At 38.2% G+C, this 72,089-nt stretch overlaps 3 protein-coding genes across 5 annotated transcripts in view; 1 reads left to right on the forward strand and 2 right to left on the reverse strand.

The window, feature by feature from the left end:
• The first annotated feature begins 1,992 nt into the window (after positions 1–1,992).
• On the forward strand, positions 1,993–29,421 carry TUBGCP6 (tubulin gamma complex component 6). 3 transcript variants are annotated; one of them, XM_087722154.1, is made up of 26 exons: positions 1,993–2,036; positions 4,472–5,301; positions 5,893–6,056; positions 7,121–7,331; positions 7,530–7,703; positions 9,569–9,690; positions 11,458–11,533; positions 11,926–12,035; positions 12,225–12,316; positions 14,167–14,306; positions 15,115–15,264; positions 15,462–15,543; positions 15,626–15,714; positions 15,820–15,935; positions 17,626–17,764; positions 17,848–17,964; positions 18,717–19,962; positions 20,614–20,651; positions 21,273–21,465; positions 22,556–22,724; positions 23,848–23,989; positions 24,219–24,413; positions 24,780–24,912; positions 25,157–25,370; positions 26,659–26,858; positions 27,771–29,421. In XM_087722154.1, exons 2-26 carry the CDS (start codon positions 4,552–4,554, stop codon positions 27,860–27,862), a joined length of 5,154 nt encoding a protein of 1,717 aa, XP_087578280.1. In that variant the 5' UTR covers positions 1,993–2,036; positions 4,472–4,551; the 3' UTR covers positions 27,863–29,421. The 3 variants fall into 3 exon arrangements, with proteins under 3 accessions (XP_087578280.1, XP_087578279.1, XP_087578278.1); XM_087722153.1 differs by lacking the exon at positions 1,993–2,036 and adding an exon at positions 2,134–2,595; XM_087722152.1 differs by lacking the exon at positions 1,993–2,036 and adding an exon at positions 2,134–2,553.
• A 1,149-nt stretch (positions 29,422–30,570) lies between these two features.
• Positions 30,571–40,990, reverse strand: SELENOO (selenoprotein O). Its single transcript, XM_014054247.2, has 9 exons — positions 40,410–40,990; positions 38,337–38,540; positions 37,219–37,399; positions 36,464–36,594; positions 34,727–35,007; positions 34,398–34,548; positions 32,994–33,179; positions 32,262–32,418; positions 30,571–31,965 (listed from the first exon to the last, which is right to left on the reverse strand). Exons 1-9 carry the CDS (start codon positions 40,943–40,945, stop codon positions 31,759–31,761), a joined length of 2,034 nt encoding a protein of 677 aa, XP_013909722.2. The 5' UTR covers positions 40,946–40,990; the 3' UTR covers positions 30,571–31,758.
• A 6,372-nt stretch (positions 40,991–47,362) lies between these two features.
• Positions 47,363–72,089, reverse strand: part of TRABD (TraB domain containing) — a 25,123-nt gene continuing 396 nt past the window's right edge. The window contains exons 2-10 of the mRNA XM_014054796.2: positions 66,529–66,590; positions 64,554–64,632; positions 63,498–63,664; positions 62,746–62,886; positions 59,219–59,329; positions 57,403–57,542; positions 51,480–51,652; positions 49,956–50,067; positions 47,363–48,416 (exon numbers count right to left, since the gene is read on the reverse strand). Coding sequence (XP_013910271.2) covers positions 48,239–48,416; positions 49,956–50,067; positions 51,480–51,652; positions 57,403–57,542; positions 59,219–59,329; positions 62,746–62,886; positions 63,498–63,664; positions 64,554–64,632; positions 66,529–66,552 — 1,125 coding nt within the window. The 5' untranslated portion in view covers positions 66,553–66,590 and the 3' untranslated portion in view covers positions 47,363–48,238. The remainder of the gene's footprint in view (positions 48,417–49,955; positions 50,068–51,479; positions 51,653–57,402; positions 57,543–59,218; positions 59,330–62,745; positions 62,887–63,497; positions 63,665–64,553; positions 64,633–66,528; positions 66,591–72,089) is intronic.

Below are 72,089 nucleotides of genomic sequence, written 5' to 3' on the forward strand. Positions count from 1 at the left end.
CTAGTGGACAATTAATTAAATATGAGCCAGTAATGGGCAACAGCAGCCAAAAAAGCCAACGCAGTCCTGGTTGCATTAAAAGGATTAAAATCAAGATTGCATGAGGTATTAATACCACTTATAAAGCCTTAGTAAGACCACCCTTAGAATACTGCATCCAGTTTTAGTCACCATATTATAAAAAAGATGTAGAGACTTTGGAAAGAGTGCAGAAAGGAGCAACAAAGATGATTGGGGCTGGAGGCTAAAACATCAGCGACGCGGTTTAGTCGGGCGCGGTTTTGTTGTTCGCCCTTTTGTCGGGTCACGGTGATCTATAGGCTTGGTGTGGCCCTGCTCTAAGTAGGCAGACATATGGGGCAGCCAATTAGCACTGTACAGCTCCACTTTTTTAATATGGAAAAGGAGGTTAATATCTTTAGCTCAAGCCAAGGAAAAGACGACATAGGGATCACAAATGAGATTGCATTTCTGTAGTAATTCCCCACTGACATGCAAATTTATAAATGAAATCTGAATAATGTCAACTACTAATGAGTAAAGCCTATTTCTCATGTATGATTTTTGTAATGTTAAATAAACTTAATTACAAACTCTCATAAGATTATCTTACATGTGTAAGAAATAACTTTAACGTTTGATCAGTAAGACTACTAATGTCCTTCTGATGTTTTAAATATTTCAACAATGACCAATAATTAGGGCAAGAAGCCATAAAGAGAGGGGGGGGTCTGTTTTCTTATATTACTCAGCAGGTCATGGCATCTGACTGATGTAGTCTGGAAGTGAAAGTTAAATAGGATTGGCACTGGTTGTACTTGGAGAAATTGCAGGTTGGACTAATGGAGGAAAGGAGTCCCTGAGGATTTTACTCCGGTAATAGTTGCTTTAAGGGACAGTGCTCATCTCTGTTTCAAGTCCATTGAGGCAGCACTGTCCGAAAACATTCCCATGGTCATGTGGCCAGCATGATGTCACAGACTGCTGTTATTGCAGGTTGAATTAGGAAGTCAAAAGTCCTCAGAGAAAGCTTCTATATTGTTTCCAAGATCACTACATGGAATGTGTTCGTGCAATTACAGTACATGGACTCCTACTCGATTTTTGTAAAGACTTATCAGATGTGCTGGGAACTGAATAAAAGTGAATTTGGTTCTCAGGGGCCATCAGCCGGTAATGAAGTTGGAACATAATTTGTACATGAAATTATGCTGAATTAATTCAGGATTATATACTATGCTGCACAAAACTACAGGTTGTATTCACGCAATCCCAACCCGAACTAAGATAATACACATTTACCCAGTTTTAGATTTGCATGAATACTTGAAAGTTCAATTAACCAAAGATACAGGCGAATTTAAGTGTTATATATATAAAGCCAGGTCCCATATCTTGAAACCACCTTTCTTGTCGGCGGGCGCTTCACTGGTGTCTTCGTCGGTTAAGCTTGAAAACCTTAAGACTCTTGCCTGCATTTCCACCCCTTCGATATCATAGACCCACCCAATTGCTATAGCCAACGTGCGGTGGGAGGTTGTTGGGGGGGGGGGGGGCTATTGTCGGAAACCTACACAAGCCATTTAACTCAGGGAAAGAAATCCGAGCTTTAGTCTCGTACAGCAGGGGTCTCCAACCGTGGCCACTCCTGGCTGAGGAATTCTGGGAGTTGAAGTCCACATGTCTTAAAGTGGTCAAGGTTGGAGAGCCCTGTCGTACAGGGTAGCGTGCCATAACGACCGCGCCACTTGCTTCTTCAGCGGCGCGCGCCTTTCATAACACATCCATAAGTTCCACTTAAGCGCCGCCTCCCAGCCAGCCAGCCAATCACCTCCCTTCGTCCCTTCACGCTCCTCCTTCTGAGCGCCGGAGCTCGATGTCCCCTGGCTGCCAGGGTGAGATCATTGATCCCAGCCGTCCGCCTATTACGTGCCTCCCTTTTTACCAGGTGGTCCTCCTGCACCTTCTGCGCATGCCTGACCCCTCCCTCCTGCGGTAGCTCCGCCCCAATCTTGCTGTTTCCTTCATGCCCCGCGGTAGGTCGGCTTTTCTTTGAATTTTAAGTATTGGAGGCGGAAGGTTGCGCTTCCCTCAGGGAGGGCGATATTTTATTATTATTAATATTGTTTACTTGGCAGAGGAGGGGAACTGGAACCTTCTCGCCTCGGCTGCTCCAGGCTCGTCAAGGGCGGACTCCCCAGTATCGGTTGCCCAGTTAGGAGCTCCGGCTGTTTTGCCTACCTAAGTTTTCAGTCAGCTCGGCCGGCCGGCGCCGTTGGTTAATCTCCCAGAAGTGGCGGGAGACCCAGACGACAACCCGTTCCTGGAGACTGGAACCGGGCCTGTGCTCGGCCAACGCCGGGTTTCCTTTCCCTCCGACGCCGCAGCATCCTCCGCGTTTTGTGCTTGTGCCCACTTTTCCAAATTGGCGGCTTCTAGGCTACCGAACTACAGTATCCATCCTCCACAGCCAGCATTGGGGCGTGCCGATGGCGGAGAAGGAGGCATTGCTGTACATGGCTTCTTGCCTAGGGAATCCTGCCCATCGCCAGGGTATAGTAGTCCTTTTATCTGCAGGGGAAGATAATCTGCGAGGTAGCCGTTGTATCTGTTGAAAACAATTATAAATAATTATAAAATAATGGCCTTCTGAACGTCAGGCGCATCCTTTCCATTTCTGACCATTCTTAACCGCATTTATAGTATATTGTATAGCCTTTATTGTCATTGTACATCATGTATACAAGGAAATTGGTTTTAGCCTCACAATCCATGACAAAAAATACAAACGACATAAATACTATAAAGAATAATCCCTATGCAAGTAATTGGGAAAAAAAGAAAGAAAAAGAAAAACTAGTCATACGTTTTACACGTGTGCATGGAGTGATTGTGGTTGTGTTTAAGAGTCCTACAGCCTAAGGATAGAAACTATTTTTAAACCTATTTGTTCGGCTGGCTATGCTTCAATGTCTTCTGCCTGATGGTAGAAGTGCGGAGAGACACTGACCTGGGTGTGAATCATCTCTGAGTATCTTCCTTACTTTGCTAAAGCAGCGAGATCTGGCGATGTCACCCAGTGGTGTTAGAGGGCAACCAATGGTTTCTTGTGCTGAATTGATCATTCTCTGTAGTACCTTCCTGTCCACATAAACCAGTATACTATACTGTAATGCAGTATGTGAGGACACGTTCTATCGTGGACCAATAGAAAGAGGTTATCAGCCGTTGTTCCACCTGATTTTTTCGTAGGACTCTAAGGAAAGGAAGTCTCTGTTGGGCCTTGCCAATCACCAGGGACATGTTGTTTTTATAGTTTCTCTTTTCATTATTTGGAGGCCTTTTTTTTAGCATTTGTTTCTCATTCTTGGTTGTATCATCATCCCATACAAATCTCTGAAATGCTCCTCATAATTCCCTCCGTTGCAGTTTCATTCTAAATCATTTTGTCATTTTTACTTTTAATTACCTTGAGACTGCTGGAGGCTCCGTGTTTTCCATCCATTTAGAAAACATCTTTAATTGTCATCAAAAATGCTTCTGCAGCTTTTATTCTGACATTCCTTTGACTACCTTCTTTGCAGTGTTCAGTGGGCAACTATCACCATGGGTTTCTTCTTTCATAGATGCCATTAGTTCATGCCTTCAGAAAGATCTATCTGTCATGCATTTTAGCCTTATGATTCATAATAATCTATTGATGGCTCCTTTATTGGGGCCATGCTTCCAGGAATACTATGGCTCTTCTGTTTGCATGGTCAATTATTTCTTTGCTTTTCCAATTGAATGTGTAGCCTGGGTACTGTTGAGTATTTTCCATCTTGGTTCTTCATCGCAGTTATGTATATTTCATTTTTTGCTATAGTTGGCACCCCATCTGCCCTAGGTGGTGTGGAGCTGTAAGCCCGACAGTTGATTCTATATAAAGTGTGCGTGTGTATGTGTGTGTGTTTTCTTGGTAGGTTATGCATTTAGTTTACGTTGGATTCTTTAATATCATATTCACCCCTTTTTCTCTTGCATTGTTTTTATAGTTAATGTTTTGCCAAGAAATATAAAGTAAATAAGTGGCAGCTTGAAAGAAATTTCAGAAAATAACGTCATAGCTTAATTAAAATAAGCAGAGACTAGTCCAGGCTTCCCCAGGAGTCAAAAGCTAACACCAAAGTGTGCACATGTAATTCCCACACACATACAAAATGTGGCTAGGATCTTCTGCAAAAAGAGTAGCAAGTTTTGATTAAAAATGTGTGTATTAATTAGACTAAAAGATTTAAAATAGATTATTGCGACAAAAACCTTAGTAGTTTCCTGAGCTGCTATGACAGTGTTATGTTTGCAACATTCTTGCTACTTGCTATCTAGTAGTGAGATATTGCCAAAGTCTTGGCTGTTAATTTTATAATGCAGAGAAAATCAATAGAGACAGCATTAATTATGTTAATAATTTTTCTTTCTTTCATTTTTTTAGGAACACAAACCAATGCTTGTTTGACTATTAGTGCTGGATTCATTCTGAGTTGATTGTGGATATCCACAACTGATGGGACCATGGAGAGTATTACAAAACTATTTGGTGACTTGTGTGAGGCTCACTTAGTATCTGTGTCAACAAAGGTCCATTTAAACAAAAGAAAGAACAGCAAAAAAATTTCAAGAAAAAGTCTCAAAAAGGTTGCATATAATACTTTGTTTGCTAATCTTTTTCTGGATGAAACCTGCAAAGTTTCTCAATCAAATTTTTCTAGACTTCCTGTGAAAAACAAAATATTAATGCTGTCTTTCAATTTGAGAATTGCTGGACTGAGCTTAGAAGCAGACAGGCTGGAGCAACTTGTAGAGGAATTAGAAAAGTCTACTTGCTTACCATTTACTGAAATTACTTCTATTTTGGATTTTCTGGTACAGCTTGCAGGAACTGGGCCTCCTCATTGTTCACCCCTCAAAAAGGATTATTTTGTTAATAACAAAAATGTAGGAAGAAATACCAAATATCAAGGTTATGATTATTATGATGTTAGCATATTTGAAGCAGACGTGCAGGCTTTTATTGCAAATGAAGAACTTCAATGTAATGATACAATTCAAAAGACCTTGCAAATTATGGAGGCAGCACCTGGTACAGGTCTTCCTATGGTGGAACTGTTTTCACAGAATTGTTCAATGGGGGACAGATATGAAAGAGAAACTCGGGTCTCGCTCTTTGGTGCTCTCATTCACAGTCGTACATATGATATGGACATCAAGTTGGATTTGCCACCAGTGCCTGACAATGCAGATCTGTCTGGACTTGCAATCAAGGTATAAGATTGTTTTCCTTTGTCTATGCCAATATTCGTCTTAATGAACTCATGGATATTTATACTTCCTCCATAGAAAACAGATGATATTGGCTACTGTCTCAATTCACTCTGCCTCTGCAATTCTACAATTATTAGCTCATTGGAAGGATAAACAAAGACAAAAATGTAGATTTTCACTTTCACGCATCCCTCTGATCTAATGCTGTATGTTTCCATCTTAAAGTATAATGTGATTCATATAAATATACTCAAGAAGATCAGCATGCCTTAGCCCTGTCTCAACATTACAAAATGTTTCTTGACTAGTAATATGCTTCTGACACATCAACCAATATTTCACAACAACTTAGGCTTCTAAAATGTTTTATTGCTTTCATTTATTGATATTATTTATTCCTGTTTGAATGTTATAGTGTAACAATATTGTCTCATATGAAATATTTTTATAGAAAGTTGGATACAAACTAAAACTAGATATTAATTTTAATTTAAACAATTTGTTATAAGCTCTACTTTCAAAACAATCCCAAAGCACAGTTTTTAAAAGTAATTGTAGAGGAACAGTAAATAAGTATGTTTATATTTGCAGGTTCCCCAAAGTATTGATCCTTCTGAAGATGAAGGATTCCAGTCAGCATCCAATCTCACTCCAGACTCTCAATCAGAACCCAGTGTGACACCAGATCTTGATCTCTGGGAGGCAGCACTTACTTATGGACCTAGTAAACGACGGTGCTGGGAAAGAATTGGATTGTAAGTATTTTGCTTTATATTTTTTAAAAGTGCTTGTTGTAATGAGCTATTTTGAGGCAGGAGGGCGCTGTGATTAGTACAACAATGTTCCAAGTCTTTTTATTAGATTTCATACTACTGTTCAATTTCCAGAGTTAACTTACTAATATACAACTATAATCTATTTGTTTGCAATGAATGAAAAACTGGAGAATGGCAGTCTTCGGATCCAAAATATCACATTCATATCTACATTGCTCAGTTACGTTTTTGGTAGAGGCAAAACACAGGAAATGTGTGGAGTTGTAAACCTAATAGTGTGGAGGCTATAGTAGTAGCTGGTGGTCTGCAAGAAAATTTTGGTGATCTGCAGAAAAATTATTTACATTTTTTATATTGCACTAAATACTATTTATCTTTTAAAAAAATCATATTAGTGGTCCTTGGGATTTAAAATTATGTGGTCCCTGAGGTCCAAAAGATTGGTGACCCCTGCTTTGGATGATAATAATTGTTAATGAAAAGGAATGCATAGTAACAGGATTCAGAATATAATGTATGTTATCTGGCATTTTTCAAAAGTTTTTTTTTTTAAAAAAACACCTCTAGAAAATTGTTAAACTAATCACCAATTTTTTGATTATCATAATTACTAGTGTATTTCTGAAGAAAATTGTCCAATGTTTTTTAAATATACTGAATATTTAAATCTAAATACTTTAAAAGTTATTTTATATAAATGAGTTTACTTTCAACCTCCCAAAAAAGCAGACATACTGACATACAAATAAAATAAGAGTAGTTTGCCAAAGAAATTAAAATTAGTTTATTTGTTCTTTTTTGTTAGACTATATTTAATGCAACAGGTATTAAATACTATTTAATAAAAAGGTATTTACTCAAAAGGAATTGTGGGCCATAATGCTTAGACTCCAGTGAGTTGGAAACAGCTTGTAATCTACATCTCTTTATAACATGGTGGATGCTTATGCATAATTCATAGTTTAGACTGAAGGTCAAACAGAAAAGGAAAATCAGGTTATTCAGACTTCTAGTTTTAACATTTTTGTGGTTTTTCCTGACAGTCCACCTGGGAAAAAAGAGGAGCCATATCTTTCAGAAGCTGGAAGAGAAGCCTTTGACAAATTTTGCAGACTTCGAGAACAAGAACTGCAACTTTTCAGCAGTACTAAATTTCAGTTACCACAACGTGTATTAGTAAAAGAACCAGAAATCGTTAAAGATGTGTTAAATGTTCTTATTGGAGTTGTATCCACTTCTTTCTCATTTAATCAGGTATAACATTTCAATATAGTATATAATAGTTTTATTTTTAATACAGTAACCAGTAGATTTTAATTTCAAAAATTCATATGAAAATAGTATATTTAAATATTTCCCAATTGGATTTATGAGGACATACATTTGTTTAGTAAATATATTCTATGCTGTGCATTTTAGTAATTTCCTGTTACTGTTTTCCCAACTTTATAGGCAGTTCAGATATTTGTAGTGAAACAAGGCATTTATGTATCTGGAACTTCACCTGAAAGTATGAACTGTCTACTGTCAGAAGTGGCTGAATATGGAACTTATTACACACGACTGAGCCGTTTCTCTATTCAACCAATCCTGGACTCCTCATACAAAAAAGGGCTCGTATTTCAGGTAATGCACTTTATTTGGTTGAATATAGTTTTCTCTATATCTATTAGTAAAGTCTGGTATGTCCTCTGTTATGGAAGAAAAAAAAGCCTTTTGTTCTTTCTCTTAATGCTATTCAATTACATCCCAGTTGTACGAAACTCTTCTTCACAAAGTGCAGGGAGAATGAGGTGCTGAGAGCAAGCAGAACCTCATTCATACATAAACCTAACTGTTACATTTCACTTGGGATTCAACCTGGTTATAAGATTGAAGATGTGTTTGTCCCTCTTACAGATAACTTGCACCAGAACCTGGATTGTAGTAGTGCAGCCCTCTTAGTCCTATTTGATTTTTCATTAGTGTTCTAATGAAACCATCAATCATAACGTTTTTCTGGACACTTGTGATATTACAGACAGAAGGTACTATTTTGTAGGTCTTCTCCATTCTGAGCACGTGATTCCAGTCAGTAGTTTTGACCAATCAAGCTCTTTTTCTCTCCAAGGATGCATGCTACATGATTCTTTTCTCTCCCAATACTAGTAAGATACATCATTTGTTGATTCTGGGTGAAGTATAATTAATTTGCTGATGACATTCACTTATATAATTCTGAACCAAGTAGGAGATGATGTAAATTTATTTATAGAGTCTCTCGAGATCATAAGACAGTGGATGGGACAAAGCAAGCTGCTATTCCGTCCCAGAGGATAGTGCTTCCGTCTCTACAGAAACCATCAGATCTCTAACAAGATCTAAACTAACTTTTCTTGGGGACCTGTATTGCACTTTCCTGAAGAAAGTGTTCATTATTCAGGAGTTCTTCTGGATTCTTATCTTCCTGCTTGATAATCAAGCAGAGCACTTGGCTAGGAGAAGGCTTTGCCAAGCTTTGGTGTAACATTTAAGGCACTTTTTGGATAGGAGCTACTGACAACAGTGTCTCATGCCTTCATTAACTTATTAACCTCATTAACAATGTAGCACTGTCTCTGCATACAAAAACACATGCAGATTCATGTCTTAGTCCAATATATCTAATAACTGACACAAATATTCCTTTCATGGTATATTTACACATAAAGACACAAAATAGCCAAGGGAGCATCCACATGTCTTTATTTTATTCCCTGCTCAGCATTGTACCATTTGTTATGCATTCCATTTATTCTCACAATGCTTTCTATGGTATACTGTTCTTGATTTATTCAGCAACCAACATTTAGATTCATATTTGTGCCAAAATTCTATAATGTAACCTAAGACTAGTACCAGTCAATTTTGGCACATTTTGGTTGATATAAAATGTATCAGTACAAAAGCCCAGTTCCATTGCATACTGTTTCTGTTATTGTATACATTCAGGGGGCTCCAAGGCTAGAGTTTGCCTTAGAATTCAACATACTGTTGTCCACATCCCACAGAGTGGTAGGTATATGTAGTGTACATAATATATTGTTGACTATGTTAGTAGAACTCTTTTCTGATTGCCGACTGCTATATATTTGTAAGCGGATATAAATTAAAGCAAGTTTTGTTAGCTGTCATTATTTGGTTTTGACTCAACGTATTGTAGCCCTCATGGTTTATACTGTAAGAATTGGCAGCAATTCAATTGTGTCTCAATTATCAACTGTGATTAAGTAAGCCATAACTTAACATGATATACAAATCGATTTGTTCATGCAGAGAATGTGTGTCACTACTGAACAATGGTTTTATGTTTCAAAAGGTTGGTGTCTAAGCTGTAGTGTGTGAAAAGACCCTTATCCTCTGAAAAAGATTAATGTATCCTATCTCTATTTTCCAGTTTAGTAAACTATGAGATATGTTGTATTTAATATTTTTAATTTTAAAAAAAATTGCTTTCTTTTTGCTGTTGTTAGGCATTCACAAGTGGACTGAGGAAATACTTACAGTACTACCGAGCGTGTGTTTTGTCCACTCCCCCGACTTTAACTCTTCTAACAATCAGCTTTCTCTTCCGAAAACTAGGACGACAGCTAAGGTAACGTTGCAGGATTAATGTAATAGGACAGAAATGGAAGATTGAACACTTTTCAACAGTGTCCCAAAGATACTGGTGTGAAAGGTCCTGCCTTTATTTTAACACAGGGGTCCCGAACCCACCTGGCTGTGACCGACCACTGGGCTGGGAGCCATTTGGAACCAGGCTGGGGAAGCAGCATGCACACATCCCCACTTGCACAAGCAGCGGGCAAGCATGTGTGCGCATGCTCCATCCATGCAAGTGGCTGCTCATGCAAAACCATCCGTTCTCCCCTCTGCCTGCTGGTTCAGAGTTGGGGAACTCTGTTTTAATCGCTTACTGTAATTTAGTTGTAGCTGCTAAAATAGGTTCCTGAATTAAGCATATATTTTTTATGACTAAGAAGATGTTGTTATGACCCAGGTGGTCAAGGCAAGGCAGGCTTTAGAGAGTCCTTTATTGTCCTCAAGAAGTGTTCAACAAATGGCCCTCCAATGACCAGTAAGGCTCTTCCTCAAAGCAAAAGCAAAAAGCAGTTCTTGAAGCCAGGGGAGTATAATCCAAAACAAACAATTGTTCCTGGCAAATACTAACCCCCCACAGCTTCTCCATAAGTCATTCCTCTTAGGATGTTCTTTGTGAGGAGGGGTGGGGTGACCACCTTCCAAGTGGCCTTGCAACCCTTCTCTCGGCTTGCCTGAGCTTTGCTCTCTTTGCCCTTGGATTGAGTGGAGGAGGCAGCTGTTCCTCACCAGAAAAGATCTGCGGCCTATCAGCCCCGCTGCCTATCAGCAGCCAATCCTCCCCTGTGTCTGTGAAGGCAGGCAGCTCTCCATTTGGTCAGCCACCTCCCCCAATGCCTGAGGGGCCTGGGATGGCATCATCCTCAGCCCCTGGCATCTCCAAACATGCCAAGGGAGACATGCCATCCCTGTCGGATGGTCCCGGATGTTCCTCCTCCTCCGAACCGGGTTCCAATTGGATCATGATAGATGAACTTAAGGTTAGAAGAGCATTTCTAATAAAGCTCTATAAAAAGGCTGCTGCCTCAGTGTAAATTTATTTATGAAAGTAATGTCACATTGATTGGACACATCGATGTTGTTTTCATGGACCAAGTAGAAATGGTTGACTGGTGGCTTATTACGAGATCTCTCTGCGAAGTCTCAGTCTATCTTAGGACCACAGGACTCCTTGTGATCTCCCATCCAAGAACTAATGAAATCTGGATCTGCTTAGCTTTTCAGGCTCAAACCTAGGATAGGCAAGATAATCTGGCACACCTAGTTATTACTAATGGACTATTCAAAGAATTGAAATATATTTTATTATACAGTAATCCAGTATATTGCTGTAGTTAGATCAATGTAACATAATTAACATACCTAGATATTTGCTATGAATTTTTTAGTTGATTGTGATATTTTGAGATGTATGGTATATTAAAATATTTAATTATATAAATTAAGTTCAAATGTTAATTTAAATTGGATTTAATCCAAGACCTATAATAAAAGATATTTCTGTTATCATTTCCTGAAAGTTTAGTTGCACTTAACATACCATATATTGTTTGAGAATCCTGGGTTCTAGAAGGCAAGATCTCACATCATTGTTTTGCCTCAATAACTATATAAAAACTCAATTAAGTATGCAAGGCTCTAATCCTCTTCTGAGCCAAACATCAGTATAGCTCAGAGCTTATCTTGTCTGTCCATTATCTTGGACAGTTTTAATATTCTACAAGTGATTGTGCAGGTGTAACTGCTTTGTCTTTTTGTTAAGGTATTTGGCTGAACTCTGTGGCATAGGAACAACTGCTGTGGGAGCTGGTGGAGGCACCATTGCTTCTTTTCCAACTGTGAGTACATGCGCTTGTTTCTGTTTCTAAGTCACAGAAACAAAGTGTACATTTTTATGTACAGCTTTGTTGGAATAAATAGTTGCTCTCAACATGCTTAGAGGCTATGCATTTTAAATGATTTGATATGATATCTATACTATTCAACCTGTAACTTTTGTATTCATCAATGTTTGTAATAATATAACTGAGCAAAAAAATATTGTGTACTTCCCCACCTGTTGAGAGCCTGAATATGTAATTACTACAACAGGCTCACTTGAGGAAGGGAGCAGCTGTGAACAGTAACTTTAGCCTGTTGATTTTTTGGATAAAGCCAGGCAAATGAGTCTCAACTGAAAAAAAATGTGAGTTTTATGCTTTTTACACAAACTGGTTTGTATGTATTTCAGGGAGTTAAACTTCTTTCATATCTCTACCAAGAGACTCTTAATAACTGCAGCAGTGAGCATTATCCAGTTCTCCTGTCCCTACTGAAAACAAGCTGTGAACCGTACACGAGGTAGGAGCCATGCAGTGTCACAGTGATCTGGCAAAATGATGGAATGGATTTCTTAGAGAACCCAGATTTTCCCAGTTACTGTAACTGAATCGTTTTAATAATCCTATGTGATATCATCTTAATCTTACATAAAAACAGCCATTCTAGAATATCTTTTTTAAAAAGGTTGTCCAATGTTTTCTGCTTTAGGTTTATCCACGACTGGGTATATAGTGGTGTATTCAGAGATGTGTATGGTGAATTCATGATTCAGGTGAATGAAGATTATCTTGGCTTTAGAGGTAAGCTTTTTTTGAAATATTTTGTTGGAGGTATATCCCCCGTTTTGTTCAGGAACTCAGGGCAGCACAAATAAGGCTCCCTCCACATATTTTTCTCCAACGCAATAGTTATTTCTGTAAGATATGTTGGACTGAGAGAGAAATGGAACCTAAAGAGTGAAAAGTATTTGCAACACAAATGCCATTCAAAGGAAGTTGCCTAGGTTGTGAAGAACAAATGGATAATATTTGGGTTCTCACTGCATTTTATTGCTTTAAAACCATGCCAAAATGATATACAGGTAAAACTCGAAAAAGCAGAATATCATGCAAAAGTTCATTTATTTCAGTAATGCAACTTAAAAGGTGAAACTAATATATGAGATAGACTCATTACATGCCAAGCAGGTAGTTCAAGCCGTGATTTGTCATAATTGTCATTATGGCTTACAGCTCATGAAAATCCCAAATCCACAATCTCAGAAAATTAGAATATTGTGAAAAGGTGCAATATTCTAGGTTCAAAGTGTCCCGCTCTAATCAGCTAATTAAGCCATAACACCTGCAAAGGGTTCCTGAGCATTTTAAATGGTCTCTCGGTCTGGTTCAGTAGGAATCACAATCATGGGAAAGACTGCTGACCTGACAGTTGTCCAGGAAACCATCATTGATGCCCTCAAAAGGTAATTGCAAAAGAAGTTGGATGTTCCCAAAGTGCTGTATCAAAGCACATTAATAGAAAGTTATGTGGAAGGGAAAAGTGTGGAAGAAAAAGATGCACAAGCAGTAGGGATGACCGCAGCCTGGAGAGGATTGTCAGGAAAAGGCCATTCAAAAGTGTGGGTAGTTCCACAGGACTGAGGCTGGAGTCAGTACATCAAGAGCCACCACACACAGACGGATCCTGGACATGGGCTTCAAATGTCATATTCCTCTTATAAAGCTGCTCCTGAACAACAAACAACATCAGAAGCGTCTTACCTGGGCTAAAGAAATACAGATCTTGCTCAATGGTCCAAAGTTCTCTTTTCAGATGAGAGCAACTTTTGCATCTCATTTGGAAACCAAGGACCCAGAGTATGGAGGAAGAATGGAGAGGCAACACTGCAAGATGCTTGAAGTCCAGTGTGAAGTTTCCACAGTCTGTGTTGATTTGGGGAGCCATGGTGTATATCCACTGTGCTTCATTAGGTCCAGGGTCAACGCAGCTGTCTACCAAGAGATTTTGGAGCACTTCATGCTTCTTTCTGCAGACGAACTTTATGGGGATGCTGACTTCATTTTCCAGCAGGACGTGGCACCTGCCCACACTGCCAAAAGCACCCAAACCTGGTTCAATGACCATGGGATTACTGTGTTTGATTGGCCAGCAAACTCGCCTGACCTGACCTCTCTTGCCAAGAGAAAGATGAGAGACATGAGACCGAACAATGCAGAAGAGCTGAAGGCCTCTATTGAAGCATTCTGGTCTTCCATAACACCTCAGCAGTGCCACAGGCTGATAGCTTCCATGCCACATCGCATTGAGGCAGTAATTGCTGCAAAAAGGGCCCAAACCAAGTACTGAGTACATATGCATGCTTATACTTTTCAGAGATCCGATATTGTTCTATGTACAATCCTTGTTTTATTGCTTGCATGTAATATTCTAATTTTCTGAGATGGTGGATTTGGGGTTTTCATGAGCTGTACGCCATAATCATCACAATTATGACAAATCACGGCTTGAACTATTTTGTTTTGCATGTAATGAGTCTATCTCATATATTAGTTTCACCTTTTAAGTTGCATTACTGAAATAAATGAACTTTTGCACGATATTCACCTGTATTTCAGAACTCTTTTGATATATTGTACTTCTTTATACTTAGACAAACATTACTGGACCCATGGATATGTTTTGATTTCTAAAGAAGTAGAAGATTGTGTTCCTGTGTTCTTGAAACATATTGCTAATGATGTCTATATTTGTGGAAAAACTATAAACTTACTGAAACTGTGTTGTCCCAGGGTAAGTATTAGAAGTTAATTTATTATTTTGTTTAGTATATTTGAAACATTAACTCTAGGGCTATTTATATAATTTTAGTATAATCGCAGTCGCAATCCTTGTTAGGTGCCAACTATCATCTTGATAATTCAGATTGCATTCCCATAAAGCAGATTTCTCCCATTCACCCCAATTTCTTTCCTTCTTTATTTATACCACTTTCCTTTGCGTGATTAATCATGTTTAACATAGGTGAAGGTTCTGGCTGTTGTTGTTTTTTTGCAATATTATTTATTCCCATGTTTATAAGAAGGAGGTTATAATTGGCATTGGATTTGATAAGTCTTCTAAGTTGTTCTCTCTTTTCCTTCATCTTTGCTGCTGATGGCTTAGGTACTTTAGACTGTTACAATAAGGAATTGCCAGCTTGCATGGCTCTCCTTACAAGGTCCAGTTGAATCCTCCAAGTTAGGCAATTTTAAGACGTTGGGACTTCAACTCCCAGAATTCCTCAGGAATTCTGCTCTGTGTTTTAGAGATTTCATGCCCTGCCTCCTTTTGTGCCATGATTTCCATGAAATCCTAGAGTTAATTTTATTTGCAAGTTCCTAAAAACTATTTTTTATAATGAGTGGTCAGAATATCTTCTATATAGCTTGCTTTAAATTATTTCTTTACCTCCATAGTAGAAATGCTTAAAAGTCTACGGTTACAGGAGGAATAAAGCTCATCAGGTTCAGAAAGTATAGGATTACAATGTAGGTGGCTAGTTAAAAGCAAAAGGTGTATAATTTAAAAACAGTTGGTTTTAATCTTTCTATTTTTGCAGCACTACATATGCTGGTCTGATATTCCTGTTCCTCGGATTTCTGTAACTTTCTCCCTTGATGAGTTAAAAGAGATTGAGAAAGATTGTGCAGTCTATGTAGCTCGAATGGAAAGAATTGCTCGCTATAGTACCATCAGCAAAGAAGAAAAGGTGAATATATTTAACAGAATAATTTCAGAATGGAAATGATTTCATTCCATTGTCCAGGATCTAGACAAAATATAGGCAAGATTTTGGTTTCTGTGTGATAAATTTTGAATTTCAAATTTTCTAATTTATTTAATGTATGTCTCCTTTTATGATATAACATTTGGAAATTACAGTAAATCACGTGGATTTTCTCCTAGGTTTTGCGCATGGAAATTGAGAAACAGGAGTTAATTGCTCATGCTCGAAAAACAGCTAGCAAAGCTCTCAAAGCCATTACTGGTAATTTATACTTGTATTTGCAATCTGGTTGAGTTTCTTTATGTTTTTTCCTGATAAAAATGCATTTTAACTTTATTTTTAGATCAACAGATATCAGATAAAATGGCACTGGATGTAAAAAAACGTGAACAATTTCAGAAGTTGAAAGAACAATTTGTAAAAGATCAAGAGGTATGTTTTTATTCATCTAAAACGTACATTTTCACTAGCCTCCCCCCCCCCTCCGTTTAAGGTGTTGGAAAATTATTCTGAAAATCTTTCTGAATATCTTGATAGCGTCAACGTACTCTGAAACAAGAAGAAATTGATGATGATTTTAGTTATGCTCGGGAACTCCGAGAGAGGGAGAAGAGACTGAAAGCTTTAGAAGAAGATTTAGAGAAAAGGGCAAGGTAAGCAAATCATAGAGTCAACGTCCAAGTCAGCATGCCGTTCAAAGTGGCCATAACGCACTGTTTCGGAGTTGCCACACATGCGTAGGGGAGGGGAATGCATAGGGCCACAGATGGGTGGTGGGTGGTGGGACTCACGCTGGGAGAGGAGCCAGGAAGCCAGCTGCGGTCAGTTCAGAAGCCATCCAGGCCTGAAGAGTGCTTCCTGGAGCCATCTAGAGAGCAACCGGACTCGAAGTGTGTTTGTTGGAGCCAGGGCAAAAAAGTACTTGCTGGAGCTGGCCAGGAAGCAACCAGGAACCAGGGGGGAGGAGCATGCCGAGTCCATATAGCCAGCTGGCTAGTAGAAGCCAGTAATGCTAGCTAGAAACCCTTTTATTGTTCACCACGTGTCAAGTTGAGACTCCATAAAGGGATGCGTTCTGCTCACAGTGTGGCCTCTTCTTTTGCTGGCTTGGTTTGGAAGCATCACACATAGTATTTCATGTTCAGATTTTTCAGTGATCAAGAGCAGATTTAGTTTAGCATTTATTTTTTATGCTAATACTAAAAGTCTCTTAAATCATGAATGCATAGTTTAAAAAGAGACGGTCTGGTGCTCATTAAGTGGAAAAGAAGCAGTTGCTTTCATGAGTTGGTCAAGAGAAGCTGCATTCTTGTTCCAATCTGTTCTGAAACACTTTGTCCAAATCACATCTGGAGCATTGCATGCTCCTACCGTGTTTCACCGAAAATACAACAGGGTCTTATTTTCTTTTTACTTACAAAATATGTTCTTGGACTTATTATAGGGGAGGGCTTATTGTTTTGGGGTTGTCGGGTGGCTGCTCCCTTGCGAACTGGCTCCTGAAAAGCCGGGCACAGCCTCAGGGCCAAAGCAGCCATGAGGTGACCAAGCTCACGAGCAACTGCCTGGCAAACCCCCTCTCCAGCCAGGCAGAGCGCCATTCACTGACCTAGGGGGTATCCCTAAGGCGCCAAGCCATGTGGCACTCTGCCCGGTCCCCAGCTCTCGCGGCTTGGCACATTAGGGATACCCACTAGGTCAGTGCATGGAGCTCTGCCCGGCTGGAGAAGTGGATTGTCCAGGGGGGGTATTTTCAGGGTGGGCTTATATTTTTGCCCATGCAAAAAATGTGACACGGCTTTAGTTTCAGGACAGGTTGTATTTTCGGGGAAACACGATAGTATGCCATATTTTTGTCTGTTGAGTTATCAAACATAGTGATGAATTCAGCCAATCTAATGGATTATGCACCACTAATCGCAGTAAACAATTAAAAGAATACTATACTTCCCACAAGCTGACACAAAAGTACCAACTGAAGTTTACTTATAGTAGAGAGCTGTGATAGAGTGACATTAATATTGCCCTTTGACTGTGTAGGAAAGAGTATTGTGCCTTCTGAAGACACAGCAACACATGGCATTTATGTTTTTTATTCTGTTAATTCGCTTATAAAGTTTTGGGGGTAATTATTTTGTAGGCTTTGAATGCTATAACTACATTACAGGTAACTTCATTAAATTGAATTCCATGAATATCTATCTTGCTCACTGATTTTGACGGTTTAGGCAGAATCTACTTTGGAAGTAATGCAATTTGTATTAATTAATTTTGTTAGTTTTGCTCTGCTTTAATAGAATCTTTGCTCTAAGATACCATTGGTGTTTTTTTCTTTCCATTTAGACAAGAGTTAATTGACCATTATACTAAGCTGTCTGAAGATGCAGCTCGTAGAGAAAAAAAAGCTTTATGGAGAATCCAGAGGCATAAACTGGAAACAGCCCGTCTCAATTTCCTGTTAAAAGATCAAAAACATATTGAGGTACTGATACTTTTCTTTCTTTTTTAAAAAACCCCATTGAACCTACTTACTACAAACATTTAATATTTCTATTTTATGTTTAGGATATGCTTGAAAAGCTTCCTGGTGGAAAGTACAGGAAAAAAGTAAATATAATTCCAGAAGACCAAAGTCAACAGGTTATGCTGGCTGCAGGCCAAGGGAAAGATGCTGAGCTTCAGGTTTGTAATTTTTACACACATGGCTTGGGGCCAGAGTTTAAAATCTAGTAAAATGCCTAGTAAAAAGAGACATTTTATCATAGACTGGTACTTGACAAAAGTCATTTTTACAACTACAAAAAGTATCATTTAGCTCTGCATTATTTAAAAAAAAACATAACTTTTCCTGTTCAAAAGTAGAAAAATGGGATCAGTATTTTCAATATTTCAATATTACAAAAGTTAAGATTAGTTTGGTACAGAAAACATAATGCTTTCAGAGTGTACTTTATTATACCGGTACATATTGCAATGTACCCATTTCAATGCTTTGTTCCACCGCTAATGAGTAATACTGTGTTTAAAAATAAATATAGGGAATTATCTTACTTCAGAGCATTTCTCCTTTTAGCCATGTTTATTCTATTCAGATTTGAAGTAGCTGTCCTGATTGTTGTTTTAAGTTGCAGTCCCATGCACTGGGACTTTCTTCATACATGTAGCCTACCATTAAATTGGTTATTGGTTTAAAGATGAATATGCCCTTTGATTAGTGCTTATATGTTTGTGGTAACCCAGATGATTTCCATGGTATATGAAACACTGTTGAGCCCTTTCAGAAATATAGTGAAGGCAATAAGATGAGGTGGTAAATAAAATTGTATATAAGTAATTCCAGAAACTTCAAGTGAAAGAAAATAATTGAATATAAGTCAGCTGTGCAATTGAATTACATATATATATTGTAATTATTTTCAATTTTTGCACTTAAGGTAACTTCTTTAGAATCTGATCAACAAAAGATTATGGAAATGGGAAAAGATACAAAATCTGAACTGACAAATTACATTTCAAATGATCAGTCATTGGAATTAACACAGCCCCTAAATGTGCAGCCTACGGACTGCTCCGAATTGGAAGAAGCAGAAGTTGCTTCTCAAACTGCCTGCAGTGATCAGATGGCAACACTTTCAAAGGGTGTGTCTGAACTTGGTCTGAATTTTGAAGATTTTTTGCCAAAACCCCAGGAAGAAATATTCCAAACAACCCAACAAACAAACCTGTTGGAGGAAGCTTTGGAAAGTATCAATTCAGATCTGTCTTTAAGTGATCAAAGAAAGAAAAGTAATTCTCTGCCAAAAGAGGCTGCCGAAGGAGAAACAGTCTTCCATGCTTCTCTGGATAATGAATATGACTTTAACACTGTTCTCAGGCCTTCGGTTTCGGAAAGCCACATTCAGGTGGGTGAAAATGTTTTTAATGTTGAAAGCAGGAGACCTCGGTGGAACATTCATGGCCACATATCTGATGCGAGTATTAAAATAGGAGGCTACATTGCTAATACTGAACTTTCCCAACCACATTTAAATCCACATGGGCATTCTTCAGATGCACACATCAAGGTTGGAGAATATGCTTCTGAAGAACGGACTTACCGACCTCGCTGGAACATCCATGGGCATGTTTCCATAGCTCATATTCCTGTTGGAGGATATGCCTCTGAGGTAGAGCGCTCGAGACCCAGGTGGAATATTCATGGTCATGCTTCAGATGCTAATATAAAGATCGGTGAATATGTGCCAAAGGTAGAAGCCATGAGAACTCGATGGAACACTCAGGGGAAAATTTTAGATACCAACATCTGTACTGGGGAAAATGTTTCCGAAAGTCTGTCTTCTCGACCTCGGTGGAATGTCCATGGCCATGCCTCTGAGTCCCACTTTAAAGTTGGAGAGCTGGTTTCGGATTCTGAGAGTTCAAAGCCTCGATGGAGCGCCTTTGGACATGCATCCCAGTCCAGTATTCAGCTGGGGGAAATGACTCCTTCAACTGACAGTGATCCAATACCTCATCTTAAAGCAGGTTTTGGTCCTGCATCAAGTTGTACAATACAGACATTTCTATACAATGGGAAACTCTCTGATGGGAAAGGAGAAGAACAAGAAACAAGACCACCTGACAATGGGTTGGCTAACTTGGATAAAACGCAAGAAGAAAGCTCCGGGGAAGAAGCACAGGGTGAGTGACATACCAATACCAATATGCAATGATATAGCTACTAAAGAAATCTGTTAAATTCAGAGAGGTCAAATAGCTGAATGGAAATCATCTGAGTTTTCTAAGCACAGCCCTCATCCCAGTAGTTGCTCTTTAATATGGTGGGCTACAATCCCCAATACTTTTTCTAATTGAAGGGAGCAGTCAGGAGCTCATGTTTGGGGAAGCTATGTAGCAAAATTAAAGATTTGTGAGGTACATTAAAATAATTAAAACTGGACTAAATTAATACTTGAACAAATCTTAAGAATGTCCCCCCTTATATAAAAATAAATGGAAAATGAATGGCATTTAGTAGCTGAAAGCTGTTTATGCAACTAAAAACAAGAGGCTACAGGTTATAAAACAACTTTAAAATGTTAAAATATTAAAATCCAATATTATTAAGAACTACACTAAAACTGAACTAAGAGATATGATTCCAAAAATATATTATCCTGATGTTTCTTCTCTGTGGTTATTGGGGGAGGTAAATAATATATACAGTATGGCTAAAACATAAAATATTTATATGAAGTATAAATACTTAATACAAAGAGGACATTCAATTTATATATATGAACCTTATGTATTTCTTCTGTTCCCCCACATAATATTTCTTTTTTCATATAGTGGTCATCCGAGATATTGAAGATCTTCAGACTTTCCTGGTGAGAAGAATAAGTTTATGAATACCATCTTTTTGTACTGTTTCAAAATGCAAAGGATCGTTTACTTTCCAATAACCATTTCGGCAGAGGCTTTCAAGGCTAAGCCAGCAAGGAAAAAAATATAGAATAGTAGTATTCTGATATTGCTGCTTTGGCTATTGCTTCTTAGCATGCTTTGCTTCACTCAGCTGATTTTGCTTAGGAATGCCAGAATCAATGTGTAGCTATGGAGTCTGCTGTCTCCATAAGGAGCAGTTGACCAACAGAAAGAAAGAGAGGCGAGGATATTAATTATCTTCCACTGTCTCTTAGCATTAAAATAGGATTTTCTTTTCTTTTTTTTTTCTTTTCTAACTAACTAGCTAGGGAATTAGCAATTTTAAGGAATGATTCAGAGACCATGTGATGATATTAATGCTAATATATTTAATTGAAATTAATTGTTGGTTTATATGGGAACAAACTAACTTTTTTGCACTATGGAAACTGGAGAAATTTCTGTTGTTGTTCCATTATATTTTTATGTCAATTTGAATATTTTAGAATTTAGAAAAATGAATGAGACTACATAAATATACCAATTGAAGAAATATTATAATACCAACATTTCTTTTTCATCAGGTAGAAGAACCTGAAAAATCAACCTCATTGTGTGTTGTGACTCAGCAAACGTCTGTCTCTGAGGTCATCATGTCTGAAAACCAGGAAGGAGGAAGCACCAGTGTTGCTATATGGAAGAAAGAAGATGATTACCTGCAAGCCTTATCTAATCAATATTGCCTGGAAAAATATCAGGATCAATATGAATTTATGTGTGAGTAGTCTCAATGCGAGATGCATTAAGACAGTGAAACTGCTTGATATGATACAACTTTTCAAAGAAGATAATTCTGAGTGTTGCTAACCTATAACTCAGTAGCTCAAGAGTGAGGAGTTTATGATCTTTAGATAATGGATATCCAAACATTTTGGCTTGTCTGATCTGCATTGAGTGAAGAGTGAATTTGTCTTGGGCCACATATAAAATATATAATATAGTATCGCTAAAAAAATCACATAATGGTGTTAAACGTTTACAATCTTGTGGGGCCGCATAACTAGCTGTTGAGGACTGCATGCTGCCCGTGGGTTGGTCACATTTGCTGTAGATGTTCTACATCAATGACCACTAACTTTGTTAAGCCTAGGGAGGGTGAATTTTTTAAATCTTTTTTAAAATTCTAATTTGATTTAATTCTAAAGGCTGTGAGAAAAGAGAGGCTCAGTAATAAGTCAAGGTTTAATATGCTTCTTTTTTCATTGAATGGTCACTATAGTAGGTAAAACTTTGGTGCATGATCTGTAAGTATTTTAGGGCCTACAAAAATGTACAACTCTCTTAATCTCTGATTAAGATTGTGCAGAGCTGAATGTTATGAGAAATGTACCTATTATGGATGTTTTCCTGGAAGTTAATTATCCACTCTGGAAGCTCCATGTAATGCTCCAAACATAGTCCACCCCAAATTTCATCTGGAACATTTTAAATTGCTTCTAGTTTAGGTTTAACTTCTGGGGATGATCCAGAAGAGAAATTTTCAATCCTTGAAAATTTGATTTGGAGAATCCCTGCCCAACTGTTGTTATGTTTCTGTGTACCTTTTTTTCTTCCCATGATTAATAATCTAATTTACTGTAAATTTTCTACTCTTTGGCATTTGTGATTCCATTCAGTTTTCAATTTTTTGAACAACATTTTATAAATACTTCCATTACTTTATGGTTGTTATCTATATACTAAGATGGTAAGTGCAAACTACAGATTGTTGCATATTGATTGTTCGATTTATTGTATTTTACCTTTCGATAATCTTTAAAAATAATAATGTTTTGCCTTACAAATTTTTGTTTTATCTGTAATGCAGCCGAGCTTCCAGTTTCCCATCTCTTACATCACATGATCCCCAGATCCTACACTTTCCCTGTGGATCCCTCAGTACAATCAGCAACAGATGAAACAGCTGTACAACTAAGTGAGCTCTTATCACTTCCTGTGCTGATGAAACGGTCAATCACTACCCCCTTAGTTTCTCAGTAAGTAGTGTTGCAACTATTAAGTCAATATGTAAGAGTACTTTGTTGTTCTGTTCACATTGTTTTGTTAAGGACAAACAAATTATCATCTCCCCCTCCTTTTATTGAGTCAATTGTATAGACAATTTAGTGATTATTCTAGAAACAATGTATATCATATCATATATCATACATCATATTTTTCGGAATATAAGATGCACCTTTTTCCCTCAAAAAAAGAGGCTGAAAATCTGGGTGCGTCTTATATACTGAATACAGCATTTCTTGCCTCCCAAAACACTGCCCCCTTCACCAAAATGGCCATGCATAGCCTTTAGGAGGCTTTCAGAGTGCTCCTGGGTGCTGGGGGGGGGGCAGAAATGAGCACAAAATGGGCCATTTTGCTCATTTTGGGGGGCACCCCCAGGAGCACTCTACAAGCTTCATAAAGGCTATGCATGCCCTTTTTAAATAAAAAAATGGGCCAATTTTTGCAAAAAAATGGGCTGTTTTTTGCTCATTTGGGGGGGCAACCCCCCCCCCCCCAGGAGCACTCTAAAAACTTCCTAAAGGCTATTCATGCCCTTTTTTTTTTTTTTTTTGGAAAAAAAAACCAGGCCCGTTTCCGTGAAAAACGGGCTGTTTTGGGGAGGTCTGCAGAGTGCAAACCCTTTTTTTTTTTTTTTAATTTGCCTCTTCAAAATCTTCGTGCGTCTTATACTCTGGTGCAACTTATACTCTGAAAAATACGGTGATAACTTGTATTAGATCTATAAATGTCATAGCATATTTTCTCTTCAGTCTTTTCTTCATCAGGCCAAAGGAATTACATACAAATATGATGAAGAGTTAGGCTGAAAAACAAGGCGTCTTTGAAAGGAACTTTTTATTTTCAACACACATGGTACATCCTTACTTGAAAAGCAACCAAACGATGTTGAACTAATAAGATCTTTTGTAGAAACTAACCATTAATTCTGTATAGAGGATTAAAAGGGTCATTATCTTTAATATATTTCACAGCTTGATTTATGATTTAGTTCATTTTATCTTAGTCTAGCTGGTTTTGTTTCTTCCCTTTTATAATTAGCAGAGAATTTTAATTCTACATTTTAAAATTTGGATCACCTATTTTTTTTCCTAGTGTTTCCCTTGTGAACAAAGCCATTGTGGATTATTATTTTGTGGAATTGAATGTTGAGAAACATTTTGAAGCATTGAGGCATTTTTTGTTAATGGAAGATGGAGAATTTGCTCAATCACTCAGTGATTTGCTTTTTGAAAAGGTATTGAATTATATCTATTTGCCAAGATTAATCTGATGATAGTTCAGAAAATTGCCATTTCATTATTGTGTTTCCAATGTGGTAAAGAGCAAACAGCCAGTCTAGGAACTGTGCATTATAGGAAACTCTGGCACAAGGAGATTTTCTGGTAATAAACAGCATGCTTAACTTCTGCTTACATCCTGCTCAGTGAATTCTCAGCCTCTAATATGCTATTTTCTCATTCAAGCTGGGATCAGGACAGACACCTGGTGAACTTCTGAATCCATTAGTCCTCAATTCCATCTTGAATAAGGCACTTCAGTACAGTCTTCATGGTGACAGTCACTTGGCTTCTAACCTCTCTTTCGCATTGAAATACCTCCCAGACATGTTCAAACCCAATGCGCCTGATGCCCTAGCCTGCTTGGACCTACGATACAAGGTGAGATGCCCATGGAACTTTTCGACTTGTATTCTAAAGCAGTGGCAACCTGTTCCACCGGGCCACACCATGCCAGAAACCGGACCACAGAAACAAGTGAATCCCTATCTTTGGATGCAGGCAGCATAGAAAACCATGTCCTCACCAGTGTGTGGAAACACTTCTCTCCACGGAACCAGCCCCTGGTGCCCAAAAGGTTGGGGGGCCGCTGTTCTAAAGCCATGGTTGATTTATTAGAATAATTGATTCTGAATATTTTCTGATACTATTTATAAATGCATATGTGTGTTATTTTTAAGTTTCTATCTCAAAAGGTTGCAAAATATAGATTCGTGTGCAGTGACAATTATTTTCTTTTTCTTTTAGGTGGACTGGCCCTTAAATATTGTAATTACTGAAAACTGTATGAATAAATATAACAAGATATTCTCCTTCCTGCTACAGCTGAAACATATGGTATGGACTCTTAAAGATGTCTGGTTCCACTTAAAGCGAACTGGTAAGACTGATTTGCGTACTTCTGCCAAATATTTCTTTTTTTGCATTGAAGTATTTTTGCATGCATTCTATTAATGTAATATTTTATTCAACACTATTACATTTTAGCAGTGATTCATTAACCTTAAATTATATGTATTCTTTTTTCTTTTAGATTTGGGTTTAAAATACTGGTTTTCATTTTTAAATAAATATATAAATGACCCTGTGATTGAATGATTACATTTGTAATATTTGTTTTTCAGCATTAGTAAAACATGCATCAAACTCAGTCCAGTTTCGACAATTGCAGCTTTATAAGCATGAAATGCAGCATTTTGTTAAAGTTATTCAAGGTTATATTGCCAATCAGATTTTACATGTCACTTGGTGCGAATTTGGGAATAAATTGTCTTCTGTGGGGAATTTGGAAGAAATTTACAGAACACATGCAGAATATCTCAACAAAGCAATCTTTCGGTAAGGAAGCTGTATAACTTGTCTGCTTATGTTGATCAATAGTGTTCATATAAGTCAAAGGTTGGATGAACATGGATTTCCATTATACTTACTGGCTTGGTTTGGGTTTACTTCTACTATAAAGTAGCAGAACAGATGCATTGTGCATTGATGGACCACAGAAAGTATTTGCTTGCATTGCATTGCAGGAATGAAGAGAATATTTTACAGTACTTCAAGTAGCAGAAATAATTCCTTTAAGATTGTTTAAAAGTCAGTCTGTGTATGTTCTCGAGAGCAATCTGGACTGTGGCCACCCTAGTACAGAACCACTTGTGGCTTCTCTTGGAAGTTTTATACATTTGTACTTTGTTTGAACCCTAGGGCCTGTTAGATAATTGATTGATTACAATAATTTAAGATAATAGGTCTCCCAAAATGGCTTATAGTAAATGACAAATAAAATCAAATAAATATAGTTAGGATCCTTTGCACAAGTGGTTTCTTTCCCCAATCCTCTTTGTAATTGCTTCCTTACAGTAATTATGACTCTTTGCAGAGCAGGGAAGAGTCAAGATTCATGTAACCCTTTAAGGCAGTCCAGGGTCACAACAGAATTCACACAGGTTTGACTGCAACTATAGTTTATTAAGAAAGGTTATAGCAGAACCTTTCTGGAAATCACCCAGGCCTTCTCTGGTTCACAAAAGCAAAGTTATTTTCCAGATATTGAAGATATTTACAAAATGTAAATCAGGGGTGTCAAACTCACATCGTCACATTGTTGTCATGAGATGTATCGTGATTTTTCCCTTCGCTAAAATGGGGGTGGGCGTGGCCAGTGCATGACGCATCCGGGCCACAGGCTGCAGGTTTGACACCCCTGATGTAAATCAATTACACTCCTACTATTTTTTATTTGTTAAAAACTTGGAGATTTTCATGAACAAAAGGTTAGTATCTAATGGGGTTAGTATACTATTTTACATGATTCAATGATAAATACTCTGTGAATCAATCAATTTTAATTCTGAATATGGTAAATGATAAATATATACAAAAGCTGCTTTTGGGCGCTCTAATTTTTAAAAGTGGGAAAGAGTTCTGAGAACAAGATGTTTAAGAAGCAAGGAGCCAGTTTGACTTTCTTTTTAATATTTTCTTTGTTTCCAGACTTAATGCATGTTTTTATAACTGTTGATGCATCTATTAAATCTATTACAAAGTTAGAGGGCATTGCATTGCTGCCTGTCAGTTGATTTTACATTGATATATGTTTAAAATATATCTTTGCTTTTTTTCTTGACAGGGGATTATTGACAGAAAAGGCAGCCCCTGTGATGAATATAATTCACAGCATCTTTAGCCTCATTTTAAAGTTTCGTAGCCAGTTAATCTCTCAGTCATGGAATTTTGATAGCAGCAAACATGTGGCTGTTCACCCTAACTTTGGATTAATGCAGCAGTCCTATAACACATTCAAATATTACTCTCATTTTCTGTTCAATGGTAAGACTTGCCATGTATTTTTTTTCTAATGTTAATCTGAAAATCAAAATGAAACTCAAACATGGCATATTTGACTAATCTTTTTAAAGATTACATTTAAAATGAAGACTGATTAATTTATCAGTTTCTTTAGAGCAAACTTTCAAGGGAAATAACAACATAGTCTCTATTTTAAGGTGCAGAAGAAAAATCACTTTCACTTCATTTCATATTAAATTGAAGCATCACTTAGTATCAAGATGGTGAAACCTCTGTGAAGTCAGGTGCAGCCTCAGCTGTGCTTCTGCAGTCTGCAATATCCTATCCACCTTTTCCTGCTAGATAACCCCTCAGGTTGCAACAGTTTGCATAAATAAGGCAGATGACAACAACACACTCTCTCTTTCCACAGTCCTCTTTGTAATTGTTTGGTTCCTTACGATAAATATGCAGCTGGTTCACCCTGCCCTCATCCCTAAATTAAGGGTCATATTTTCCATAGCATGCGTTTTTTCCTTCAGGCCTACTTTCACCCCCTAATCTTGAGCTGAACTTCATTCCCCTTTTTATTCAGAATTTAAGTCCCACTGTTTACAGCTGTTATAAGGAAAGCCAGCTGATTATTGCTATACTTACCAATGTACTTGACAACATCCCTCTTTATGCAGGATATCTAAAACACTCTTAGCAGGGCAGGATGCTGGACAAGATTCTCTGCAGTTAAATGAAACTGCTGGGAGAAATAATGAAAGTTTAAGATTTGATATGCATCATCCAATTGATGCTCATTATTGCAAGGATTCATTCCAGGGCCACTTTGCTTTTTCCAATAAGAACATTTGAGTAATATTTCTCTTGCCATAATCAGTTTCTGTGAAGATGCAGATTCAATTGATCAATTGACTTTTCTAAATTTTCCCTCTTTTCCTGCAGTAGTAACAAAGCTTATCAACAGAGGATACCAGCCTCACCTGGAAGATTTCTTACTACGAATTAACTTCAACAACTATTACAAGGATAACTAAGCCTTTACAATAGACTAACTGCTCTGTGCATTATAAGAAGCCCAGGCCATTTGAAAGCCGCTGACCTCAGAAGCTTTGAAGAGTTTCCACTGAAAATAGTGACAGAGTAGAATGGTTCCATTGATACAGATGCAAGATGCTCCATTTTCCTCATAGCATGGCACCAGTTCATACTGTCTTCTCACGGAAGCATGTTTCCCATGTTGGTGTGATATATCAAAGTGTGCATAAATGTAAATTTGTTAATGTGTAAATTCTTCCTTTAGCATTGTAAAAGCTTCTCATGTAAATGTGTAATAAAAAGCAAAGCATAAATTTATTATTTTGTAATCAATATGCAGATGTTCAGAGTAAAAAAGAAAAAAGAAAACTTCCTGATAATTACTTTGTGGATAATTATTCTTTGTGGATAGATTTAATATGTACACAATCCAGAATATGTTTGTTTAATTATGCTGGAATGGCCTATGATTATAGATGCTGTGAAAATTTTTTTATAGTTCTAATTAATCATTTTCAAATATAGCTCCCACACTCCTCACATTTCCCTCAGTGTTCTTATTGTATCCTTTATTACTTTTTAATTAGCATCAAGACACACCAGAAGACATCCAGGGTCACTGGGATTTGGGCAAGCATATACATTTTACTATTTATTGCTTTGCAATGGGAAGGAGGGAGGAAATGTGAGGGAGAGATGAGATGGCAGAGGTGCTGAATGCAAAAGTGTGTTTTATTGCTTTAGTCCTTGACAAGTTACTAGCATATTACCAAAGCTTTTAAGTTTACCTTATTCCATTACACTTTGTAGGCACAAGTATGTAGCTTATGTGTTGCATTCAGATTCTTTGCAAGCTTGCTTTTTGCTTATAATGCAATTCTGTATGCGTTAATGGGCACCAAGAAGGTAGAAATACTTGTTTAAGTAGTGTAAAGGTTCTTTGCTTTCCAAAGACAAATTCCGTCCTTTTCCAAAAATTGTTGCACTAGTTGGGATGTGTTATTTCACGGTAATTGCTCCTTTTCTAGTTGCTTTCAAGATCCAGGCAGGACTCTCACTAGGATATGCTGCTCACCATAGTTTGTGGCCATGGCAGTTGACCTAAAGTCCTTTTATCTACTTATAATAGCTACCAATCTCCAGACACAGCCGCTGGTTCCCTAGTTTGCCTATCACCTTTCCTCCTATATTGTGTCCTATACCTCCATCTTAGCATTTGCTTTGTAAGCCAAGGACCTGGGTGAGGTGAGGCTGCTACTGGATTGCACATCCTTGAAAAACCTAGCGGTGCAACTAATCACAGTTGCATCACCATCTTGGATGCTTATGAGTAAATATGAATGTAAAAGGGAACTGGAGCTGGGATGGATTTCTGTCTAAATGCAGCTGTTTTTTCAAAGAGTGGACGGCAATCCCACCATTAGTCCTTCGCAAGCATATCTTTAAGTCAAAGATAGTTCCTAGGACAACACTAAAAACAAAAATCTGGGATCAACTTACTACAGCACCTTCCAAAAACAAGAAATTAGTTGTACATAACAATTTCAAAAATTCATTTTCTTATCCAAAAAAATAGACATTTGCTATAAACATCATCAGAGTCATTTATTTTCAATTAATATAGCTCATGGTGACAGCTTGCAGATTTTATGCATGATAATAAAAATCATAACACTCATTTAAAATATTTAAATCATTGTAACAACATTCACATGGTGTATTTTTATTGCCTTGCCAAAGAAACCCAGAGCCAATAAAATTGCTTAATTTTATTCGTATCTGTCTTGTTTTATTTAAACAAGTACCCTGTTTCCCAAAAATAAGACCTCCCCGGATAATAAGCCCACTCAGGCTTTTGAGCGCATGTGCTAAAATGAGCCCTCCCTGAAAATATTGCAACACAGCAGCAGCCATGAGGTGACCACTCTCGCCACCTCCTGCACCTCAAAAATAATAAGACTTCCCTGAAAATAAGGCCAAGCACTTATTTCGGGGGTCAAAAGAAAATAAGACCCTGTCTTATCTTCGGGAAAACGATACCAAAAAGACCTAAAAACATAAGACCTTTTAATAGTATAACTTGTTAATAGTATAGTATGACTTAAAGTCTTATTATTACCTTAATACAGGCAGTCCTTAACTTAGACCAGTTGGTTAGGGACTATTCAAAAATGGATCCACAAAAGGAGAATTACAACCTGGATCTGAAGTTCTGATGGTTGCCCCAACCTTGCTGTCATATGACTCACATTTGAGCACTCGGAAGTATGCACTGTGATCAAATACAGCATCCCACAGTCATTTGACTGCATTTTATGAGTTTTGCACCAAACTGGCGTTTCTGGATTTCAGCAAAACCATGCCATAATGAACAAGGGGCTTGCTTAGAAACCATGGCATTTGCTTACCAACTGGTGTTTGCTTAATGACTGTAGAAAGATAGTAAAATCAGGTTGGTCCTGGGACTGACCCGTTTTACAACCGTCACAATTTATAACCCTAATAGGCAGGCTCCAAGGACCACCTGTAATCTAGATTTTTATTTTTCAGAATTTATCTACTATTTGTCAACTTATCAACAGAAGCAAGAATTCATTATTAATGCAAAAAGAGCATATCTTTGATATTCATCACATCCAGGCACCAATCAATGCAAAGATGACAAAATGTCTTCTGACTGTAGCCATTGCCACCCACCCACCCACCCAATGAGACATTCTTCAGTTAAGAGATGCTTTCATCCAGTTACTTCATTGAACGATCTTCAATTGAAATATGTGCTGAATGTTATAGTCAAATGCAATCAAAATATAACTCGACAATACACTTCAGATAGCAAAAAGTGGAAAAATGGAAAACTCCTGAGGTAGCAAATTTGAAACAAAAAATACGCAACCTATACAAAATGCAACATTGGAATGCGGGGGATTTGTTCAAAATCAGTAATTTATATTTTTATCTACTACAGCAATATAGTTTAAAGATGTCACTCTGAGGATATATTCCTTAAGTTAGGAGGCTAATGAATCGCCCCTCAAGGACTCTTTGCTACCCTTAAGGAGTAACAAAGCTAAATTCAGTTTGTTCATCTATTCAACAAGTAATTGGTGCCATTAACTTTGAAAATCTATTGGGGGGGGAGTAAAGCAGAGGTGGGTTGCAAATCCTGGCGCTACCAGTTTGTGCTCATGCATATGTGTGCGATGCTTCTGCGCAAGTGCAGAAGCGTCCAGGTGGATGGGTGGAACCTCCCGCTGCTGCCACTACCAGTTCGCCCAATCTGGGCCGAACCAGGAGCAACCCACCTCTGGAGTAAAGTGTTAAGTATTCCTCATTCAGTGACTGCATGTAGAAAGCAGGATACAGCCTTGAACCAACAAGAAAAACAGAAATTGTGATAATATTTTCATGATTAAGTCACAGAGGTTCACAATAAATGAACAATCTGCTTAAGTGGAACACATTTTCAAAATAAAAGCATCTTGCTTCCCAATGAAAAAATCAAAATATCCCTGCATTAACTAAAAATTAAAAACATAGCTCTGAAGTACTAGTAGTTCATTTTCAGACAAAAATACATCCAGCATCTGGCTTTATATTTTTGTCTTCAAAAACACAGATTCATTTGGATGTTCACCAGCTAGTGTGCGTAAAAATGTAATAGCATTTCCTGCTCAAGAAAGAAGATCAAACTTCAACCTACCAGGTTACCCGGCATATTAAGTGGGTGCCCGGAGAATTGATTGTCACATCTGATAAAATAAATGTGGCTTGGGTGAGACAGGAAAACACCCAAATGGTCTGTTCAGACTGAATAGCACTTCTACAGCACCTTGCTACTCTTTCCACTCCCAAAAGCTTTGCAACCTCTTTGGGGAAAACTTTAGCAAGGCAGTTACGAAGATCAGGTCACACAGAGCTCCGATGCCCAAAGTGGAGGCTTGCTGCTGTATGGAATTTTTTCCTGCGTTCCTGAGCTGCAGGTAGCAACAGCAGAAGCAGCTGCCATCACACTTTCTTCCTCCTCCCTCTCCTCAGAGACCTCTAGGAAGCATTCTGAATCTTCATAGGGACTTTCTAGGAGTTTCAAGACTCTTCTCACCTGGAGAGGAAGGAAAGGAGAACAAGACAGTGACACAGGATTGTTCTTAATAGTGTCCTTTGGATCTGGAACCCGCACCTCACCCCTGCACATCTCACAAGAGTTTGATTGGTTTCATTCTTTTTTGTGGGAAATCTAGAATGATTTTTTCTTGACCCCAGACTTGGGTGATGGGGATTAGTGGTTATTCAATTTTATTGTTGCTTGGTTTTAACCACCGATACATCACCCAGAATTCCTGCAATGAGATGGGTAGGGAAAGAAAACAACGTATAAATATGGGAAAAACTGTTCACCTCTAGAAAATCACCATTTTCTGCTGCTTCAATAGCCTTTTGTGCAATGTAGTTCCTCAATATATATTTTGGATTGCTGGCATTCATAATTTTCAGGCGCTCATCATGCCACGTGTCAGTATTGCTAATGTGTTCTATTTCTTTTTCCAGCCTAACTCTGAAAGCAGAATAAAACGAGAGCCTAGATCAATAGTTTGTTAAATAAATGAAATGATTCATTTAAAAGAGACTGTTAAATAAAAGACATTAATTTGAATATATTTTAAAAGTACGTAATTCAGGATAAATCTCATAGTGCCTGGTTGCTGGGTGGGCATGGCTATGGTGGGCGTGGCATAGTCGGTCTCCTGCACTATAGAGGGAGGACCGTTTTCACCTTCCCCAAGCTCTGGAGGCTTTCCTTGAGCCTCTCGGAGGGTGAAAACTGCCTCCCCCAGGGCTCTTCAGAACTTCCAGGAGGCCCATTTTCCCCACTCCCTGAGCCTCCACACGGACCCTGCACTTTCCTCGCATCTAAAATGGGCTGCATAGAGACTCCTGGGAGGGAAGGGGTAGGGTGGGGTGGAGTGGGCAGGGCCAGCCAGGGGTGGGATTTGGAGGTTCTCCGAACCAGGCATAACATTAGCTATGAGTTCTCACCAACCTAGGCAAACCCGTAGCAGCCCACCAATGAATATACCTCAACAAAATGAAACAAAGGCACTAAAGCAAAGAGAATGTAAATAACCTCACCTGTAATTTTGCAGCCAATTTTTCCAGTTTTTTTTATTTCTATTGACTAAATCGGAGGTTGTTAATTGCTGCAGTTTAGAGAACTGTTCTATTCGTTCCAATTCCTGATTGATATTAGACTTTGTTCCAATTAAGGCAAAGAGTTGTGGGTTAGACTGTGCTAACATCAGCATCATGGAAAGTTGTCTAGAAAAAAGAAACCATTTATCAATTCCATATAATAAAGCATTATACTTGTCAAGAGTTCTTTCTTATCCTTCTAAAGAGGGATTCTCAAACTTGATGAGTAAGACATGTGAACTTAAATCCCAGAATTCCCAAAGCAGAATGCTATCTGAGGAAATGTGGGAGTTGAAGTCCATAGGTATTAAAGTCAACAAGCTTGAAAAATGCTGCTTTAAAGGCATGTTTAAAAGTGGGCAGACTTAGCTTTTCATATATCATCTGTGCTTTCACCGCTATAACATAACAGGCTGTCTCATTTCAGGCTTTTCTCCCAAAGATCCTTAAAACACAATGGGCAGTTTCCATCATGAATGGAACCACAAAGCAGCTTTTGCTTGCTATCTTCCTTGTATTGATGATTTTATTCCCTTCTCCCTTTGAACTACATGTATATTCCAGCCAGAAAAGGGGGGTGGGTGAAATTTACCTGACTCCCAATTTCTCCAGGTAGCTTACACACACAATTGAGAAAAAAGATCATGTATAGCCAGAAAAATCATGCTGAACACATCAAACACATCAGTTTTCAACAACTTCCAAAATACCACTGGAGAAGAACTGTATGGATCTCTGGAAATATACTGTTCTGGAGGGCATCTCCGAATTAGTTGTCCAATTCATCTTTTTGTTTTCCCTTCTCTATTGGTCTTTCACTTACAGCAATTTCTTAATCCTGGTATGTGTAACCAAAAATGGAGATCTAGTAGCAGAGCTACTCCACCACATCCCCTGTACATGCTTATGAAAGGGCATGTTTCATTATGAATGTGTAATCGTATAATATTTTATCATTTGTAATATTATAAATGTGTAATTCTTAGGTCCAAGAATCCTTGGAGTTAAATGGTATGTTGAGTCTTATTTCTATAAGATGGGTGGCTAGTAGGCAAACCACAGTGTCTGCTCATTTCAATTCATAATTGCTTCTAGAAGCTAATAGCTTAAAATCTCCAGTTTAATTTAAATATGGAAGAAAATATTATTTCAGCCCCCCAGCCAAAGGGATAAGAATATTGTAACAGCAATATTGAACTTTAGCAGTCAATCTACATATTGAACTATTCCATAGTTATATTTTTATATATAAAATTTAATTTGTCAGCAGTTAAATTATTCTCTCTCACAAAATCTGACACAGCATCGTTTACTCTCACAGCATGGTCTCATGGCTCAATGTACCTGGGATCCATCTGAGGCTTATAGGCAACTTTCAGTTCTTCCAAAGATGCACATTGCTTTGAGATCTGATCCAGAAACTCTTCTAGGTTTAAAGGATCAAAATCCAGAGGGAATGAGTTAAACAAGCGGAAAGTATTTGTAAAATCTGCACCTACAGAGCAGATTAAACCAGAAGGTTAATTTCAGCCGTATAAGAAAGTCTCCGCTTTTTCTTTCAACTTTCTATAACTAAGTTCCAAGTGTTTGTACAATTGTAATATTTTTAATGTATCATAATTATCCAAATGTTAAAATTGTTTTTTAGTATTCTTAAAAAGATTCAGACTAACCTGTGATGTGCATAGTCTCCAAGAGATCAGAGATCAGCTTATTATCTTCATCTAGTTGAAGCTGAATTAAACCCAGTTTCCTTCTCATGATTTGCAAATAATGCTTTTCAAATTCTGCATCGTATTCCTCCTCCAGAATGGGCATGCTGATTTCCAATGGAAGTTCTGGGACCAAGGCTTCAGCAAATTTGGTTAGATTCCACTTACAAATCTCTGGTTGCTTATTATAAGCATATCGTCCTGTGTTATCAGATCCATTGCAAATATGTTCAGGATCATATCTAGAAAAGATACAAGATATAAAATGTAAAATGATATCGGATAATATTGAACTGATAGGGATACATGGCACAGAATGTTAAATACTGCAGGAAGCACTTAGATATTTGAAAATAGTATGCATCATTTTCTATGAGCCAAGGTGGCGCAGTGGTTAAAAAGCAGCACTGCAGGCTACTGCTAGATCAGCAGGTCAGCGGTTCAAATCTCACCGGCTCAGGGTTGACTCAGCCTTCCATCCTTCCGAGGTGGGTAAAATGAGGACCCAGATTGTTGGGGGCAATATGCTGACTCTCTGTAAACCGCTTAGAGAGGCCTGAAAGGCCTATGAAGCGGTATATAAGTCTACTGCTATTGCTATTGCTATATTGCTAAGATGAGTATAAAATCTAAGGCAGGTACAAACACAAAGTTACAAACAACAGGTAAAGATGGGGGGGGGATCAGAATATATAAGCTGCCATCACATTCATTTTAAACACTATATCATCATATTCATTGAGATAGCATTGCTATTCTAAACAACAATTTCAACAATACTTCTATATCATATAGTCTTTCAGTATGGTCTTTCAGTATGGACCATACCAGTATGGTCTAGGGACCAGATCTTTTTGTAGCTCATCTCTTTTGAACTTGAGCTGGGTCTAGGACAACTTGCTATGGCCAACTCACCATGGCCAACTCTTCACAGCCAACTTGCCACAGACAATTTGTTGTGGGACAACTCTCTATGACCAGCTCACTGCAGGACAAGAGTTACACTAATATTGAAGAAATTGTGGAATAGAATCATTAAAGAAAGGATGCTAAAAGAGGGAGAAAATGAAATGTGAATGACAAAAATTACAATACATTTTTAATTATTTGAAATACAGTAGAACCTCTGGTCACGATCATAATTCGTTCCATAACTTTGGTCGTGACCCGTACCTAATTTTGGAAATTTGGTGGTTACAAAAAAAATGGCTTGGAAGGAGAAATCAGCTGCCGGGAAGGGGGGGGGGAAGTGATTTTTTTGGTCGGATCCCGATTTGGTCATGGTCAGAAGCGTTCATGACCAGAGGTTCTACTGTAATTAAATTGAATTGTTGAATTGTCCCATGGCACGTTGTTCCACAGTGAGTTGGATATGGTGGGTTGCCCCGTGGTGGGTTGGCCACAGCAAGTTGGCTGTGGTAAGTTGGCTGTGGCAAGTTGTAAGAGGATAGTTTTATCTCTCTATCCTGTTTGAATGAGACTTCTATATGCAAAATTAATCATTTTGTACTAACTCCTCAATTACTTAAAAAAAACTGCATGGCAAGAAGACAATTTATCTGAAATAATAATTCAACATGCTTCAGTTTCTTCCACTGTTTCTAACATTACTATTAAAGAAAAAGTGCTGGAATTAAATTATTGACCAAAATTGCAAAAAGAGTATCAATACATTATAAGAACCTGAGCTACACTAACCTGTCCATAAAGCCAAAAGGTCCATAGTCAATTGTAAGTCCAAGTACACTCATATTATCTGTGTTGAGTACACCGTGACAAAATCCAACACACTGCCATTCAGCAACCATCCTGGCTGTCCGTCTTGATACCTTAAAATATATACCAATTAATGGTCACACTCTTTTAATCTACAAATTGTATTTTAGAAGAACTTTGTTGTAATAACATGGTAAGCGAATATTTATATTGAAAGTTTTTTATTCTAGCATTCATAGTTTTAGATTTCAGTATCTAACACAGTTCTTAATTTGGAAGATACCCTTCATATAAGCATCGGAATAGAAAATGGGGCAGTGGGATCTTAATTTTTCCTGTTTGTAGATGTTTAATTTCCCTGGCCCTTCAATGATTTGTTCTTTTTGCAGACTAACAAGTACTTCAAGAGTACTTTGGAAAGTCTGAAATTATACAATTAATTATAAAAAAAATAAACTGAAAATAAAAGTGAGTCTCAGGAATCTTTCGTAATAAAAGAAAACACAGTAAATGAAAATCTTCATAAAATAACATAATAAATTTAGAGATTGAGAGATTGCATGATGCTATTTAAACATGCTTGTGAACATGAATTTTCCATTCAGATTCCTACTCAAGGATAAGCAAATGAGAGTAATTAGCCTATGGCATTAATAACGGAATATTAAAAAGGCACCCTGAATGCCTTTGAAGGAGAAGTGTAGATTAACAATGAATACTTTACATTGTCACCTTACCTCTCGAAAGAAAGCAGCATTCCTCTGAACATTATTGTCAGGGTGTGTTTGTAGAATATCTGGATAGAAAGTGCTGATCACATAATCAAGCATTTGAACTCTAATATCATTTCTACCAACACTTGGACCTTTACGTCCTGTCAATTCATCAGCAGATTTAAAAATTTCAAATGATCCAAACCTGTTTAAAACAGGAATTGCCAATTACCCCCATCCATTCATAAGGTATTTTGACATTTCAGTAAGATCTTTTTTCTCTGTAACTATTTTTAAAAAAAAGCATATTTAACCATAAAATGAAAATAAACTCCTTTGTGATATAATTAATAATAAACTAATATTAATAACATCTATCTCAGGACCTTGGAAAGGACTTGATAGGTGGATAAAATGCCAAATCCAGTCTAAATATCTGGCTGACTCTGTGACCAAGTATATTCATCTCTAAATCTGTAGTCATACATATATAAAAATAGATAAATAATAATTCAGAAATGAAACTACCATATTTTTCGGACTATAAGATCCACTGGTGTAGAAGACACACCAAGATTTCGAAGAGGTAAGTAAGAAAAAAAAGTTTTTGTCCTCCCTGGTCCCAGGAGCACTCTGCAGGCTTCAGCAGGGCAGAAGGAAGGCAAAAACACAGTTTTTGCAAAAAACGGGCAGAAAACGGGCTGTTTTTCGCAAAACAGAGCCGTTTTTGCCTTCCCCCAGCCCTGCTGAAGCCTGCAGAGTGCTGCTGGGGACTGGGGGAAGGCAAAAATGCCTAAGTTCTTTGCAAAAATGGGATGCAGGAACGGGGCTTTGGGAGGCCAAAAATGGCTGTATTAGGTGTATAAGACGCACCAACATTTCCACACTCTTCTAAAGGGGGGAAAGGTGCGTCTTATACTCTGAAAAATAGAGTAGTCATTGAGTTGCAAAAATACATCTTCCAGATACTAGTCTAACAAACAAAAGTTAGTCATACTAGCTTTGTGATCCCAGAAAACACTGAAGCTGAACGTTTACAATATATCATGACACTATACAAAAAACCTCTGGACATAGTAAGAATTTATCCACATTCTGTTATAAAGGACACATTTAATATTACATCCAACCAGAACAATTACCTAATAAATGTTGGTGCTATTCTTAGTACAATTGTACACTTTTCTTTTTTGGGATTTCCATCATAAAATATATCCCGAATAACTTCTGAATCCGATGTTACACATGTCCCTGCTCTGGTGGTTGGTATTCCTAGATGAAACATGGCTTCACTGCAAAGGAATTCTCTTATGCTCGATCTCAAAACTTTACGACCATCTGCTTGTCTGAAAATAATGAAAATAATGTGTGTAAATATGATGTAACTTCAAAACTCAAAGCTAAACATAGCACATCGGGGCCAGAAATCATCTTACATATTAAAGGATCCTTTACGGCTCAAGGAACCAAAATGAATTTGTTATTTTTGCTTTAAATATTTTCCAGCTCGAGTATTTCCAATCTAAGAAGCATGACTGAATGGCTTTAGTATCATCACAGCTTGAAACAATAGTAGCTATACTACTATATGGCTTTACAACTATAAAATGATCATTTCTAACATTTTAGAAATACAATTGAAAACAGAAAATGGGAGACAAATATGGGAGAAAAAGGAGTGAAACTTGGCAGATTAGAATCACAGACCTTCTTAAAAAAATTGATTCCCATATCACACTGTACTATAATGTAATTTGTTAACTTTGATGTTGCATCAAACTATAGGTTTATCATTTAATGTGACTAAACTCAATCTGGTTGAATGATTCTTTTGTTATCCAATGGCTAAATAAACCATCATGTTTTAATATTTTATTTGTACATTGCCCAGAATCTCTTTTTGAGAGATCAGTGGTTTCTAATTAGACCGATAAAAGGCATTAGGGCTAGAAACTGGGAGACCGTGAGCAAGCAGGTTAACTCTATGCCAGTCTGTCTCACTCAGCCCTAGGAAAGATGCAATGGGCAGCCGCTTCCAAAACCTTGCAAAGAAAACAGGGACTTGCAGTGTGTGTGGGGTGTGTGTGTGTGTGTGTGTGCATGCTTGTTGTGTTGTGTAGGGAAGGGAAGGAAATCCACACAAATTAGATCTTGCTGCTTTTATTTATTTCATTATTTTATTTATTGGAATTTGTCAAACAAAAACAAGAGAATAAAAATACAATGACAGGGATGATAGGCACGTTAGTGCACTTATGCATGGCCCCTCTACTGACCACAAGTATGAAGTAAGGTATGACTGAAACTGTGAAAATTTGTAGCGGAGACAACTGAATCAGATAGAGCATTCCAGACTTCGACAATTTTATTACAGAAATCTTTGGGAAAAGAATTTCAAAGTTTGAATGTGACCGATCACAAACCAATTGGGGAATAAATCCAGAAGTGGATTTACCTAAACAGAGACACATGGCCATCTAAGTCCCAACATTTGTTTTGTTTAGTAATCTAAATTAAAACATCCCTGAGAATCATTGCTTCAGCCCATATCAGCTTCCATGCACCTTTTTATGTAGAGTCCAGATAATTGTACCTGACCAAACGGCTTGGCTAAGACAAGGAACCAAGTCCTATACAGGATCCTAGAGCTGGAAGCAGGCCTGAGGAGAGGGGGGTGCAGCTGGTACATTGTTCCAGGGCCCAAGGAGCTCAAAGGGATTTTTTTTAAAAAAATACAAAACTAAATTTTTAAAAAGAAAAACAGTATTGGCTTTATACTCATTCCCTACTCTCTACTTTGTGTGTATAGCAAAACCCCTTGCCAGCCTTGTTTGACATAACCTTTATTAATCTGAAACTCAGTGAACAGTTATGTAATTAATTGAATTTTAGTTTCATGACTCATTTATTTAGGTTTGCAAGTATGTTTGAATGTAATTAATAAACATACAATTATGACGTTATTGGTTTATGTGTAGGTGACGGGGGCTCATATTAGTCTTGTTCCAGCACTTAATAATCCTCTCGGCAGCCCTGGCTGGATCTCAGAGGTCATCAATCCCAACCCCCTGCATGCTGCACGGGTCACTGCCACTCACCAACCCCCAAGGGCTTCTCGCACTCAGCAGCTGGCAAGTTCGGCTACCCGATTACGTACATACATACATACATACGCACGCACACACCCCTCCAGTGACTCCTCCGCCCCTCTTTACCTGGAGAAAGGGGTGAGCCCGGCGCCCTTGAGCTGGATCTCCCAGCGCTCCCCTGTCGGGTTCAACACCTCCCCCAGGTACATGGCCGCGCCGTCGCCCAGCTGCCCGGCAAAGTTGCCGAACTGGTGGCCGCAGTAGCAGTGGGCAGCCGGCTCGGCTCCCGGCAGCGGGCGGTTCCCGCTGAAGCAGAGCGCGGCCTCGTCTTCCTCCTCCGCCGTCTGCGGTTCCCTCAGGCCCAGCAGAGCCAGAGCCGGGGCGGAAAAAGCCACCAGCCGCGGGGACCGCACCGGCGTGGGCCGCACCCGGGAAAAGCAGGCGCCCGACACGGCCCGAGGGACGTTCTCCTCGCTGGGATCCAGCGGCAGAGCCCGCAGAGCCCGGTTGTCGAACCGCAAAGCGCTGAGCCACCGCGGGACCGGCGTGGAGGACGAGGCGGCCGCCTCCATGCTGAGCAGGCGACCCGCTGCCAACCAGCCAGGCAGCGACGACCCCAAGCGACCGAAGCAGCGGCGTTTACAACGCAGAGCGGCGGCCATCCATTATTTTCGCCCTCTCGGCCACCGTCTGACAGGTCGCCTGTCGATCAGCTCTTAATCCCACCCTTAGCTTCTCTATGCAGCCTATCCCAATTTGTTTTCCAAGACACGCCTCGGGCCTTCACCCTATCCCGGCACGGGAGAAACTTAGCCAATCCGAGGACGGGATATGTTGAGAAGCGCAACATAAAAAAACGTGCCCGTCCGATCTCCATTTAATAGATTAGCAGAGTTGGGAGGGGCCTTGTAGGTCATCGAGTCCAATCCCCGCCCAAGCAGGAGAACCCTACACCATATTATAACAACAACAACAACAACACAACATAAATTGCAGCTTCATGCAATAACACCAGCGGAACTGCAAAAAACCGCTACTCGGAACATCATATATTTTAAGAAGATACTTGGTTGATACCCAGAACGCTGGCAGCAACCCGTATCAACCATTAGCACCAGTCATTGGTTTTTGCGACATATCTTTAAATGTTCACTTGACTGAGTTTCATGTTTAATGAATAAAAGAAATAATAATAACAATAAATAATTTGTCAGTGCACAACTTATGTACAATGAGATTGGTTGAGCTCCCTCAGTGCACACACACCGCCCCCACCAACACAATACAACTCACAATGAGGACAGAGAATACCTAACCCAATTAATCATTTCTTACAGATGACAGTCCAGTCTCTTCTTGAAAGCTTCCAGTGAACAACTTCTGAGGGCAACTTCTGTTCCACTGGTTGATTGTTCTCATTGTCAGAAAATTTCTCCTTAATTTATCTGTCGATTTAGGTGTTTTCCAGGTGCTGATTCCTGCCAGCAACCCACCAGGGCTAAGCCAAGATGCTAGTAAGGCAAAGAGGCTTAAGAGCCCTGCAATAGTGGCTAACCCAGGATTTCTCAATCTTGGCAACTTTTAAGATGTGTGGATTTTAACTCCTAGAATTCCTCAGTCAAGATGCTGTGTAAAAAGGATGGGCTCCTGATCACATCTTCCTAGATGCAGCATAAATACGCTTTGCATTCTTTTTAAAATCTGATATGCGTACATCATGTTCTCTTAATACTTTGTCCCCCTTTCCTAGCTCCATTTGTGCCCTGGATGCAAACTAGGATGATTCAAGTGTTGGGGGTGCAGATGCAACCAGATGTTGGAGCCTCTGTAGCTGTTTCAGAAGATGCTTCCCATGAAAGGCTGTTTATGCCCAGTTTTGCTTAGGCTGCAGGAGAGGCTGGAGTCTGACCCCAGGTGTTAGATCAGGTAAAGGAAAGGCACCCTCAGGCTTAGGCAACAACAGCTCTTTATTAACAGAAGTAACTATGTACAATCCCGTGAAGGTTCAGTCTGACAGCAGCCCTTTTATAGGGAGCTGTCAGACCCTTCGACCAATCAGGTTGAATCTCTGTTCCCACCAGAACAGAGGACCTTGGTGTAAACCATTGTAACTGATTCTGGTAACTAACACCAGGCATCCTGAGAGGCATCTCCCTGCATAATGTCAGATTGCAGCTTTCCAGTGTTGATGAGGCCTTCTACAGACTCTTGGAAATAGGCAATCCATAAAAACTATTGCAAACATAGACCTTTCAAAAGAGCATCCTTTTGAAAGAGTCCTAGATGATAATATTATTATTGTTGTTGTTATTGTTATTATTATTGTTGTTATTATGTTAATCTTTGGTGAGATTCACAGCCTTTGGGGATGGTTGGTAGCTCAACAGCTCGAGATTATTTTAAAGGCTCTAAAGAGTTTTCCCTAGTCTTGAAAGTGGGAAGATGGTTAAATGCACTTTTCAAAACATCCACCCTCTATGGGTATCTGCAGGGCAGGGCAGGGCAGGGCAAAAAAGATCATGTGATGGGAGGTATACCTTTCCCCTCGGTTCACATACTGATGGGATAACATTTCAAGGTCACCATCCAGTTACGCTTTTATCAGCCATCAGTTAAGTTGTGGCTTAAGAGCAATCCATAGAAGCTATTGCAAAGATAGACAACAAGATACTCTGTAGACGAGTGATGGGGAACCTTTTCGGCACCGAGTGCCCAAACCAGAATGTGTGTGCATGCATGTGCTAGAGTGCTGGAAACTCAAAGATCAGCTGGCTTGCACACACATGCCTGTTTTGGGGCATTTGGGGGTTTTTTTTGGACTGTTTTAAGGCCATTTTCCAGGCCTTTTTCCAGACTGGCCGTTTTTGAAAACTGGCCTGAAAACAGCCAAAAACCGTCCCGAAAACCAGCTGGAAACCAGGCTGTTTTTTGGGAGGTTCTGAGGCGTTTTCTGGCACTCCAGCACCCGCAAAGACCAGCTGGCTGGCACACATGTGCATGCTGGAACCCAGAAGAGCAATGGGCGACTGCTGGCGTGCCCAGAGAGATGGCTTTCCGTGCCACTTCTGGCCCTCATGCCATAGGTTCGCCATCACAGTTCTAGACTTTTCCGTTTCAGCTCTCCTCAGCCCCATCACGTTAGCATCATTGCTTGTCAGCAGTAAGAAAGCATAGAATGATAGTTCTTAATATTGAAAGGCAACTAATTGAATTCCACAGGGATCTGCAGGTGGGGATCAAATGATGAGGGCAGAATTGCACTGTGAGACCCTTTTGTGGCTATCATGACACTGCATGCATGTAGGAAAGAGGTAGAGCTTGTTGACAATGGTGCAACACTGCTTTTGTCATTTTTATAGAATTGGATCCTGTGCATGCTCCTCCTCGTTTAGTTCTGCATTAGAAAAATTTAATCCCCCGTGTTCTGTTCCTAAGCCAGCCTTTATCTTCCTACAGTAACGATAACATTTTTCTTCTTTTTCTATCTTCCTTGAATTTTAACAGAGGCATTGCTATCAAAGCAGATAAGAATTCACATTAGCTGTTATGCAAATGACTGAGAAGATCTGCAAAAGACAATCAAATTTGGTGATACCTTAAGAGTGTACTGACTGAGCTTTCTTGTTTTATGCTACCAGTTTAATCCATTACATTTCTGAGATCTAACTAGAAACAACTTCTCACTAATTGTAATCTAAGTTATGTCTATTGCTTATTTAGAATAACCATATTAGGGATTGCTAGCATAAGACAACCATCAGCAGGTTTATATATAAAGCCTATTCACATTTGTGATATCACCATACTATAATCACCGGTATGGATGGTCTCTGTATTCTATTGTTTTTTACAACAATATGTGACACAATTCTGAAATATGCCTAAAGGATAATACAAATCTCCAGAAAGTTGGTCCATTGAAAAAGGGTTCATTTTCATACTGAGCTCCAAGAATTCCAGATTACTAGCAGCCTTTTTTCCTACAGATACCTCTATTCTAGTAAATAGCAGCAAAGGAAGACACTGTTGTGAGGGCTTAAAAACAACTCTCTCCAGTAATTATGCTGTTGCAGAAACATGGAATTTGTGGAAGCTACACTCTCAAATTCAGAATACTCATTTTCAACCATTTTATATATCAGTTATTTCCCCACTCCCTTATTTTGTTAAACAGTTCTTTTACATTATTTTACAATGTACACAACCAACATTCCTATAAATTTGTTGTGGCCGCCAGCGACCAGCAGAGCTGGCAGCAGATTTGAACAGTGAGGAGGTTGGAGAGGAACATGGGCCAGTCCTGGAGTCTGGGGAAGGCTCTGATGAGGGCTCTGTATTGGAGGCAGAGAGGGAGCCAAAGCCACATGCCAGTTATCAGGTGCCTTCAGAGTCGAACATCAGTGAGTCAGACAAACAGCTGAAGCCTGTTCCCAATGTGCGCATGTGCAGTTGTCAACCGAAGAGAACAGCTAAGGAAAGGGGTTGACTTTGGAATAAGGCCACAGGTGGACGATGAATGGCCTCTCCCAGAGGAAATAAAAGAGGAACAAAAGGGGAGTGGAGTTTGCAGGAGACAATTAGTTCGCTTAATTGGTTCATGACTCTCCCAGACTCCTTGCCAGGTTTTGCAGATATCAGCCTGTCAGCTCTCCAAGCCAGATAAGGTCTGTGACTGTAATTCCTCCCTTGAAAGATTTTGCTTGATGTGAATGAACAGAATTCACAGTAAATAAAAGGGTTTTTGTTAGGAAAAGGATTGCTTCAGGCTCTAGGGAAGCTTAGGTCAGAACAAAATTTCCTTTATTCTGGATACATAGGATATATTTGACCAATATTGAAACAGCTAGGGATGAATGAGAAATTCAAGATAAAGACTATCCCACGATATCTATTCATGCATACTGCACAATTCTGGGATATACATCAACAAATAGCCAATACATTTTTTAAAATAAAACACATACAATTTATTGGTAAAGATGAGATACCTGCATACAGGTCATTTTTATTTATTTTTGGCAAGTGGAAATACATACAGCACAGCGTGCCTCAAGTCCATAATTAGGCATTAATCCATTCAAGTTAAGGCATGTGTTTGCCATGAATCTTTTTTAAAACTTTATGTAATAATTATCAATTACAAATACTTCAAAGTAAACATTTAATTTACCAGATGAGGAGAACACTGAATCCTACCCGTGTTTATTGTGAGCTAATTCCCACTAAACTTAATGGGAGTTATTTCCCAATAAATAAGAGAACTGTGCTTGAAAATTGAACATACTATAAACTGTTCAATGAACTAAGGTGTAAATGGTAATACTCTATAGTTCCTCCGTTCAGCTAATTCCTCAAAAAGTAGAATAATTTTCACAGAATTTCCTTGTAAACATTTGATTCAACTGAAGTGTTAAAAGTGAAAGGAAACTCTAAGAATTAACATAATATTATACTCTGGTTTATTAAACACTGCTTGTACATGATACGTTTAACTAGAATTTCTTTCTAGTCATGATCAAAAAGCAGTATGAAGAATAGTGACACTATCTTTGTACACATATTGATTAAATCCCCCATCATTTCATGAATCAGACTCTATGCTTGTTCTGATACGTTTATCATGAGGGGAATATATATATATAATTAAGGCTGTTTCTCCCTCCCCCCTTCCCCCAATTGTACAACTACTTGTACAACTACTTTGATTCTTGAATTCAGATCCCATATGATGGATCCATATTCTTCAACCTTGTTGGTTGGGAATGTTGAGAGTAGAAATCTCACATCTCTGATGTCTACTATTAGACTGATTACAAAGATTGGCACAATTCCAAAACAAATTGTTTCTGATGCAATTAACTAGCAAGATCATGCTGCTGTTTTTGTAGATAGAATAGCAGAGCACAGTGCCATTAAAAAAAAGAAATTGAACTTCAATTAGCAGTATTTGTTCCCCTTGCTGCTGGGGAACACAGACCATTGGACTTTGGTTGGTTTACCACTCCTAATTGATTTCAAGAAAATCAAGATCCATCCTTACCAATGATGATATTTCTCTACTACAAGATCAGCAGTAAGAAAACTAAGGCCATTGCCTCCAAGGCAAGCATAGATCTGACTCTGATAGCCAATGGTGCTTAAGTCCTAGTCTTTCAATGGGACCTAAGCACACTTCTCTGATCCAGATTATGCTAAGGAAACAGGGATGAGACCAAGGACCTTTCAAAAACAGGTTTCCAATAGGCCTCAGGTTGAAGGTTTTGATTCCCATGTTTCCTGTGCTAAATATGCAATCAGAGAAACTTCTTTGTTATGGAAAACAGTTGCTAAGTGAAACCACAACTGTGCTTATGATCTTACTTCAGCTTTACTTTATGGTCATAAATGCAAGACTAAGGACTTTTGCATCACCATCGTAAATTACTATCACTAAACAAGACAGTCACTAAATGAGATCCACTTGTCATTTCAATCACTAATTGTGCACTTTTATCCATCTTCCCAAAAGATGAGAAGAAATAAGGTTATTATTTTTTTGGCAATTCAACACAAGTTGTAATCCTAAAAATATGTTTTCAGTGGGCTGAATATTACGGTTATTATGATCTGTAGGGAGACAGAAATACACAATCCTAATTCTAATGGCATTTAAATATACATGACAGGTTTTTTTTTTAAATGTGATGTTAAAAAGTTCAATTAGTTGAAAAGTACCCATAATGTAATGTTAGCAAAATCCAGACAATTTAAAAACACTAATATCTGTTAAAATAACATTCCATTTAGTCTTTTAATCGGTATTTTATTACATTCATATGGAATTCTGATAATAGCTCACATGGTGTTCAAGAAATGAAGGATAAATTCTACATAAAGAGCTGTTCCAGATTTTTTTCCCCAAAAGGAGGAATGAAAAAGTCTACAGTATAAATGTATAATTTTCTCAGTAATTTTGAAACACTGACATTCACGTCAACAGAAACTGAGAGTCCTATAAACATGGGTTTTCTAACAGAAACTGAAATGAAGGTTTGGGGGGGGGAGCAGATAGGCTGCAGCTAAACTTTTTATTTTTTGGGGGGAGGGGGGATTGTTAGAGGCCTAAAAGCAAAAGCATGATCCAACCAAGGTTCTGCACTCCTGAATAGGAATTGTATAGGCCTTCTGCCTTATACAATTTGAATTTTAAGTGCTTAATTTTGGCTGGATCACGTCTGCTTAGTAATGCTAAAGGCAACTTTTAAAGCAAGTAAGGCTTTCAAAAGATAACAATTTTATCAACAATAGCCAGCATATTTGTGATATTCCAAAAGTTTTTTTCAGTTTTTTGTTTTGTTTTTGTCTTTTAAAAAAACCACCATGTATAAAAGATTTCCAGTAAGAAGGAATCCTTCTAAAGATTGAATAGCTTGGCTCCAGGAAATATAACTCAATATTACTGATAATGAAAACACACATTGTATGGGGCCACTGTGCTTTCTAATTAGAACACAATTCGCACAACTGTTTTTCTGTTCCTTTGACAGACAAATCAAGGGTCACATCAAACTCAGCATTTCTCCTGTGCAAGCTACAGTGATGAGAAGAACTGTATAGGTTCTTGCAAAAGTTTCATTCATTTTTAGGGTACTTGTTGGATGTTACCAGAGGATCGTATTGGGCTTATTGTATTATTTCATCATTATAAATATGCTACATACACATATTAATATAATATATGTGTACATATTCTAGGTACCTTATATTGGCATATATGTTCATGCCAGACATTTTATTAGATTGATAAGAAAACACTTAATTGTATAGATCGCAGCTGGTGTAGCACTTAATGCCAATCCAATGCTTATGCAGTAACTTGGCATCAGAACAGACTTTGGGACAAAAACTCTCTTGCCTTGTTTTCCAGTTTCCTTGTGCATTCCATTTTGTCCCAACCAGAAGCAAAGTCTCCTGAATCAATGCTGAGATTTTAGGTCTATCAGTTTCTGAAGATACTTCTGTGTAATGGGCACAGAAAGAATAAACCGAAGTGTCCTGTGTCCCATCCGATAGCAGCCGTAGCCCACCAGTCCAAATATTGTTGCCTTTATAACAAACTTTAAGATTTTACTGGATGTGGATGGAGGAGGCACACTAAAAAGAGGAGACAGGGAGAAAACAAAGTTAATATCCAAACAGGTCATCAGAAAAAGGACCAATCATTATTCACACCAAATAATATCGTAGCTGCCATTAATTTCACAGGCTTTCATATATTAAATCCTCTACGTCAGGTGGTTCTCAACCTTTTCTTCACCACAAACACCTTTTAAATATCTTTTGTGGCCCGCCAGCGGCCAGCAGATTCAGACAGCAAGGAACTGGAACATGGGCCAGTAATTTTGAACAGTCACTAAATGAATGGTTGAAAAATCAAGGATTATTTGTACCAATATTTACCATATTTTTGGAGTATAAGACGCACCAAAGTATAAGACGCACCAAGATTTTGAAGAGGCAAATCAAAAAAGTTTTTGCACCCTGCAGACTCCTAAAAACGGTCCATTTTTTGCAAAAATTGACCCTTTTTTGTCAAAAAAAGGGGCATGAATAGCCCTTAGGAGGCTTATAGCGTGCTACTGGAGGCTGCCGGGGGGGGGGGGGGGAATTGAGCAAAAAATGGCCCTTTTTTCGCTCATTTCTGCTTTCCACAGCCCCCAGGAGCACTCTGGAAGCCTCCTAAAGGCTATGCATGGCCTTTTGGTGAAAGGGGCGGGGTTTCAGGAGGCCCAAAATGCTGTATTCATTGTATAAGACACACCCATATTTTCACCCTCTTTTCAGAGGGAAAAAGATGCGTCTTATACTCCGAAAAATACAATACGTCTCAATATCTACAGGTCACAAATATTTTTGACAGCCTGGAGCTCTTCTGTTTCGAGATCTCATTCCTACTGCTGTTTTCACCATTTGTTTAATGTAGGAAATTGCTTAATAGGCAGTGTAACAAATATTGGTTTTTGAGACCATCAAAAATATTGGGGTTTTGAGACTATCAAACCACGTTGAACATCAAACCACGTTGCACAACCCCTCTGGCTCTGATGCAAGCTCTCACTGGGTTTCTCTTCTCTCTGGTCTCTCTAGTCACTCTGGCCTTCTCTGTGGACTGGGCCGATAACCTGTCAAGAGTGCTCACAGCGTGATTACTATTTTGAGACAACCCAGGAGCAAAATACAGTTCACAGAGGTTTTGTCTTTCAAACGGTGGTTTATATACTATATATACATACATACACGTGTTAGCCAAATACCAGGCAAGCAATCAATCCTCAACTCTACACAGGGAACCACAATGGAGAGAGAACACGAGGAGAGACAGACACCCTTACATGACCTCTCATATATACGGCTTCTTAAAGTGTCAGTAAACCTGCTGACTCATCCTCATGTCATCATCTCGGTTTACAGCCTTACAGCAGCTGGTCAGCTATTAAATCGTCATTACCTTAACCTTTTTCCTATCTAACCAAGGCCATTTTAGCACAAGATAGTGTGATAATTGTACCTGTAATATTATAGTTTGCACCTATGCCTATTCAACCGCTTTTTTGTTTTTATTCTTGCCTCAAGGTAACCGCAGCCATTGTAACTTGTAAGAAAAGTAACTAAACCTAACCAAGAGAGAATTACCTCATTATTTCCTGGATATTCAAATCAGTGTTCCAGTTCTTTTCAATCCCTGGTACGTGACCCATGCCGACCACCCCAACTACAACAGAAGGGACGCATCTTCTAGGTTCAGCTAGGATGGAGACCAAAATAAACAATAATTGGCATTATCAAAGTTAATCATTTACAGCATTGTTTTAGGGGTTCAAACGAATGCATTGTTTAGCACAAGTCAATATAGGACCAACAGCACAGGATCTTGGGAGTTGTAGTTGAGCATCAGGAGATCCAGAGGATCTCCATCCTTAGTTCACAGAGAATGAAAGCAAGTCTCCCCGATACCAGTTTTGAAGCACAGATCGTCTGCCTGCAAAACATAATCTGTACAATTCAGCTTCTATTCTTTTCCTCCATCTATGATCGGGGTGAATAAAAATCGATGATGTTTTTTAAAAAAATAAAAAAATAGGATTTTTTAATTTAGATCGGATTTTTTGGATTTTTATTAAATTTATTTTAATAAAATGCTTTTGGAGTAAAAATCTATCTAAAGATAGTTTTCTATTTAAGATACATTAATAATTTAGTTTATTCAGTATGAAATGGAGCTTAGTTAAGCTGTATATTCTGCAATATTGGGACTGTCGGTGAGTCAACAGTGGGTCAGAGGAGCTGTGGGACAGAGATGACAATTGCTCTTTAAAAATTATGATTTAAAATTGACTTGATTGAAATCAAATCCACCCTGTCTATGATAGAAGTCACAGGATAAGCATTCCAAAATAGAAGAAGGAAAAAAGAGGGGGAAGAAGAGACGGAGGAATATGATTGTCACTCATGAATACATCTGATTATGAAGAGGTTTGAAGAGGTAAGCAGTAACTGGGTAGCAAATTTCTGGATCACTGGGTTAATTTACTGTCCTAAGTCATGATTTGTTCAACCAAGGTGTCTAAGCTAGATATATAAAACATTAAGTTCAAACTTGATAAGAAGACAATAACTGGGCTGATTCATTAGACTAAGCTAGAATGTCAATTGATTATTTTTATTTAGTGCAATGTATGAATCCAATCACTGGGAACAATGGTTCATGACTTACCAATATATGATTTGAAAATCATGGTTTAGCAGGATATGCAAAACCAGTCACTGAGACATCCATAAAAAGATACAGCTTTGATGCTCCTAGATCATATATAGATATGAGTATGCTCTCAGATTTGCTTCAGTCCAATTGTGATACTTAATGTGATATTACATATGTGAATAATCACATAATGATTCTAAATTTAAACAAGTTTATTGCTTCTTGGCCTTTTTGGCTGAGATCAAGACTGTTGTTACATTTTGATTTAATCAATTTTGACAATCTTGACAAAGACCAAAATTGCTACCTAAGAAAGTATTTAAAGCACTCCATAATTTAAACTCTTTGCTTAAGCTGACTCAACTGTTATCTATGCAGCTTTCCTGAGAAACACCACAGCATAAGAGCTGCTACCACTGTATAATGTTTATTCGGGCTCATGCACTTCAGCATACCTTCAGAAGCACGAGGTAGTTCTGTCCTTTTTGCAGCTTGCTTCAGCATGTAAGTCAAATAAATATCTCTTTCTGAAACAATCGTTCGGTGAAGATCTGGAAATTCTCCAATCATTTCTGCCATCATTTGCTCTAGTAAATCCTTTTGTTTGCATTTCTCCACATCATCTTTACTGAAACAAAAATGTCACAACGTCTTCATTATGTTCTCAGAGGAAAAAAAGGGAATGGAAACTGGAAACTAAAACAGTTATAGTGAAATAATAGCTAATTGATAAATTAAAGAAAAGTGGACAAGTAGGAATCAATCACACACATTAGAGCAGGTAGATTGATGTATGTAGTAGTAGTTTTTTCTTGAAATCTGCATAACTAATGTCAAAAAGAAATGAGTAAGCTGCCTTGGATGTTACCTAGAAAGCGATTTCTGTAGGGAAAAAATCTATGGATTATGATGGAATTTATATCAAATGAAAAATTACTGATTAACATGTTTGAGTCAGAAATACGACATTTTTGTTTATTAATCATTGAAAATTATTTCAGGTACAAACCTTAAATATCTTGACAAATAGGTTTCTACAATGATTTTATGTGTGTATGTATGTATGTATGTGTGTATGTGTGTGTGTGTGTGTATGTATGGTATCATTATGGTAAAATGGTATCAACATTATCCAATTTTGCACCAATAACTTTTTTCTCACTGATGGAACTATCATATTTTTCAGAGTATAAGACGTACTGGAGTATAAGACACACTAAGATTTTGAAGAAGCAATTTTAAAAAAAAGGTTTTTGCATTTTGCAGACCTCCTGAAACGGGCCCGTTTTTTGTCAAAAAAGGGACATAAATAGCCTTTAGGAGGCTTATAGAGTGCTCATGGGGGCCGGGGGGGGGGGCGCAAAATCAAGCAAAAAAAGGCCAATTTTTCACTCATTTCTACCCTCTCCAGCACCCAGGAGAACTCTGGAAACTTCCTAAAGGCTATGCATCACCATTTTGGTGAAGGAGGCGGGGTTTCAAGAGGCCAAAAATGCTGTATTCAGTGTATAAGTCACACCCAGATTTTCACCCTCTTTTTTGAGGGAGAAAGGTGCGTCTTATACTCTGGAAAATATGGTAAACTATTTATTTTTTTTAAAAAAGAGGAGTTCGGGATTCACTTCCTACTTATAAATTATGAATTACAAAGTACTGTTTTATAAAATATTGGGGGGAAAGATCTGGTGTTCTGTTTTCTAAATATCGGGGAAAACATCTGGTGTTCTAACTATAGTGAAAGAGCTACGGTGGCACAGTGGTTAGAGTGCAATACGGCAGGCTACTTCTGCTGATCACCGGCTGCTAGGAGTTTGACAGATCGAATCTCACCAGGCTCAAGGTTGACTCAGCCTTCCATCCTTCCGAGGTGGGTAAAATGAGGACCCAGATTGTTGTGGGCAATATGCTAACTCTATAAACCACTTAGAGAGAGCAAAGCACTATGAAGCGGTATGTAAATCTAAGTACTGTTGCTATAGTTCGTACAATATCAACTTGAATCCCAAAGTATTCTGACTGTACACTTTTTTAAAGGACTCATCCTCTACCACAGGTTGTAAAAGGTAACAAATGACTTCTATAACACTCAACTCAAGCAAAATTGTAAACTGCCCAGTCACTTATGTGAAATGGATGGTGTAGAAATTTGATAGATCAAATCTCTTAACAGACTTATACACCCCTCCACAGTGCTTTAGAGCATTCTGAGTGGTTTACAAATGTGAGCACATTGCCCTCAACAATCTGGTTCCTCACTTACCAACCTTGGAAAGATTGCTATAAATTATGTATGTAGTTTATAGATCCAGGAAACTATAGACCTATCAGCCTGACTTCAATATCAGGGAAGATTCTGGAAAAGATAATTAAGCAACAAATTAGCGAACATCTAGAAGTAAACAAAGTAATAGTCAAAAGTCAACATGAGTTTGTCAAAAACAGATCATGCCAGACTAATCTTATTGTATTCTTTGACAAAGTGACGAAATTAGTGGACCAGAGGGATGGCGTTGATATAATTTACGTGGACTTCGGTAAGGCATTTGATAAAGTGGACCATAACCTACTACTAGATAAAGTAGAAAAATGTGGGATAGACAGCATCACCACCAGATGGATTCGTAACTGGCTGACTAACCTCACTTAATGTGTAGTCCTAAATGGAACTGCATCTACACGGAGGGAAGTATGCAGTGGAGTACCCCAAGGTTCTGTTTTGGGCCCAGTACTCTTCAACATCTTCATCAATGATTTAGATGAGGGAATAAGTGGGGAACTCATCAAATTTGCAGATAACACCAACATGGCAGGAATAGCCAACACTCCAGAAGATAGGCTCAAGATACAGAAGGATCTTGACAAACTTGAACATTGGGCACTATCTAATAAAATGAAATTCAATGGTGAAAAAAGTAAGGTCCTACATTTAGGCAAGAAAAACAAAATGCACAGGTACAGTATAGGTGGTACCTTGCTCAACAGTAGTAATTGTGAGAGGGATCTTGGACTCCTAGTGGACAATCATTTCAATATGAACCAGCTGTGTGCAGCAGATGCAAAAAAAGCCAACAGAGTTCTAGGCTACATAAACAGAGGGATAGAATTAAGATCACGTGAAGTGTTAATACCACTTTAAAATGCCTTGGTAAGGCCACACTTGGAATACTGCATTCAGTTTTGGTCGTCACGATGTAAAAAAGATGTGGAGACTCTAGAAAGAGTGCAGAGAAGAGCAACAAAGATGATTAGGGGACTGGAGGCTAAAACATATGAGGAATGGTTGCAGGAACTGGGTGTGTCTAGTTTAATGAAAAGAAGGGCTAGAGGAGACATGATAGCAGTGTTCCAATATCTCAGGGGTTGCCACAAAGAAGAGGGAGTCAAACTATTCTCCAAAGCACCTAAGGGCAGAACAAGAAGCAATGGGTGGAAACTAATCAAAGAGAGAAGCAATTTACAACTGAGGAGAAATTTCCTGACAGTTAGAACAATTAATCAGTGCCTCCAGAAGTTGTGAATGCCCCAACACTGGAAGTCTTTAAGAAGATGTTGGATAGCCATTTGTCTGAAATGGTATAGGGTTTCCTGCCTAGGCAGGGGGTTGGACTAGATGACCTCAAAGGTCCCTTCCCACTCTGCTATTCTATTGTATTGTAAATTTTTCTAATACATTCCAATTGTAACCCAATTTACAACCTTTCTTGCCACAGTTGTTAAGTGAATCGCTGCCAGTGTTATGTTAGCAACATGATTGTAAAGTGAATCTGACTTCCTCATTGACACTTGCTTGTGAGAAAGTTGCAAAACGTGATCACATGACCCCCGGATGTTGCAACCGTCATAAATATGAACCAGTTGTCAGCCGTCCAAATTCTAAGCAAGAAACATGGGCATGCTGAAACTATTTTAAGTGTGAAAAATGATAAGTCACTTTCGTTGTGACTTTGGAATGGTCATAAAAGAATGCAGGACTTCTTGTAGTAATTAAGGGCAACGCAATGACGAGATGATGAAAGAAATATTGAACGTTTTGTCATTTACTTTTGAAGGCTTAATCTTGCAAGACTCTTCCTCTTTCAACTAGTGTCCAATCTGGACATCACAATGGTAGAAAAATATTCTTTAACTATGGTGGTAGCAATATAGCCTAAATTTATATAATACCGTGTTTCCCCGAAAATAAGACAGGGTGCTTGGCCTTATTTTCAGGGAGGTCTTGTTATTTTTGAGGTGCAGGAGGTGGTGAGCATGGTCACCTCATGGCTGCTGCTGTGTTGCAGTATTTTCGGGTATTTTAGCACATGCACTCAAAAGCCTGATTGGGTTTACTATCCGGGCAGGTCGTATTTTCGGGCAAAGGGGTGTACCCTTCTGCAAGAGAAACAACCTTTTGAATAACACTTGTGCGTATTCTTTGCACAGAGTGGAAATCTGGCTCAGGAGCAAGTTAGACCAGAACTGTTGGCAACAATGTAATTGTAAACAAACTTAGTAGGCATTTCTATTGCCAAGAATGGGCAACAGAAAATTAATAAAACAGCTGTTACCTTACTACGCTCACAGAGTGAGTGGGAGGTGTGGATGACTAAAAGTACACAAAACACATTCTAATTATAAGATGTCATTTCTTTTGACAGAAGTTCAGCCTTGTTTGGCTGTTAAGTTTATGTCGTATATGGTACAGCTGAGCTACCACTAGGCACAACTCCTTAGACATTAGACTTTATTTCACATTATTCCTATATCAGCACAGCCAAGATAGTATCCAAATGGGCCTGGTTTGCAGCTTGTGTTAAGTGTGACAGAAGAATTTCATTAACTATCTGATTCAGAGTTAAAAAGCCACACTGAGAAATAAGATGAAATTTTGGGATGATATAGAGCAGTAACAGAAAAAAAAAAAGATGTGCCATGAGTTAAATACTGCAAAAACTTTGTATCCAGATTAAAACATTTGATTCTGGTTGCTTTACTCCATGAGCAATAAGGAGAAATTGCTCAATAAGTGCATGAATTGTGGGATGACAGGTGCTTAGCCTTGTCTCTTTCATCATTTAAAACCATTTTCTTTTTAACATGCGCATGGGCGTGTGACTGACGCTTCTGCGTATGCGCAAAAGCATCTGGGTAGGTGGGCGGAACCTCCTGCTGCTGCCACTACTGGTTCATCTGGTCCGGGGCGAACCGGCAGAAACCCCCCTCTGCAAATGATGCTTATGAGCTAGATCAAACAGCCTAGGTAACACTCTTGCACAAGCAGCTAGTAAGACTTAAATATAAAAACAGATTAGTTGCAAAAAGTAAAAGCAAATCTATTTTTAAAAGCACTAGAAGTTCACGAAGGCAGCCTAGTGCACAGGGAAGTAAGAGCTCCATCTAGTCAATGACATGGTAGTGGTCATTCTGAAAAGATTTGAAGATTAACCATTTTTCTGAGACTCTAATTTTAGTTTAACCTCTATGTATTACATTTCCCTTTCGAGTTAAAACTACCCTTTTAATTTCAAGAAAGTACATAAAATGAATAAAATAAACTGTTCTAAATTTCGGCTGAAATTGCTGATTTTCTCAAATATGTTTTATATAATTAGATCATACAAACTGGCTATTTGCACCTTTTACTGCAGAATATTTTGAAATGCTTAAATATATTGTACTGCTTTGAGTTACATTTTAAATGCAGATTATTTTTCCCCCTGGAAGTAAAAACAAGAAAGGCAACTTGTTAATCTCTGCAAATGATCTGCACTATTAGTTAAAAGATAACTGAGGCATACAGTAGCATTTATTTGTCTAGTAACATTCCACTACTTCAACTTTCCTTAAGATTGTGGTAGAATAGTAATTCATGTTGGAATAAATTAGTAGTAGGATTCACTTAGGTTTACCACTGGTTTGCAACTGTGAATGTGCATGCTAGCGTCGCACGAGCCTTTCGGGCATGCATGCGGCATCGAAAACGAGGCTACATAGCACGTTTTTCAGCTGGGGCGGGTGGGCAGGCGCACGCACAGTTTGGCGCTACCAGTTTGGGCAAATTGGTCCGAACCGGCTGAATATCACCTCTGGAATAAATATTTTGTATATGTCCTTTTTCATGCAGTGTATGTTTTACCCACCAAATTGTTATATTTTTCCTGTGAGTTGCTATATAAATACTCTATTCTAAACTAAAGATTTATATCCTACTCGGGAGCTATTACCAAACCTTAGTATACCTGAATACTTGCCCTGATTTTGCTACAGAATTAGCACTAAAACATGTTAGCTTCATCCACTTTTTCAATGCATTTGCAAATATTTGCACAAGCCATCTTGTACACCCCCCCCCCCCGAGAACTAGGCAATATGTTCACTGTTTGCCACACTTATGCCTACCTGATTGGATCAGACAGGAAACAGAGGCCCCAAGCAAGCTTTATTTTTTGCCAGACAGAAAGTGCAGCAATGGCTCTCTTGAATGTGACTGGAATAGGTCTATCTCCAAGATGAAACTTGCAGAAAGGCACTTTACTCGCCTAGAACAGGAATCAGATTAGCGCTATATAAGTTTCTAACAGCAAGGATATACAATAACAGAGACATCAATGTTCATTTTTATCTTCGTTTACCAGTAAAGACAAGCTGCCCATTGGAAGATCCAGACATGGTTCAATATAATAATAATATTAAAGTTTGTATTTTTGGATCTACTGAATACCCAAGCCAACCACAACCCAGGTTCAAGAGAAAGCTTTTGCTAGATGTGGCTTCCTGCCAGTAAAATAATAACCAGATTTTATGTGGTATAAATGAAAATAAATGACTGGGGGTTTAAGGCTCAGGGCAAATTAAAAGACTGAATGGGTCTTGTGGGGGTGGATGGGTTGCAATAAAAACTTTTTGCAAGTAAAATCATTTCTGATTTTCCAAAATTGCTAAAATGCTTTAGATTTAATTCAATAGGTGGTGACTAAAGAAAATGCACCTATATTTTGTTTTTATACTATACAGACTGAAGTAGCAGCTAGACTTGGAACTAAAAATATATGGGATCAACCACACCGGGACGATTCATTTCATCGATCGAGCGAATCTAGAACACTTTTTGGATTCTGACTGCCAATATCTAGTAAGGCAACACCACTGTTTAAATTAAATTGAATGTTGGCTATATTTGTCTCTTTCATTTTAGTTATCATCTATTAGATATGTTCAAGGGTCCAATTTTCACCGAAACTTTAGACAAACTCCCGCTAAGCTTAAATGTTCAAGGCAGGCTTGAAAGGTGATTGTGATTTGTGACTTTCGAGTTGGCTTCTGACAAACAAAATCAATTGGGAAAGCCTAATTCATTTAATGACTGTGTGATGCACTTAACAACTGCACAATTTGTTTAACAGCTGCAGTGCTTTGCTTAATGACTGTGTCAAAAATGGTCATAAAATCAGGTCCATGTGATGACTCACTTTGTTACCCCATCAATTTATGATGGAAGTTCTAATTTTGGTTGTAAATCAAGGACTACCTATAGAGATTTCAATCTGAATTTTGATCACGTGACCATGGGAATGCTGCAATGGTCATAAGTGTGAAAAACAGTCATAAGTCACTTTTTTCATTGCTGTTGTAATTTTGAACGGACACTAAATGAACTTGTGTAAGTCGAGGACTACCTGTATATTGAAATCTCTTTCAAATTCTTTGGCTATGCACCAAATAACAATCCTTACAGATCTTTGATATTAGCACTGAGATTGAAACCTATAGTGGGGAAGCACAGACTTCAATGGGAGTCTAGGACAACTCGCCGTGGGACTATTCAAAGCTTATTAATTATTACATTTACATACTTTTTTATAGGTGACTGTGTTTTCGTTGAAATTATTGCAACCCTTGTATTTCTGGATTGACTTTATTGTATTATCATTAGTCATAGTTCAGTTGAAATTAGCTTTTGTATTTGTTGAATTGTCCTGCGGTGAGTTGTTCCATGGCGAATTGGAAGCAGCGAGTTATCCCATTTTGTTTGATGAATATTTTTAAAGTTGTTTTGTTTTTTTAAAATAATTTATTTCCATTTTTAAACAGTAGAAATTGAAGAATCTGATGAAATGAATGGATATCTCAATTTTTTTAGCTGCTACTCATTTTTATAATTCATAGTATTGCTTCAGGGGAAAAAAAAGTATTATTATTTTTATCTTAAACTCACCTCTTTGAAAGCTTCCCTGAATTCACCTCCGGGAGCCATTCCTAATTGTTCCGTGATATGCGCAGACACTTTCAGCAGCAGCATTTGCATCAATCCAGACATGAGCCCATTCTGACACGGGGGAGGAAGAGACATCATTAAAATGAATGTGTTATTCTTGAACTGAATAGAAGAAAAGGCAAACATAATTCCATTAACAGTCTTGTGAAAGCGGAAAAATAGTTATTCTACTATTTGGAGCTGGCTTGCTACCAAATTTCCTACAAACATATAAAGTGTGTGTGCGTATGTGCACTCACGCACACCCACATACACAGCCATTACGGTGGTGATGATGAGCGAGGAGCACAGTGACAAGTTCTAGTCCTACCTTAGACATAGAAGTTGTCTCTTTCAGCCCTTAACAGGGAGGTCAAAAACCAGCCAGCACTGGATTAAAATGATAGTTTATGTTATTTATTTGGTCTCTATAGTTGCCTATCTCATCAAGTGCTGTTTTGTTTTAAACTGTTTTTATGTTTTATGATGGGTGCTGCCCAAACGGTACCAAGTAAAATTGTTACTGTGCATGGCAAGCAACCAGGAAATGGGCCCCTTATCACAGGGGTCCCCAGCCCCCAGCCTGTAAACCGGCACCGGACCATGGCAGGCCATAAACCAGGCTGTGCAAACAAGCAAAGCCCTGTCCATTCGATGAAGACAGCACGTGAAAGCACATCCTCCGGCCCACAGAAAAACAACCAAAAGATTGGGGCCCGCTACCTAGGCCCCTGCACCAAATCTTCACAATCTTGCAAAAGGCCATCAGGATTGGGGTCATCCTAATACCTGAAGGGAGAATATTCCAGAGGAGAGGAATGCTATGGCAGACAATGCAAGTCTCCAGGTTCTTTCTACCTGGCATTCTTTTGCTAACAGGACCTGTAAAATGCCCAATGCACCTGGCTGAATTGGACGGGTAGAAACAACCAGGAAGAGACAGTCCTTAAGGGAAACATGGCCCCAAGCCATGAAGGCTTTCAAGGTGACTAGACTATCCGCGCTCAATGAGATCATCATTTCTTTAACTAAACAGAATGGCCATGAAGGGGAGGGGGGGGGGAAGCAGCGGGAGCAGTAGCAACTTCTAACTTCCTGCCAGCTTCCCCATTGACTTTGCTTGTGGGATTCAGGCAGAAACCTTCCTTCCTTCCTTCCCCTTTCCCTTCCCCTCCCCTTCACAGCAGGCAGGGCTTGAGAGACTGGCTGAGAAACTGTTATGAAACATTGAAAATGAAGATTATGACTGCAGCAACAATGCAGCATCAGCCTGTAGTACTGCAACAATTTCCTCAAATTTCATTCCCTTGGAGGTCATGCGTCATGGATTTTGGATGCATTCTATGTTAGCCCATTTGAGGTATCTTGATTAAAAAGTTGTTGCCCTATAATGCACCATTTTACCCAGTTAAACGTTATGACAATGAGAACGTTAGTAATATATAGATAACAGTACCCTAAATTGCATCTGGAAACACATTGGTAACCATTGCAGTTCAGGAAGCAATTGTTTTATAATGTGCCAAATATCCAACATCCTTTATTTCCTATGAAGCTTCAGAATGCTCTACATGGGCAACCCCATGTAGAGCACATTGCAGTAGTCAATACAAGAGCTAAACAGACCGTGAATGATTATGAATAAAGCCTCAAAATCCAGGAAAATTTCAACTGGCACATCACTCTAATGTGTGCAAAGGCCCTCCTATATATGATCCATAACATTCAGTGAAGAGGTCTGCAACCTTCACTGATTCAGACTAATGATAATTATATAGATAAAATCCAAAGGTTACTAAAAACTCTTTAGTCATCTGTTAGAAAAATCAAAAGGGAAGAAAACAGTTCTAAAATTATCTAACTTGTTCTAGCATAACAATGTTTATTTCAACCTTCTTGTCAGGGAACAGTAAAAATAATTCCCAAAATAAATCAGCAATTGAATGGTCCAACACAGCATACAGCTTATTTTCTTGTTACTTAAAACAAAAAGAGGTTTCTTCATTTTTTAAAATTGCTGATTTTCTACTTCAAAAACAATTGTGTAGCATTCTGCTCCATTGCTAATAATGTTATGGTCTTAGTTGATTTCTGCTGCCATCAGACCACACATTTACATTAAGACAGAATTTCTAGATGTCATTGGTACATGTTGCTATTATTCATATGGTTAATCTTAAATTCGATTCACAATCTGGGACTGGTAAAAATTTAACAATTCAAGTTGTTGTGGTTGTTGTTATTGTTATTAGCATATGGCATTGTTACAAGCAGATCACAATGGAATTGCAGAGTAGTAGTTGGGCTTGCCAAGATACCAGTCCTGTTGTAGTACACACTTCTGCACTTCCCAAGGAGCTCCACAGGAGGGCAAGCTGGCTTCCCGCCAGAGAGAAAGACTAGTAGCCTTTTCTGCAGTGTCACCCAAGGCCCCTTCCGTTTCTGGAACTGCCTCACAAACGGACACCGCAAATGGGAAAGTTCGGACCTGTCATCTGATTGGCTGCCCAGAGCACACCAACTCATCTCTGCACTAAAGTGGTACCTATCTATCTACTTGCATAGAAAATGCTTTCAAATTGTTAGGTGGACAGACACTGAGCAAGTGACAGGAGCTTACTCTGCCACACAGTGCTAGGACTTGAAATGCCAGAGCTGAGACCACCTCCACAGTCATTAAGTCAATGAGCCACCGTGCCTCCTATTGGTGCATGTTAGTATACATACCCAAAACTGAACAAAGTTCTACATTGCCAGTTTTTATGAACTAAAATATTCAGAGAACAGCACTGCAGACCATACTACCCTGTTTCCTTGAAAATAAGATCTCCCCAGATAATAAGCCCATTTGGGCTTTTGAGCGCATGCGCTAAAATAAGTCCTTCCCGAAAATAAGCCCGACCCAAAAATACTGCAACACAGCAGCAGCCATGAGGTGACCACGCTCACTGCCTCCTGCAGCTCAAAAATAGTAAGACCTCCCTGAAAATAAGGCCAAGTGCTTATTTTTTTGGGGGGGGGGGTGTCAAAAGAAATTTCAGGAAAACACGGTAACACTTCAAACAGCTTCCCCTTAAATCATTTCATTGTTATATATTTTATCAGTTTTTCTTTTAACCAGAGTTCTTTATTGACAAAAAAAGAAAAAAGGATTACATTTTCTGTTTTCAAATGTATCTTAGAAAATCATTCTGCTTTAGGCACATGTTTTCTAGGCATTTGTTGTAACTTTTAAATGTCGCAATATTTGCAATACGTAACAGGAAACAGAAACTATTTCTTTAGGGTGAGTCACAGGTTACTGATCACCCATTCTCTGCCCCTACTCAATAAGGAACAAATAGAAATGTTTAGAATATGAAGTCCAGTCTGCCAAGGCTATTATCGAAAACCAGGGGGTCACAATGGGTTAGACATGACTTCGCAACTAAAAACAACAAATCTCATACACCCAAAATAAGTGGATATTATCACGGAGGAACACATACCTGCTTTACAGCTTGCTGAAGCTTCTCCAGGTTGATTTCTTTGGCTTCCTTTAGCAAAGTTTTTTCATCCATTTTTAACATAGAAACTCTATACTGGCACAGCTCGACCACAACCACATCAGGCTGGACCTCCTGTATTGTCTGCAAGAGATGGATTCAGGCTCAAACCTACAGACAAAATTAAAAAGAACCAACCTGCAACTTTCTATACTAGAGTGCCGAATAGCCTCATTAGAGACCTCTTTAAAAACCCAATTAAAGTATAATAAATGTTTATGTTCTGTTTTGAAAACTTTACAAGTTTAAATAGCTAAATGTAACAACATTATTAAAATGACTTAAATTATCTTTTTAAAAAAGAACGTTTTTTAAATACTAGTTTTTCTAGGATTCTTATAAAAGTCAACAAAAGAGGTAGAAGACAACCCTTCTTTTTATGTAAAGAAAGGAATTCTATTTTTTCCCCACATCAGGATTTTTGTCCTAAAAAGGTTTTCACACACTCCACTCTTCCTTTAAAGCTTCAAAGTTGCACTAAAGCCACAAAGAGATCCTCAAGCTGTATATTATTCATAGATTTTGTTTTTATGCTACAAAAACATTTTGACAGAAACTTGAAACAAAGGTACATTCTCTTCAACCATAAAGAATTTTCTTTTCTTGCATTTTACAAAAATATGCAAGATTTCTTGAGGAGACTATTTAAATCTATTTTTTTTAAAAAACAAAACACTGCAAATATCAATAATTACCTTTACTACATCTTTTTTGCTGCTATCGCTAAAGTGGGCCGTACCAACGACGTAAACTTTGGAGCCCTCTTCAGTTGCAAATTCTGTCACGGTGCTTGGAAGGCTGGGCTTCTTTTGTCTCTTCTTCATCTTCATCTCCAGAAGTATCTTTAAGGCATCTGCATCAGCTTTGTGTATGAAAACAGTGACATTCATTCCAAATATTCATTGGTTACCCTTCAAAACCCTACTGTCTATGCAATGGAAGTGACTGGATTAGACTTAAGTTTACTAGACTACTTTTACTAGATTAACCTCCATTTTGGGTTGTGAGCTGTGGAGACAAAAACAGGAAGGCTTCAGAATGTATAACTAAAAACCATGCCATTCACTCTTTTTGTGCACCATTTTGAATCTACTTGCAAAAGCTTTAGCATCCTCTCCTGTTGCTTCAATGCCATAAAAAAAAGCTGTGTTAAGGGATTCCAGGTGATTCTTTGAAGGCATAATAAACAGTTCAAAGATGTAATACAGTTCTATACAATCCAATTTTGTTGCATGTCAACAATAAAAAAAGTCATACCAAAGACAAGATGATTCACATTTGTCATTCTCTATTCCAAATCACTAAATTGGAGAGAGGGGTGGCATTTGGGGGTTCGTTGAACTGGGCAAAATCATAGCTAGAGGATCGCTCGAACCCGTGCGAACTCTCAGGTCAATCCAAACTAGAAGTGCTGCCTGGATTGGCTGAACTGGTAGTAGTGGCGGTGGGAGGATCCATCCACCCGCACGCTTCTGCGCATGCGCAGAAGCATTGCGCACGCAGACGAGCGGGACCATGCTCAAACTGGTAGTAAAAAAATTGCCAACGTATCAGGACATTTTCTCCCTTCCCTAAACCGGGCGTGGGCGTGGCAGCGCATCACAACCCGTTTCTAACACATCAAGCTCTGACTCTTTAGGCTACAGCAGTTATAAACAAGACATAACTTTCTCTGAGAAGCCCTAACTCTAATCAAAACGGCTTTGAAAGAAAACTATGAAGCAAACTGGCTTTTCAACAGTAAAACGTACAAATATTTGATGCAATGTCTGAAGCATCTTCTGGAACATCGCCTTCTGCATTAGGTAAGGGTTCGGGTTCAGCAGCAATCTGCATGGAATAAAAATAAAGAATGCAGAACAATTTTTTTTTAAAAAAATATTGTTTACATTCCAGTTTACACCATTCAAATTCATTCACTGTTGGTATTGGTTGTAGGTTAAGAAACAAGTCAACTTACAACTTCAGTTATTTTACTGCTTGGAAACAGGCTGTAATTAAAAAAACACAGGAAATGCCAAGTGTACAGTATATGGATAGTTTACAACGAACTTACGAGTTACAATGAACTGACCTAGAATTATCGTTGTGGGGATTATTAAGGGATCACCATGTGGTTGCGCCTGATTTTACAAGCCTTTTTTCTCATGGTTGTTAAATGAATGCAGTGGTTGTTAGGCGAACCCATTGTGTACAGTGGGTATTATTTTTTTTTGCCAGAAACCGGAAGCAAATGTTAATTTCTGGCAAAAAAAAAATGCCATAAATCATGCTCATGTGGCCGACAGGACTCTGCCAACAGCTATAAATATGGGCTGATTGCCAAGTGCCATAAATGCGACCACTTGACTTTGGGGAAGGGCAGTCATTGGATCTTTGAAAATAAGTCATACACCACTCTGAGGTGGTTAACTGAAAATATGAGTCCTAAGTGACTAGTCCTAAGTTGAGGACTATCTGTACAGTACCTACCTGAAAGCAACAATATTGTAACATATTAATTAACAGTTAGCCATAATTGTACTGAGCAGAGGTGGTATTCAGCCGGTTCTGACCAGTTCTGGAGATTTTGAGTAGTTCAGAGAACCAGTAAATACCTGTGACCCAACAATTGCGCGATAGACACATGCGCGCCGACAAAATAGCACCAATTAAAATGCGACGTCAAAATTGCGACAACAAATTCGTGACGATAAAATCGCAACGACAAAAGCGCGATGACAAGCACAATAAAATCGAAAAAATTACTGTTAGGGTTGGGGTTACTCACTGGCGCGATTTTGTTGTTGCGCATTTGTTGGCGCGCTATTGTCAAAAATCAATTAGCATTTTGTCGGCGCTCATTTGTCCATCGCGGTTTTGTCGGCGCGCATGTCTATCGCGCATTTGTCGGTGAACCGTAAATACCATCTCTGACTGGCCCCACCCCCATCTATTCTCTGCCTCCCGAGTCCCAGCTTATTGGGAGGAAATGGGGATTTTACAGTATCCTTCCCCTGTCATGCCCATCAAGCCATGCCCACAGAACCGGCAGTAAAAAATTTTGAATCCCACCACTGGTACTGAGCATATGGCAGGTGAGGTTTTTTTCTCTTCCTTTTAGAGGTGAATGGCTTTAAAGGGATGGTTCTCAACCTTCCATTTAAATACATTTTGGCCTATTTGCCACCAAAAGATTCGTTGGATGGAAATCAAGCACACCCTGCCCTCTCCATTTGAAGCAACAGGCAAGGATATAATCCCATTTCCTTAAGGCGTCAATGATAAATGATTAAGGGAGTTGTGTTTAAAAAAAATAAGATTTATACCCATCTTTTTATTCAAATGAATGTTCAAGGTTTAATAAAAACAAACCCAGAGTGGCAGTATATAATGCTACAGCTCTCCGGGTGGAAGGAAGTTCTATTGAGGATTTCACTTTCAGAATGTGTATTTTGTTAATTTATAGTGCCCTACAGGGCAAGTATACACAAGAGTGTAGCCTCTGATACCCAATTTTCAAGGCCTAGTAGATAGATAACCTTATCTTTAGATCAGTCAGTCTGTCTAATCTAACATTTTCCAATTTAGTGCCTGTTGGGAGCTATGAAAGTTTAAGTTCAACACATCTGGAGCGCATCAGGTTAGCTTCCATCTTCTGCTTGTACACTGAAAACAATTGCTAAATATATACCAGCAGAGGTATATTCTCCCACCTACATACCATATTGCAATTTGCAAATTTACCTCTTGCTGTTGATCCCCCTCCATCGCTGGAATGTCCCTTATTCTTACCAATCAAATAAGACCTACGGAAAAGGAAAAGAGAAGCTCTCAGTACACTGTATTGACAAAACTTAAAATATCCAATCAAAAAGTACCAGCTCAAGCCACTAATCAGGGCTCATCATAAATGTCTGCTTAAACTCCTTTGGCAGGCAGTTCTTTCAGCCAGCTCCCAGATGAGAGGGAGCCTAAATCCAAGCAGAAAGCAGAGAGGCAGCACATTAAGGTAGAGTGCGCTCCTGAATAGAAAGGAGCATGGTAAGGAGCACAAGGTGCTCAGAGGAGTGAGAGAAACCCTGGGAAACTCGGTAAAGGCTGCACATGAGTGTCTCTTCACTCTCCATTCAGAAATTCTGCCTGGATTTGGCCAAGGAGTATTCGTAGCTCCTGATAGAGACTTCCAGGATCCCCCCCCCCCCAAAGGCTCCTTACCTGGGATTCTGCCCACTTAATGAGCTATGAGATCATTTAACAAGCATAACTTGGAGTGCTGGGTTTGCAGTCATTGAACAAAGCAGTCACGTGGGCATCTTGTTTAATCACTTTGTTCAATGACCAAGATTCTGGTCTCAATTGTGATTGTAAAAAAGGGCCACCTATATTATCATTATCATCATGACCATCGGGGGGGGGGGGGTAGCATTCATGAATGGAAGAAAAAGAATGGATATGGACTATGATAGCAAATCCAGGATGTCAACTCCCATTGTATTCAATACAATGTTACTTCCAGCTCTTTTGTTCGGGTGACTTAACATAATACTGCATTGGGAGTCAATGATAGTTAGACTAGCAAACAGTAAAGTTGTACAGACTCCTCCTAGGTTTTTTGGCATATGGCATATGGGACAAAAAGTTTGAATTGTAAATAGCTGCAATGTAAAGTCATTAGAATGGAGTTTAGAACATGGGAAAAATGTATTCTTCAAGAATAATTGTACCTTAAAGATTGTTTATGGAAGTTGCATCAGGAAGAAACCTTTTCCAAGATTAAAACAAAGTATCAGATTTACCTCTAGTACTAATTGCACACACAACAATATCACGGATAGCACATCAAGTGCCCAAACTCATTTGTAAGATGGTGCCATAGAGTAGAAATTAACAATACAGAAGAAACAGATTCTTTTTCATAGAATTTAATGTTCTCATTTAATTACTGACTTAACATTTATACCTATAATTAAATCAAAAATGTTATTAAATATCCCCTTTGCTGAAAGACATAACATTATGACTAATACTATTTTTAGATATGCTCTGTTCCAAATGTTAATTTCTAATGTCCCGGAACATACGCAATAAATCTGTACAAAGAAATCCAATAATCCTTAAATTGTAAACAATAAATTGCAAACAATTATTTGCAAATGTGAGTTGGGTAACTAGGACCCTGCTAAGGAAGAAGCCTAAATTTTCACTACAGATTTGACTAATTTCAGCCTTCTGAATTTAACTTTGTTCATATTTGGGTACACCCACTCTTTTTATTTATTTGGCCTTTATGGAACCAAAAAGTGGTATTTAATGGAAGAAGTTAAGTTATTAACTGTGGCTTGCAAATCTGACACACTGAAGTATAATTTTAGCTAAATAATTCACATTTATACAGGTAAGTCCTCAACTTACAACCACAACAGCCCAAAATTTCTGTTATTGAGACATTAGTTAAATGAGTTTTGACCCATTTTACTATCTTTCTTGCTACAGTTAAGTGAATCATTGCAGTTGATAAGTTAATAACATAGTTGTTAAGTGAATCTGTCTTCCCCACTTTTTTGCTGGCGGAAAGGTTGCAAAAAGTCATCGCATGACCTTAGGACACAGTAACGGTCATAACTATGAACCAGTTGCAAGTATCTGAATTTTGATCACAGGGATGCTATAAAGATTGCAAATTTGAAACATTGTCATAAATCACTTTTCCCAGTGCCATTGTAATTTTGCACAGTCACTAAATGAATTGTTGTAAGTAGAGGACTACCTGTACTGTGACCTTCAACTGCACTCCTTTGCAGCTACAGAGAATCAGTCAATATGTGGTCATCCACCACTGGCTTTCTAAGGCTGGACATTTTTGAAAGTAACAATCTGCTGTTCTGTTTATTTGTAAATATATGCTAACTATCTAACTGTACGTAGTCCCTAATAAACTATGTAATAAAATCAAACTTAACTCACGCCTCTTCAATAAAAAATACAATTAAACAATTTGTACATCCCATTGCTAAAAAGCAGAAAACTATTGCAAAATTCAGTTAAAATTGATCAATTTCCAAGAATTCATCCTACCATTTGCATATTTGCCATTCTAATACAATATGCTGTTTTTATTTTAACACCACAATTCCACATGAGCTGTCTATCTGCAAGTTTGGCTTTAGCACCATTTCTCTTTGCATAAAACATCCATGCTACAGTTACCATATGTTTGCTCTTTATGAAATAGGACTCTTTCCAATTGTTAATTATCTCTCAGTATTTCTTTGTCAGCAAATTTTCTTATTTGATACTGACATTTTCAACAATAAGCAGAATATTTCTCATTCATCTTTCTTAGTTATAATTTTAATGTCTGACCAAGTATGTCACCCTTTCTTTGAATATATGAAAGAGAAAATCCAATTTCCCTTTCTCCAGAGAAATATCTGAATCTAAATTATTTTTTTGTTTTAAAACAAGCTATACAAATTTGTTATTATTACTTTTTCAGATTCTGCGCTAGTCCAGTACAGCTGATTAGTTTTAACTTATTTCAGTTGAGTTTTCAAACCATGGATAATGACATATCTAACTTTCTCTAAGTCACCACATTGATTCCTCTAGAAAAGGATTGTTGTTTTTTAAATTTTCAAATGTTAAAAATTGAATAGCCCTAAGAAACAGTCTGGTGGTTAAAGGCACTGGTCTAGGAACATATTCAAGTTTACCCTCAGCCACTGAAACTCCCCTTTGGGACGGTCACAGTTGTTGTGGGAAAAAAGGAAGAATGGTGTGTTTTCAGACTGCTTTGAGCTAGCCAAGAGGAAATACAAGTCTTCACAAATGAATGGGTAAATAAATGCTATTCCCACTGATAAAAGTGATAATAACTGGCATAACATATTTCTGTAAAGATCTCATATTCCCAATCAATTTGAAATCAGTTTGGTCTTGAGATTCTACTTGCTCTCTTTTACCAACTACTGAAAGATGACTATTTGAAAACAAAGGTTTTCAAACCAAATGAAGTGAAATATTCTCCCAGATAATTATTTTTTTAAATAAACTTAATAGCGTACTATTCTCAGAGGTGGAGACCCTTTGAGAACTGTATGCAACAAAATTAATTTTAATGTGTGCAGATTAGTGTACATTCAAAGTGACAATAAAGTTAGTCTAAGCCTAAGATTTCTACAAAAATAATCAAATTGCTTTGGAATTGATCGAGTTTAAATCAAATAAAACAGAAGCAGATCAGCTGCTGGTATTTTTGATAAATGAAAGCAATAATGGTATATACTTTTATTATAGGCTGCAAAATACTAACCTGCTTTGACTTTCTTTTATTTTAGTATATAGCCAAAGGATAAGATCTCGGTGCACTTTCCACTTCATTGACAGGAACAGTCAGCTTTTAATCAGTGAGTAGTCATGAACCCAAAGTTCACTTCCAGGACCAAGAAATAATTGATGCTGGAATTTGTACCCTGTCAAACTAGCTCATCTTCCAGGAGTTTATGCAACATCTGCTGTGTTTTCCAGTCACCATGAAACCTGTTAGACTACAATTCAACTTAAGTAACTTTTTACTTAAGAAAAGAATTGTTACTTCATAAAATACAGATGTAGTAAGCTCACCAGATGCACAAGAGGGAACTAAATACTTCATTTTCATAATGCATAGTTAGTCATGAGTCAATTCTGGTTCCTTAAATGCAAGGAGGGGGGGCATGTATATTTGATGTGTTAAAGTAATCTTTCCCAACTTGGTGTTGTTCAGGTTTGGGATTACATGTTCCCTTAATGCCAAGATGACTACTGGTGAGACAGATGGGAATTGTAGTTCTAACAAATCTGGAGAACATAAGATTGGAGAAAGAACATTGCAATATACCCCATACAACACACATGAATTTCTAAGAGGTGGTAAGAGACTAACAAAATAAGTATCCCTTTTCCCCCAATTCTTAAGCCAAACACTTTGGTACCTCTTTTATAAATTTGGAACCTTTTCCAAAAGTTCATATACTACTATATACTTAAACAGACCAACCTGCAAACTACCTACTTCCAGGTAAATTTCCAGTGGTTACAGTTGACTCACATCCCTGCATTGAAGGGATAAATATGTTTTCCATCTTTGAATAACTTCTACTGACAAGTCAAAAATGGTTATTACAGCCACTTTCAAAGACTGCAAGTGAGTATTACAATCACTTCACAATTATAGGACATATTTAGCAAGTACCTCTGTAAAATATTCTTCCCATAGCAACGTTTTCTAATTAGCTGAACACTTAAATGAGTTTCATGTATCATTTCTTTCCAAATATAGTCAATTACACAATGACCTATTAATGTTCAGTATTTTGCACTGGACAATATACTAGAAACTGTATTATGAATCACTGCATATACATTTAGACACAAGAAAGCAAAGGTTGCAATACATAAGCTTTGAGCACAACAAAGAAAAAATCAAATCCTAGAACTAGATCACATAGAACTGCCTTCTAGTGCTGTATCTAATGTTTAAAGCTACTGTATCTTACTTTTAGTATAGTATTCATGAAATAGAACATGGGCATATAGTCTCCCCCCCCTTTATATACACACATACAAACACACTAGATACATACATATTAAAATGCCACATTAAAAATGGTATAGTATTTATATATTATCATGCCACTGCATCAATTTCCCAAATAATTCCAAAACAAGCCCATTATTACAATGGAAAAGTCATTTTAGTAAGGGGATGTGATCTTGTATTTTTTGGAACGTATTAGTAACAATATGATTTTAAATGCATATTGTTCCCTTAAAATCTGATTTTTTCTCCAATTCAATTTCTGGCAGAATGGTGTCTTTCTTTATTAAAAGTGCTATTAGTACAGGGCAAAAGGAATTACACCCATCATTCTACCAATGTTTGCTGCCAACCTATCATCAGCGAGCAATCGAAACTGCTTTTCCAGTTTCTACAAAATAACACATATTTCGGGGGAGCTAAGAATAGACAGGCAAGGTCCCCTTTTACCCTGTCACACATTATACTATTGTCATTTTCTATCTTTGGGAGAGGGGGGGAAAAAGAAGAAGGAAAGTTTTATTTAATCAAAACTCCCCAGCGCCATATGCCACTGCCGGGGTTCCTTTGCCTAACTTTCCAATTAGGCTGCCTCGTGGGAAAACCCCGAAGAGGCTTTTTACCTAGATAAGTTGGGAGACGCTAGAAAGGAGGGGGGGGGGAGAGTTTAAAGGTACAACAAAGCAAACATCCCGTCCCAAATAATACACAATAAAGTAAAAGCCAG

The sequence above is a fragment of the Thamnophis sirtalis genome, unplaced genomic scaffold (assembly GCF_051295495.1).
Source record: "Thamnophis sirtalis isolate CommonGarterSnake01/CBP01778 unplaced genomic scaffold, rThaSir2_p1.2 scaffold_9, whole genome shotgun sequence".
Classification (NCBI taxonomy): domain Eukaryota; kingdom Metazoa; phylum Chordata; class Lepidosauria; order Squamata; family Natricidae; genus Thamnophis; species Thamnophis sirtalis.

Coding starts and splice junctions, on each gene's coding strand:
- TUBGCP6 (XM_087722154.1), top strand. CDS start 4,552: ATGGAGAGTATTACAAAACTATTTGGTGACTTGTGTGAGGCTCACTTA. Junction 6,057..7,120: donor TGCTGGGAAAGAATTGGATT/GTAAGTATTTTG, acceptor TTTTCCTGACAG/TCCACCTGGGAAAAAAGAGG. Junction 24,913..25,156: donor GTTCCACTTAAAGCGAACTG/GTAAGACTGATT, acceptor TTTGTTTTTCAG/CATTAGTAAAACATGCATCA.